Here is a 72,089-nt window from a genome sequence, read left to right as displayed (position 1 = left end):
GTTCTGGAAGCAGTAATTTAATTCAGCCGTACGAAAAATGTCCATTTCAATTTGCATCCCTTTTTCACTTAACATTTCCAGACATTATTTACATCAAGCGCTGTCAGTCAAAGGGGGAGATAATATGGCTGAAATCTCTACACTTTCCGCACTTCTTCGGCAATTCAAAAGGTTCTTGAACCTTTCATCAGACTGAAAACTGTTTGGGAAGTTTAATTTAGGATTCCTGCAAATTTCTCTGCTGATATTCTTGAGAAAAATGGCTGTTTTGTATGTTTTTTCTGATCATAACCTCAAAAATAACACCAAGAGACTTGAAATAATTGGTGAGAATTCCAATAAAACATAGTTAAAAGATTTTAATCTGTCAAAATTACTTTAAAAGCTCAAAATTAGGGGTTTTAAATCACAAAAAGAGTTTTTCTTTTAATCTAGAGAATATTTTTGAGGTTATGATTGACTTTATCACAATTCAAGGGGCAGATATTATGGTCGGAAGTGGTGTACAGCTTGAAAGGAAGTGTTTAGAAGTGAAAGTGGCAAAATATATAGAATTTTTGCACTTAAAAAGCTTTCATTTCAACCAAATTCTAGCTTTATTTTGCTTAAAAATCAATTTTATCGCTTTTTTTTAGGTTATGTTTAATGTAAAAACAGTCTAAATTCTCAAATTTCTCTGTTTCTTGGCAGATTTGAGCATTTTTGTCCGAAAAAACTTCATTTTGATTGAGAAAAAGCCATAAAGTTAAACATAACCTCAAAAATATCACTTAAATGCAGAAAATGTCTTTTTTCCTTGATTTTTTTTACGGTTTTTGCTGTAAAAGAATATTTGCACGGCAAAAGCTTCAATTTAAACAAATTGAAGCATTTTTTCAATTACTTTGCGTAGAAAAATCAATTTCATCGCTTTATTTTTGAGGTTATGTGATAAAATAACCCTCAAAATCATCAAATTTGTGTTCAAACTGAGAATTTTCCTCTTTTCTTGGCAAAATTCAGCATTTGTGTTCGAAAAGGACTCCAAATTAGGTTAGAAAACAGGTTAAAAGTCAAACATAACCTCAAAAATATCTAAGAAAACTCTTTTTGTTTTGTTATTTTCACGATTTGTGCTTTAAAATGGCAAATTTTACCTCAACATTTATCGGAAACATTGTGATATTTGCCAGTTTTAGTCATTTCCAGGCTTAAGGTATATTTTTTAGGCAAAATTCATAACCTCACAATTTATTAAAACAGTTGATGGAGTGGAAAAAGCGATGGAAAATGTATTTTTAAGGGCGCTAAGAAGTGTCTGGAAGTGTTGAAGATTCTGCAGAGGAATTGCAGAAGTGTTTAGCCGTATTATCTCCTCCTTGTCACAATTTATTGTGTTTTTCTAAGAAATTGAAAAGATTTCCAGATTTGAGTGTGAACAAGTGATAATTGGTGTGAAAAACAGAAATTTGAGAAGCATTGAATCACTTTTGATCATTTTATCTCCCCCTTGACGGTTGACAATTCAAAAATATTCAGCCAAATTCATTGGAAAATTCACACTTCATTTCAGAGCATTTTTGGTTGAATTATTGACGTATTTTTCCTTCACATCTTGAGCAAATTTCTAAAGTGTTTTGTCCAGTGAGTGGAAATAATTCAACTCTAATAGAAAATTAATAGGAACTAATTGAGCCTGATTTTTCATAGGCAAATAATTTGTGCATTAAACTATCAATTGAGCTGCATTATTTATCATTGTCATGCCGAAATGAAGGTAAAATTGAGTCAATAGACGAGCTTTATTTGCTCTCTGCTGAACTGCTGGACAAATTGTCAGGCTGCGCTCTTTGCAATCGCGACAATCCAATGGACATCCAAGCGCCCGCGAGAGAGAGAGAGAGAAATTCAATTTATTGCATGGGATAATATGTGAATTATTAATTACGGGCACCAGATATGAATTGAATGGCAATTCACAATTATGCAAATGATGTTTTCTCGCTGAGCAGAAATCTCTCGTGCGTTCAATCAACGCCAATCAGGGCCAATTCGGACAAAACTCTCTCTCTCTCTCGTTGCTTATTTGTTTTACCTGTCCAATGCCAGATAATCGGATTTGTGCATGCAATTTTCCTCCCCCCCAAAACCACCCCACAAACATGACAAAATCTCTCTCAACTGACCAAAAGCTCGTGCGCGAATCGTGAAGGAATTTCAAGTGTCTTCCATCCATTAATTTCCTTCAATTTCATCGCGCGTCTCGCGGAATTCAATTACACCACGATTTCGCCCAAAACAACGCGCACGGAAAAAATGGTGAAAAAAGAACAAGGGGGAGATAATATGCCAGAAATCTGTACACGACTTCAGAACACTTCCAAATTTGCCTGACACTTCTAGAACTGAAAGTTCTCAGACTGTTTTTACATTGCTCAAGTTTCCATTTCTGAAATTTCCTCATACATTCCATACTCCATTCCTACGATTTCGCTGTCAAAAATCCATTCATCCATTCCAATCTATTCGGTCTATTCCAATCTATTCCGTTCATTCTATTCCATTTTTAGAAAATTTATATTCGAAATGGACAAGGCAGAAAGACTTTTGGCACCAATTCCAGCGCAAATCTTCCACAAAGGCGAATTTAGCACAAAATCGTGAAGTCACGAGTTCGATTCTTCTGCAATTCGATTTTATTCCCAATTCTTTTGTCACTTCTTTTTCCTTATTCGAGTATTTTTCTTCACTTTATCGCTTTCTTGAAGACAGATGTTTTTACGTGCATTGCCATGGTGAATCATCGGACCTGCGAGGCGTGAGATCGGGAGTGCCGCAGGGAAGTGTCCTGGGCCCATTCCTCTACTTGATTTTCACGGCTGATCTTCCAACATCCAGTCATACTTCGGTGTTCACATACGCGGATGACACTGCTATAGTATCTGTGCACGACGATGCAGAGCGAGCCAGCCAATCCCTCCAAATACACCTTAACATGGTAGAAAGATGGCTGAACAAATGGAGGATCAGAGTGAATGTATCCAAATGTCAGCAAATCACCTTTACCTTGAGAAAAACTACTTGTCCTCCTGTGAAGCTGAACAACACCGTTTTGGAGCAAACGGAAGAAGTCAAATACCTTGGCCTTCGTCTGGATAGACGCTTGACATGGAAAAAGCATATCTACGCAAAAAGAATGCAACTTAGTGCACTTTCCCGCCAAATGTACTGGTTTCTGCGATGCCGATCCGGTCTTTCTCTGCAAAATAAGACTCTACTGTATAAATCCATCATCATTCCGATTTGGTCATATGGAATACAGCTATGGGGAGCCGCGGCCTCGTCAAATATCGAGATCTTAGAGAGATTCCAGAACAAAACTCTCAGGATGATCACGGGAGCACCTTGGTATGTTCCGAATCATGTCCTAAGAAACGATTTAAATATCCAAACGGTGAAAGAAGTTGCCCTACAACGAAGCAAAGCTTACAAAGAACGGCTAGATATGCACCCGAATCCCACGATTGATAGAGACATCATTCAACACCACACAAGAAGGAGACTACAGCGGAAGTGGCCCTCAGATCTCTATGCTTAAAGTTATGTTTGTTTTTTATGTTATCTTTGTCAAACCAAAATGTTAAAAATTTTATGTTTTTGTGAAAGGATAGGAACACTGGTTCCTATCCACATGCCATTTTAAAAATCGATGCCAAATATTGTTAAGATGTGTTAATCACAGAATAATAAACAGTGGAGATATTTAAAAAAAAAAAAAAAAACTTTATCGCTTTGTATCAGTATTTTTCTCTCAATCTTCGTCTAAAACCCTCCAGCTGATGAGCTGAAAGATTTACATTCCATTCCATTCGAATTCCATGACACGGCAAATTCCGAATATTCCTCGGGTTTTTGATTTTTAATTTTATTCCTGTTGAAGTGGTTCATCAATTCTCGTGAATTTCTGAAGTTTCTATCCGATAATTCTGCAAGAATCCGTTTGAAAACACTTTTTTCGACATCTTTTCCCGACCATAACCTCAAAATATTACCAAGAGATCTTTAAAACCTCAATTTGGAAGGTTTTTAGACCACAAAATCATCTGATTAACAGTGAAAATCATACAGAAATGGTTCTAAACGGACATTTTCCAACTTTAAATTACCATTTTTGAGGTTATGTTCGATCTTAGTACAATTTACAGTATTTCATGGCCACAAATGATCAGAAAAGCGATTTTTATTGCACGCAAATGCTTTCTGGCGATCTTTCTCAATTGAGCATGAGAATTGATTGCGATTTATTCACAAAATCTGTCCGTGATTCGTTACATAACCTAGAAAAAGATTATTATGACTGTTTTTGCGTTAAAATCAAAAGGAAAACCATAATAAATCTGGATACCTAATTAATCTATAAAAAAGTGCTCTAGAAAGGAATATTGATAGTTTTTGAAACACTTCCACTTCTTAAGTACTTCTGGACTGTCTTATCTCCCCCTTTGAGAAAGAAGAACTCTGTGTGTCGATGATGCACCTTTTCGTCATTGATTGCAAAACGCGCCATGAGCTTTTTAATTACTTCCACGTGGTGAATTCCTTTCGAAATTGCACCATCCAGAGCGCCAACACGTTCCGCCGCGTGGATGCAGAATGTGGAACGTGCACGTCTGTGACTAAATATGCTCTCTCTCTCTCTCACCCCTTCCAACCCTGCGGAATCCAATCCACAAACACAAATCGGGTCGGGCATATTCCAAAACACGACACACAACATGATTCATTTTTTATGATGCCACACTCAACTCCAAATGGGTGGCTGTTCACGATCAGAGTGTCTGCACAGAGCTGCAGCGTGTTCAGATTGAATGAAGCGGCGAGAGTGAAGCAAATGGGCGGAGCTTGCGAGTGGGCGTGGCGTCTAGTCAAGGAAACAGACAATTTATATACTCTCTACGCTTAAGATCACCTCAAGTTCTTCTATGCAGTCAAATCTTCTACTAAAAACTAAGGTTTAATAGATTATAACCACAAAAAAAAAGGATGAGAAACAATGTAGAATTGAAAATTGCACTGCAAGAATATCTGTCAATCAATTTCAATATCATAATTTCAATTTTTATAACCGTTTTTGTTTATTTTGTGTTGATTTTTTCACTTTTAGAAATTAATAATTAGCCAAATCTTTATTTTAACACATTTTTCTAGGTTATGTAACTGATTTAAGACCTAAATAACATCATAAAGTGGAAATTCTTCTGCGAAAATTGAAGGCATTTTCCCTTTTTTAGCAGAATTGCGTATTTTTACTCAATGAAAATTTGTGATTCTAGGAAAAAATAACAAAGTGAATTATAACCTCAATTTTTTTAAAATAAAATATTTGCTCTTTTAAGTTAGATATAAAAAAAAGAATATTTAATAAAAGCACAATGATCAAGAAAAATGTGCAAAAATGTCATTTTATCAGGAAGAAAATCATGGAATAAGGTAAGTTTTAAAGTTGTCAGTCAGATTTTGGTTAGTTTTCGGTTAGATTAGAGTTAGATTTTAGTTAAATTTCAGTTATATTTTGGTTATTAATTGATTTTAGTCTTTTTTTAAAAAATCCATGAAGCCTGGAAGTCTTGGGAAGTGTCAAGGATTTTTCATAGAAATTATGAAAGTGTCAAGAAGTGTGGTGTACAGATTTAAGCCATATTATCTTTCCCTTGTGCAATTTTTTGGAGAAAAAAAAATCTGCCCGTATTTGAACAGCAAAAGTTACACATTATTAGGCAGATTTTCTCACTTTTGTGTCTTTACAACTTTACAGATTTCGTATTTCTGTATAAAATACTAATTTGGCGTTGCAACTTTACGCTTTTCATATCTTATATTGGTGGCCGCGCGGTGGCGCTAGTGTAAAGTACGAATGAAATACGAACGAGAAGGTGTTGCAAGGCAAAATTTGGAGTTTATTTAATACGAATTTCAGCTGTCAGAATGACATTTGCGCTTTGAGGGTGTTTTTAGGGCAGAAAATTCCAACTTCCGCCCAGTTTCTGCACCATTTTCCTCCTCGTGGAAGATAGAAAATGTTCTTCAGTGGAAGTGAAGCGCATTTTTCCGTTTTCCTTTGGAATTAATCTTCTAAAGAACTTCAATTTGTTGTCCAGAATGTCCAGAAAACCAATGAGTTTCCTTGGAAATTTGTTGAAGAATGTCCGGAAACACATAACCTCCAATTTAGAGTATTGAAATGTGCAAAAATAGCCAGAAAAATCCAATAAATATGTATTTATCTACATTAAAACATCCTTTTTTGTCTATTTTCTTGGTTTTCACCTGAATTTTCCGGCCTTTTCTCGCCTTCACGTAATGATAAAATGGAATTGATAAATTCTACACATTTATAAATAATATGAACCGTAATATTGCAACACCTTTTAACAAATTTCATATTAAGGACAGCTTATAAAAAATAGGAATGATCATAAAGTTGCAACGACCAATTAAAAGACGTTCTTTTGCATCTCAGAGAGCATAAATCCCTGATGGTAGTTTTTTGCGTCTTTCTCAACTCTGTGGGTTTCGAGGGGGGGTGGGGGTGTTTTTGGGGGTGTCACAGAATCCGCTAAAGTGATAAATACAAGGGGGAAGTCACTCGCAAGTTGAGACCATTAACTTTGTGATTATTTAATCATTTTTATGATTATTTGTAATTATTACTGAAATCTTGATTAGGGGTAAGTGGGGCAGCTTCAGATTCAAAATGCTGTTCCAACTTTAGGATTTTTTCTTGAAAAATCGGCTGAATATATTGAAATAATCACAACGCTCAAATAAACTCTCGTCTGTTGAGCTTCAGAAAATGCCTTTCATTGGGCATTAAAACTGATCCTTTTTCCTCTAAAGGAGAATGAAAATAATATTGCAATTTATCTGAAACTGCCCCGCACGGGGATGTTTCGGATTGCTCTGGGGCAGTTTCAGATTTTCACTTATATTTACCTTAAATTCCATTGTGGAATTGTAAAATCGCGGGCAAATGATCACTTTGATATCTATTCTACGCACTGAAACTGTTTATTTCGCTAAAAATCGCCTTTAAAGTAATATTTTCGCGACTTTTCTGGACCCTTGCACGCACTGTCAAAATTTCTGAGCGAAAAGCAAGTTGCCCGTCATTTTTCCTGTATCGCAACGCCACCATGCGTGAGTGGTGGCAACTTGACGCGCCGCGAAAGTTCCGCGCAAAATGTTTCGCGATTGATGATTGATTTTCGCGTGTATTTTCTCACTTTTCCACTAAGAAGTCGTTTAACGTGATGAAGCAATGCAGCACAGAACGGCACTTTGTGAAAAATCTTCAATATTTGCCACAAGAAAATTTCGACCGTGATGTTGCGTCAGACTGTCAGAGCGCGCTGTTGTCAGTCCGTGGCGATCCGAAACTGCCCCGTGTGCAGTGTTTGTGCATTTTCCACCACCCACTGAAAAGGCCGTGCCAAGGAGGAAAAGTTCGGGCATATTTAGAATCTCTACTTAATTCTCAATAACCTTTGATTGTGTTTCACGCGAATTGTGGCTTTTTTAATGGAGAAAACACGCAATCAATTCGGCAGCAAAATTCTAGTTTGTGAGTGATTTTCAATTTTCACTTATTTTATCTAAACAGTAAAGGCTATCCTGTGCAAATTTTCGTCAATTGTAGTCCTTAAGGACTACAAACATTGTGTGAAGACCAGGAATTTATTCATGCAAAAATCTCTGAGAAAATTAAGAAATCTGAAGCTGCCCCAATCTGAAGCTGCCCCATTTACCCCTATTTCATACAAAATTCTGATTATTTTTCAATTTTAGATATTTTAGATATTTTTATTTAGATATTTAGATATTTAATGCAACAATAGGACAATATGAGGGTCCCCGAAGCAATAGATCTGCAAATCATCTGCATATACAGTAGCGAAAGTTAGGTTAGGACACCTATGAAATTTGGGCCATTTTTTACTTTTTGATGCAAAAATTCCATATTTTCATTTGATTCATCAAAATTGTCCAGAAATGTCACTCAACAATGTCCAATGCGAACTTTACACAAAACCAAGGTAACTAAGGTGTTCATCTAAGACACTTGATTGATTCTTAATTTAGTGTAATTTTAGTTATTCGGAATATCTTGTGTGCAATAATTGCCACAGTTCTAGATTTTGTGACATCACTTGAACACCATTTACCACATTATGGAACCCTTGAATGCTAAACAATATGCAAACGTAATTAGAACCATTTTCCTGCCGTTCATCAATAAGAAATTACAGATTTTCTGAACCCTATAATAAGAAATTGACTAAAAATCAACACTTTCTTAAGAGTAAAATGCTGTAATTTTCACATCTACATGATTGTTCCTAAGCGATTAACTTAATCTCTTATTCCAAAACTTCTTAGAAAACCTGTGAACAAGATTTGGTCTGCGCTTGAGCGGGAGAAATCGAAGAAATTGATAGAAAAGCGTTAAACATTAGCTAAAAACATACAAAAAGCAATTTAACAAGTGCAAATCAAGGCGTTCTATAATGTAAATGTCTTCTAAACATTCCAAACTCATGATTTAATGTGGTTATCCGAGTAATTTTCATGTTTTTTACAAGGATTTAGAGCAGGCTAAGCAGTGTCTTAACTTAATTTTCTTCGCTGTCCTTTTGCGCACATTTCTCTGCATTTTGCAATATATCGGGTTCAAATTGAGATATCGCCATGATCTCAACGCCATTTGAAAGATCATTAAATTCTGATTATCTTTTGTCTTAATGTGAATGTCTCTAAAATTGAAAGAAATACCGAATTTTGAGCACCAAAAGGAAAAATGGCCTAAATTTCACCATAAGTGTCCTAAGCTAATTTTCGCTACTGTAAGTGATAACCACCAGTATCTGAGACACACTGCGGCAACTCATTAATGTACAGGGAAAACAAAATGGGTCCCAGGATGGAGCCCTGAGGAACACCACTGGTGTGAGATCACGAGGAGACGAGGAGGCATCACCAGACCTCTGACTATCTGTAGTCTGGAGCTCAAGTAAGAGTGAAGAAGCTGCGAAGCAGTACTGGAAAAGCCGAAGCGGTCTTAAGAAGATTATGTGGCACAAGAACTCATGGGAAATACTATCAAAAGCCTTTCGAGAAGTCTCTAAAAGAACCAAGACAGCAAACATTGAGCTGTCAACTGCAGAAGCAATGTCATGATTAACTCATGATTTTATATGGGAAAATATTAATTTTTTGATTATTTTAGTCAAATAATCGATTATTTGATTTGAGAACATTAAGTTTCCTCTAAAATCACCCCTTGTGACTTGTCCCTTGGGTAAATACAGCGTGTTTTTTATTGCGCGTCTGTTGACGCGCTTTTATTCAAATTAGAACAACTCAACTTTTTGCAACATTTATTCAACAAAACGCAGAACAATCTGATGTGCATGAGAAATCGCTGCACTGTGAGCAAATTTACATGGTGAAACATTAATGGAGGACAAGGGGGTGTACAACAACCCCCGCTTTTTGATGGTCACACAGTATTGGACGGTAATAAAATGAATAAGTAAATAATGAATGCAAATTAATGTGATGAATAACTAAAGAGTGAAGCTGATCGCATCTCTTTGATACAACCACCGCGAGCCACCCTCGATGGCGCGAGGGGGTGGCGAATGGGTGTCAGGGGGTCAAGTGGGGAGGAATTTTAATAGGTGGCGCCCCAGAGAAAAAGCACCCCTGCTCAAAAATGCACACAACGCCCGTCGGGCCTTTGAATTTTGCACTGTGTGTAAATATTAATTAAGGGGCAAATCAGAAGGGGTGATTTTTGAGGAAACTTTGTTGTTCTCTAATCAAATAAACAATTATTTGAGTAAAAAAATCAAAGTAAAATTGAAAAATAATCAAAAAAAATTATGATTTTCCCAAATAAAATTAAAAAAAAATCAAATTTTGAATCAAACATTAAAAAAAAAGATTATTTTCCAAAGTAAAATTAAAAAATAATCAATTATTTGAGTTAAATAATAAAAAAAGATTATTTTCCCAATTAAAATTCAAAAAATAATCAATTATTTGAGTAAAAAAATCAAAAAATGATAATTTTTCCTAGTAAAATTGAAAAATAATCCAAAAAATTATGATTTTCCAAAATAAAATTAAAAATAATCAAATTTTGAATCAAACAATTTAAAAAAAAAGATAATTTTCCCAAGAAACATTTAAAAACAAATCAAATTTTGAATAGAAAATAATAAAAAAAGATTATTTTTCAAAGTATAATTTAAAAATAATCAATTATTTGAGTAAAAAAATCAAAAAATTATTATTCTCCCAAGTAAAATTGAAAAAATCAAATTTTGAATAAAATAATTGATAAAATGATTATTTTCCCAAGTAGAATGGAAGAAAATAAAACCAAATAATCAAATTAAGATTTAAATAATTTAAAAAAAAATTCAAAAAATTATTATTTTCTGAACTGAAATTGAAGAAAAAAAATCTAATTATGAATAAAATAATTTCAAAAATTATTATTTTCTCAACTATAATTGAAAAATCATCAAATTTTTGAATAAAAAAAATTTAAAAATGATTATTTTCTCAACTAAAATTGAAAAATAATTCAAAAAAATTACAAAGAATAACAAAAAACAAGTATTGAATTAAATAAGAATAAAAAAAAGAATTTTTCTCAAGCAAAATTTGAAAACAAATCATATTTTGTATTAAAAAAATCAACAATAAAATTCCCAAGTAAAATTGCAAAATAATCAAATTTAAAAATATTATCAAGAAATGAATATTTTTTTCAAAATGAAATTGAAAAAAAATCAAATTTTGTATTAAAAAAATCAATTTTTAATCAAATATTGAGATAAAACCAAAAAATAGTTTTTAAATATCAAATTTTAATTAAATATTCCGGAAAATAACCAAAAAAAATCAGAATTTTGTATGAAATAATCATAATTTGAATTTAAAAACCAAAAATGAAGAAATAATCAGATTTTTTTTTATGAAATAAACAACTTTTAATGAAATATTCAGAGAAAAAAATCAAAAAATAATCAAAATTTGTCCTAAAATCAGAAATAATCAGAAAAAAGATTGAAAAATCACAAAATCTCAATGTTCTCAACTTGCGCCAGTGATTTTCCCCTTGTATTAATGTACTTTGAAGTCAATGGAAAATTTTTAATGCACACCAAAAGGGGGCTGAAGAGGGGGTGAAATTAGATTATCTGCTGCATAAAATTATGCATGGGATGATGTTGTGCAGTGGCAAAAAATATGCGGTGCTTCCGCAGAAGAAGCGTTCAGCAATGGTGAAATATTGCTGTAATTTTCCCTCAAAAAGTTGTTGGTGCAATTTTCCTAATGAGAAAAAAAGTCCACATGTGAAGTCAAGGGGGAGATAATACAGTCCAGAAGTGGTGTACAAGCTCAACAAGAAGTGAAAGTGTTGAAAAACCTACAAAATTCCTTTCTTGAATTCTGTTTTTACTGTAAAATCATCCAAATTCTCTGAATTTCCTTCGATTTTCATGCAGAAACAAACGTAACTATATTTTTTCTAGGTTATGTAACGAATCAAGAATAGATTTAGTGAATAATTTGCATTCTAGAACATAAATTCTGCTAGTTTTTGGCAGAATTAAGCATTTTCAGGCAATTATCAGTGATTTTCTGATCCTTTTATGCCAAAGAAATACTGCAAATTGTGCTAAAAATTGAACATAACCTCAAAAATAGTCATTTTCACTTGAAAAATGTCCAATTAGTCAACTTTCTAGACAATTTTGACAAAGAATAAGCAATTTTAAGATCATTGGCAAGCCATAAAAGTTGATTTTCTGTTCGAGAAACTTTCCAAATCATTTTCTAGGTTATGTAACAAATTACAGACGAATTTAGTGAAAATTTCACACTTTAGATCATCAATTCTTATGATAAATTTGACAAGATTGCAATAAAAATTGCTTTTCTGGACTCTTGATGACGAAAAACACTGGCCAATTGTGTTGAGGTCGAACATAACCTCAAAAAGCAAGCCAAAAAGAGTATTTTGAACCTGAAACATGTTTGTTTTGGCCAATTTCGGTACAATTTTGAGTTTAGTGACAATTATATCATCTAAAAAGCTTCTAATTGGAGTCTTTTGAGATCTTTTAGTGATATCTTTGAGGTTATGGTGGAGAAAGATGTCTAAAAATGGCGGTTTCAAGTCGATTCTTATAGAAATGTCGAATGAAAACTATAAAGATTTAATGTAATTTGGGGATTAATGTGGAAACAAAGCAGAAATTTTAAGTTTTAGAAGTGTCAGGCAATTGTGGAAGTGGTGTACAAATTTAAGGCATATTATCTCCCCCTTGTGTGAAGTGTGTGTTGAGCAAAAAAGCGCCACTGCAGCTCCTATTTGTCTGCAATTGAGAGAAAACACTCGCGTCGCGCGCGTGTGTGTGTTTTGAACATTGTTCGCGAGAGGTTTGCAAATGTTTTCCCGGCGAAGCGGAAGGTTTTTCCATGGAGTCATCATTTAGTGTGAGTTGCCAACGAAGATAATGAGAAAAAAAAAAAACTTTCATACACAACACTAATGGCGCACATTTGAGGGCCACGTTGGCGTGTTATCGTCGCGAATATCACACTCAAGGGAGAGAAAGAGAGAGAAAAGTCCTGATTTTATCATCATCCCCCAAAAATTCCAATGACAATAATATGAGGAATTCATATATAAATTTGATCTGCTTTAAATTTCCATTGATATTTTACACTTATAAATCAATAGACTGAAGCGAAACATAACCTCAAATATTAACTCTACAGCAAGACTTTAAGAGCTATTCCAAGGGGGAGATAATATGGCTAAAACACTTCTGCAATTCCTCAGCAGAATCTTCAACACTTCAAATGTATTTTCCATCGCTTTTCCGACTCGAATTTTGACTTATTACAAAGCTAATCCCGGTTTTTCCACCTCAAGAACTTTTTGAGGTTATGTTTGACTTTAAACTGTTTTTTTTACTCACGAAATTAAACAAATTTGGAGCTTTTTTGATCACAAAAGCCCAACTGTGTTAGAAAAATGTCAGAAAATGCTTGAAAAACATCTTAATCATATTGTGAGGTTATGAATTTTGCCTAAAAATATGCTTAAAGCCTGGAAATGAGTAAATATGGCGAATAGAACTAAATAATGAGGTTAAATTTGCCATTTTAAAGCAGAAATCGTGAAAATAACAAAACAAAAAGAGTTTTCTTAGATATTTTGTGAGGTTATGTTTGACTTTTAAGCTGTTTTCTAACCTAATCTTGAGTTTTTTCGAATGTAAATCCTTCATTTTGCCAAGAAAAGAGGAAAATTCTCAATTTGAACACAAATTAGATGATTTTGAGGGTTATTTTATCACATAACCTCAAAAATAAAGCGATCAAATTGATTTTTCTAGTCAAAGTAATTGGAAAAAAAGCTTCAATTTGTTTAAATTGAAGTTTTTGCTGTGTAAATATTCTTGTAAAGTAAAAAACACGAAAATAACCAAGGCAAAAAGACATTTTTCAGCATTTTTAATGATATTTTTGAGGTTATGTTTGACTTTTAACCTGTTTTCTAACCTAATCTTAAGTTTTTTCGAATGTAAATCCTTCATTTTGCCAAGAAAAGAGAACATTTCTCAGTTTGAACACAAATTAGATGATTTTGAGGGTTATTTTATCACATAACCTCAAAAAAGCAATAAAATTGATTTTTCTAGGCAAATTTAATTAGAAAAATGTCTCAATTTGGTTGAAATGGAAGCTTTTTAAGTGCAAATATTCTAATATATTTTGCCACTTCCACTTCTAAACACTTCCTTTCAAGCTGTACACCACTTCCGACCATAATATCTGCCCCTGAAGCTGGACAGATTCTAATTAAGAATTCTCAGATGGTATTTAAAAACCATGGCAGAGTTTTTGACAAGTCTGTCAGTTGCTTTTCAGTCGCAATACATTCTGTTGTTTCATAGAAATCTCCTCTCAAAATTTAGATCTTAGAAAATATGCCTAAAATGATGAATTCAAGAATTCTGGGCGGAATTCAGAGAAGAAAGAATGACAAATGAAGGAGAAAAATATATTTTAAGTGTTTAATTGTCGGAAGATAGATTTTAAAGTGTTAAAAGAGAAATAATTGAACCGTTTTGGAGATTATTTATAGATTCTTTAAGAACGTGACAGAGAATTTAAGGGTGAAAACTTGAAAAAAGAATTATATTCTGTAAGTATTCAAGAAAAAGAAATATAAATCTGTGTTAAATACAGAAATTTAAAGATTTTGTTAAATTTTAGAAGAATATTGAATGATTAAAGGGCATTTTGTGGTTTTTCTTGACTCTCAAGCACAGATTTTCGTCAACAATAATTAAGTTCCAGTTTCGTAAAACCGTAAATATCCGATTAAAGATCAAGTATTAAAGTAATATTGTCTCATGATTGGGTTTTTCAAGTTAATTCAATTGAGTTAACACTTACCAAACACTTCCACAAAAAGTGTACACCACTTCCAATCATATTGTGTCCGCCTTGGTCAGAACTCATTAAAGAAGTAAAACTCAAAGAGTGCTAAAGCTTCACGAACTAATATAGTTATCTGTAAACATCTAATCACGAAATCTTTGCTAATCTTCGACTTTAATTGATTAAATTGATCATTATTGGTGCTTTTACACAAATTTAATTGATTTTTAACATTCAGTTTAGCAACGCTTTTATTGTCTCAAATTCAACCATGGAAATTACTGAGAAGATAGTCAAAGATTGAGAAAATCTTCTTAAGAAGAACATGAAGAATTTCCAAGAAATCAATTACTCGCAATTTGAGAACAATTACTTTGTGATTATTGAATCTTTTTTTTTCTATTATTTGTGATTTTAATTTAAATTTTGATTATTTTTTGATATCTTTCAGAATATTTTATTGATAATTTTGATTAATTCATACAAATTTTGATTCTTTTTTTTATTCTTTTCTAAATATTTGTGAAAACTGTTTATTTTATACAAATTCTGATTGTTTTTTTTATTATTTTCTGAATATTTCATTAAAATTTGATTATTTTTTATTATTATTTGTGATTTAAATTTAAATTTTGATTATTTCATACAAATGCTGATTTATTATTATTATTATTACTTAAATCACAGCGTTTACATTCGACATAGCTTCATTTGGCGGCCATCGCCGTCTTAGCGTCGCTGACCAAACCTCCAGGACAAAACTTCTTTGTTATCATTTTCCGGAATATTTAATCAAAATTTGAATAAATAATTGAATAATTGTGAATATTCTGATTAATTGATTTAAAATGATTTTTTAAATATGTAATTCAGAATTTGATTATTTTTCAATTTAACTTGGGAAAATATTCAATTTTTTTTATCATATAACTTAAAATTTGTTTATTTTTCAATTTTACTTGAAAAAATAATAATTTTTCTGCTTATTTAATTCAAAATTTGATTATTTTCTCAATTTTTCTTGGGAAAATATTTTTCTTTGGATTATTTTATTCAGAATTTGATTATTTTTTAATCTTTCTTGGGAAAATATTCAATTTTTTTCATAATTGAATTTAAAATTTGATTATTTTTCAATTTTTCTTGGAAAAATAATTTTTTTTAAATTATTTTCTATTCAAAATTTGTTTATTTTTCAATTTTTCTTGGGAAAATAATCATTTTTCTGATTATTTAATTCAAAATTTGATTATTTTCTCAATTTTTCTTGGGAAAATATTTTTCTTTGGATTATTTTATTCAGAATTTGATTATTTTCTCAATTTTTCTTGGGAAAATAATAATTTTTTTATTATTTTCTACTCAATATTTGATTATTTTCTCAATTTTTCTTGGGAAAATATTTTTCTTTGGATTATTTTATTCAGCATTTGATTATTTTTTAATCTTTCTTGGAAAAATAATAATTGTTGTGATTATTTAATTCAAAATTTGATTTTTTTTCTCAATTTCTCTTGGGGAAACTTGTGGGAAAATAATGATTTTTTGATTATTTCCCATCAAATAATTGATTATTTGATTAGAGAACATTAAAAGTTTCCTCAAAAATCACCCCTTGTGATTGGCCTCTTGAGAATTTCGCTCATAAGATTCACTTCGCCGAACTTACGGCAATTTTCCCCACTCATAAATATTTCCTCACGAAAGGCGAACGCCGAATCGATTGTTCGACAATAAAATCCTGACTGAGGGCGTAAAAGGTTAAATTAATAGTTGGAGATTCACTTGTGCCTCACCGGCAATTCCTCCTGTTGTGCGGATTCCTCAAGGATTCCATCGATTGCCGAGAACTCCTGCCGAACTCTTCGCCAGCAAGTCTGGCGGTGCGTTTGGGGGGTGGGAAATTTCCCTAAAAGGCAGTTCTCGATTACATAAATTTTTAGTGGAAAACTTAAAGCTCTTGAGTGTGTCTTCTGTGGGTGGTTGGGAGGGTTTTTTGCCGCACGAGGCGTCGTTCAAGTCCATTTAGAGATGATTCTCGGGGAATGTCTCGCTCATATCTTCGGCCCACCCCCGACGCCGCCGCCGCCGTCGCACACCCCATTATTGATGAGTGGAAAAAGCCTGAGCGAGAGTCGCCTAAAAGCTTCCGCCGGCGCGCCCAACTCCTGCGGTCGAGTGTGTAATGTTCAAGGACCCCATTTGAGGTTTGAACTTGCTCTCAACGGCTTTCAGTGCACAGAAAGAAAAGAAAAGAGAAGAAAAACAGCAGAAAGAACGACAAATTTCATAATTCATAAAAGTTACAAAAATCTCGTAAAAAAAAAAATGTTTTGTTTGGTAAAAAGACACAAAAATATTTCACGAAAAATTTACACATTTTTACAAACTTTTACCAGTTTTTACGAGCTTTTCACGAGATCATTAAAAAAAAATGATTATTTTCCAAAGTAAAATTGATAAAAATAATAATCAAAAAAATCAAATTCTAAATGAAAATAATTCAAAAAAAGGTTTTTTTTTCTAAATTTAAATTGAAAAATAATCAAATTCTGAATAAAATAATTTTAAAAAGTTTATTTTACAAAGTAAAATTGAAAAATAATCAAATTCTAAATAAAAATAATTTATAAAAAGTTTATTTTCCAAAGTAAAATTGAAAAATAATCAAATTCTGAATAAAAATAATTGAAAAAAAGTTTATTTTCACAATTAAAATTGAAAAATAATCAAATTCTAAATAAAAATAATTAAAAAAAAATTATTTTCACAATAAAAATTAAAAAATAATCAAATTCTAAATAAAAATAATTTATAAAAAGTTTATTTTCCAAAGTAAAATTGAAAAATAATCAAAATAATCAAATTCTAAATAGAAATCAATAAAAAAAAGTTTTTTTTCACAATTAAAATTGAAAAATAATCAAATTTATCATTTAAATAATGAAAAAAAGATTATTTTCTTAACTAAAATTGCAAACAAAAATCAAATTTTGAATAAATATTACAAAAAAAAGATTATTTTCCCGAGTTAAATCATACAAAAAATCAAAATATTATCAAAAAAGGAATTAAATAGTTAAAAAAATAAATATTTTCTCAAACAAAAATTGAAAAATAATTGAAAAAATTATTATTCTCCCAAAAAAAAATACAAAAAATAAAAAAAACCAAATATTGAATTAAATAATTTAAAAAATGAATATTTTTTCAAGAAAATTTTGAAAAATAATCATATTTTGAATAAAATAATCAAAAAAAAAAATTCTAAACTAAAATTACATAAAAATCTTAATAATCAAATTCTGAATTAAATAATCAAAAAATGAATATATTTTCCAAAGTAAAGTTGAGAAAAAAACACAAATTTAGAATGACATAATAAAAAAAAAAATATTTTTTCCTAAGTAAAATTGAAAAAAAATCAAATTCTGAATGAAATATTGAAAAAAGACTTTTTTTTCATAATAATATTCACAATTTTTCAATTATATGTAAAAATTTGATTAAATATTCCGGAAAATAATCAAAAAATAATCCAAATTTGTATGAAATAATCAATTTTTAGCAAATATCTTGGGATGAACTTCAAGGATTGCAAGAGATTCAATTTTCAAACGATCAAACGAGGGAAGAAAAAATACACAAAACTCTTCTAATGATTTTGGACTCCATGGAAAAATGCCTGAAGTAAATTTCCATTATTAACGAATGTTCGATTCGAAAAATTCAGCCCAATTTTCATATTTTACATTTTTTCTTTACATATAAAAAAAAATTGCGTGTAAAAAAAACATTTTTTACCACGTGAAAGAATTGTGTAAAAGTAAAAATGTAAAAAAAATCGCCGATTACGAACAGCAGGTAAAAATTTCAAGCACATATTTTGACGAAAACTTACAAACTATTACGAGAAAATTTGGTAAAATGTGTCAATTAGATGATTTTGTAAATATAAATTACAAAATCTCACAAATAATTACTCGGAAGACATTTTTACGAGCATGTTCGTAATTTTCCCATACGATTTCAGACAAATTTTTTACAAAATTTAACAAAATCCTACTAATTTTTTCTTTCTGTGTGTGAGAAAAGTGTTGGGAAGTGAAAGAGGAGCCGCCATCCGACTTCCTGTCGATGTGCGGCGCTGTTTTCCCCACTCGAGTGGCTGCCGCCACTATTGATCTGTGTTCACACGCCGGCTGAGCGCCGGATCCCGGAAGGATGACAAGGACGTGGAGCGACAAGGCGCGCCTGGGAAATCACGGGGCAAAAGAGTGTTGAGCGAAAAAGAAAGCGGATGAGATTGATTTGATTAACCATCCAAGTTGGAGGCCTTCTTCATCGTCAACTCAATTCTTAATCACATCACAGAAAGTTTCCAATATGCAGAACTCCTCTGCCAAGGGGGAGATAATTCAAGTACCTCCAGAAGTGATGTAAAATTCAGCACAATTGAGCAGAAACTTGCAATATTTCCCTTCTTTTTGACAAATTCTCCCAATTCTTTGGATTTTCTTTGCTTTTTTTGTGCAGAAACAATCATAATAATCAATTTTCTAGGTTATGTAACCAATCAATTTCTGACTTATCTCAAAGCTAATCCAGGTTTTATCCATCTCAAGAAGTTAAGGTTCGTCAAATACTTAGATTTTGAATTGTAAAAATTGATTTTAATGTTCTTTAATTCGTTCATGGCAAATTTCTGTCTTGATTTCCTAATTTTACCAACGAAAAATGCTTAGAAAAATTAATACCAAATTGTGAGGTTATGAAAATCGAAATTAAAACCCTTTCGGATTAAATTAAATCGTTTTCAAACGTAAAAATGCAGTGAATTTAGGACAAATCAGAACGTTTTTACTGTTTAATAAAGTATAAACAGCGAAAATAATTAAGCAAAAAGGTAAAAATGATTTTTTTGAGGTTATGTTTGACTTTAAAACTGTTTCTTTTTTACTTTTAAAATTTAACAAAGCTCAAATTGGTGATTTTAATGGTAATTTCAACACCAGAATCTGTTTAAATTTGCTTCAAGAAAATTTTCATCAAAAAGTGAGGTTATGAATGCTGCTTAAAAATCATTCTTGAACCAATTTGAACCTTTTTACTGCAGAAAATTAGTGAATGTGGCGAAGAAAAAAATGTTTCTACAAGAAAATGACGTTAAATTTGTCACTTTTAAACACAAACTGCGAGAAAACCCAAGAAAAAAGATAATTTTTTAGACCAAAACACAATTTTTGAGGTTATGATTGACTTTTGAGCTCTTTCTTACCTAAAATAAAGTTATTTTAAACAGGAAAAAGCTCAACTTTGCCAAGGAAAAGAGAAATAATCCCAGAATTATCAAAATATTCATGATTAAGAGGATTTTTTAATCCCCAAAATCTGTCTTAAATCAATCACATAACCTAGAAAAAGTAAGAAAATTGATATTTTCTTAACAGAATTATTTAGAAAATGCCTCAATTTGGTTGAAATTGAAGCTTTTGCAGTGCAAATATTCGATATATTTTTCCATTTTCAATTCCTAACATTTCCTTCAAAAACTGTACACCACTTCTGACCATAATATTTGCCCCTTGTAACGAATTAAAGACAGATTTAGTGAATAATTCACAGTTTAGCGCATCAATTCTTAGTGCTAAAGTTGGAGAGATTGTTAGTCATTTACATAGAATAAACATTGCTTTTCTGAAACTTTGATGCCAAGAAAACACTTTAAAATGTGTTTAACTTGAACATAACCTCAAAAATAGTCATTTTAACTCAAAATCAGTAATTTTGAGCTTATTGAAAAGTCATAATAGATGTTTTTCTGATATAGAAAACTTTCAAAATTAGTTTTTGAAGATTTCCTAGTGATATTTTTGAGGTTATGGCGCGGAAAAGATGTCTAAAAACGCGATTTTAAGTGGATTCTAGCAGAAATATCGGATGAAAAACTTAAGAAAGACTAAAATCTTGAGGTTTCAGAAGTGTCAAGCAAATTTGGGAGTGTTTTTGAAGTGATTTGGAAGTCTTGTACAGATTTAAGGCACAATATTTCCTCCTTGTCCTCCGCAATAGATTTCTCTCTATGACTTGAGCGGAGAAAGTCACTTTGCCAATTAAAAGAAATATGATTAAAAGTTTGCGTGAGATTTCCACAATCCTTTCCCCCCCCCCCGCCCACTGAATCCGCTGTGGGGAAATGATTCTGCGATTTCGATGCGGTGGCGGTTGAAAAAGTTTTTCAAAGCGAGGGAAAAATCAGAGATGGAAATTTCCATTTTCGAGCCCTTTATTGTTGAGGCGAAGAAGAAGAAGTTCCATCCCCGAAAAAACCCCCCTAATAAAACAATTTGCATATCAGCGAAGAAGATCAGTGGAAAACCCTTTTCACCACCGCGATTACTCACCATGATTTTTGCCCATCATTGTTCTTACTGTTATTGCTCCGCCAAAGTGACATTCTTCTCGGCAGTTGCCTGATGAGGCTGTTTTCTGTTTTGGGGGGGGGGTGTTGAGGAGCGAAGAAAATGGACTTGAGATTGTCAGTGAAATTTATGGAGGAAATGCCAACAGTAGTTCAATAGATCTTTGCAGAGATTATCAAATGTTTTCCATATCCATTCAACTCATTGCCAGAGAAATCCTCCGATGAGGTCGATTAAATCCAAGTGGGGGATGAAGAAAAAAAAAAATGTCTGCACGGAGGAAAACATCATTTACACTCAGGCAAATGTTGGGGGTGTATATTTTAGGGAGAGAAATAGAAGAAGAATCATGATAAGAATCTATGAGAGATTTTGTATTTCATTGCAGACATCAAGAACACAAGACATAGATTGTTTCCAAAAGGACGAGGAATCAAGAGAGTAAATGGTTTACAAACTGATTTCATTACAGTAATAAATGATTAAAGAACAAACTGACTCAGAAGAAAATCAAAGAAAGGTTTTAAAAATGACAAGAGGATGAACAGAAGGAAAACAGAGACAACAAACCAAGAAATAAATTGAGAAACAGAGAGATAAGTTCAATCACTGACGTTCAAACAATCTTCTTTCTTATTCACATTACCATTTCTTGTCCGATAAATATGGAATGATTCTCATCAAGTTGAATTTCCTCTTTTTTATACTCTAGAATAGAATAAAATAGAGTAAAATATGTATTTACTATCACTGATAAGAAGATACTTTTGTGAGTGGAGTTTGTGTCCATCTCCAGATCATGACGGTATACTTCCTCAGTTCTTACAACAGCAAAGCAAAGAGAAAAAGAAGGAGTTTATGAGTCAGAAAGGTTTGAGGATGAGGCTCTGCAGTTCGGACACAACGAGACTCAAAGACCTGACAGACGAACCAAGTGCGAAGAGGTAGAGATTGGTCAGCCTTACTTAATTACTTACGTGGCCCTACGTCCCTTTAAGGGCCATGGCCTTCTCCACAATGCCTCTCCACTCTCCGCAATCCACCGCCACCGCCCGCCAGCAACGCACCACACCCTGAGGGCCCTGAGGTTCGGGGCCGGCCCCTCCTTCTAGGCCCCGAAAACCACAGTTTCCTGAGCATTCTGTCGTCCGGCATGCTGTGCAGATGCCCGAGTCATCTCAGTCTTCTTGCCCAAATGGAGTCGACAATGTCCGGTTCTCCATAGAACTCCTCCAGTTCGTGGTTCATCCGTATACGGAATTCCTCCGAAGTTGCATCTTGGGTCGACCCCATATATCCTTCTCAGAATCCGTCTCTCAACGATCTGCAGCTTTCGCTCCTCCATGCAGTTCAATGGTGCTACTTCCAGACCATACGTAATCACTGGCTTCACGATGGTTCTTTAGATTTTGACCTTTGTTGACCCATGAGACGTTTCTGGACCGGAAAACTGAGCCGAGACCATTCCAAGGCATGTCTCCTTCACAGCCAGCGTTGAGCGGCCCATAATATTGATGTCATCCGCATAGGCCAACATCTGAGAGGACTTTTCGTTATATTCGGCTTTCCTCACCAGCGTATTCCAGGGACAGGTTGAAGAGAGTCGGTGACAGGGCGTCTCCTTGCCTTAGCCCAGAGCTCACCCTTAAAATTCCCCCGACCTCGCTCCAGTCTCCTTCAAAAGACCGAAGGAACTCGGTTACAGGAAGTTCAGCGTCATAGGAACAAAACAGGAATCAAGAGGACACAAAGTAATTGAAGTCAAACGTCTTCGTGTCTTCGAAGCCTGTTGACTCATTGCGAAGCTCATCGGAAGTGAGCGTATGAAATTGTAGGCGGAGCACTTGAGTGGGCGTGGCCTAATCAAATTACTGCCGCATAATGCGTTCTCCTCTCTTGACTAATTAATGCTCTTCAACCAAATAACCCTCTTTCTAAGTATTTCCCTCACTTTGATGAGGAGTTCATGTCATGGCTGTAAAATGCTTTTCTCTACCCAATAAATCTCCTCCCCCCCCCCCCTTCAATTTTAAGACACTTTCTGTGGCTTCGCATAGTTTTGTTTAAATTCATTTGAGTGCAGACGAATCTCAGCAATTTTCCTCTTGCAATTATATATGGACCCAAGGAGGGTGGGTGGACAGGCAGGGCGTCGCCGGCCCTCTGGGACTTGCCAGGCTGTACACAAGTATGCTGTGGGGGGGGGGGGGTGAGGTAAGAGCTGGAAATCTCCGAGGGGAATAAAATCCATTACATTTATGTAAAGCATATCGCATTGAAATGCAAATTTTTCAGTCACACCAACCTCATGAGTGGGTGGCAAGAAGCTACCTGGAGAGAGCCACCATCCGCAGCCAAATGACGGGGGGTGGGCGTGGGTGGGCGGGGGTGTCGGAGGGGATGAAATGTGCGGTTGAACACATGTGAGATTCCACCTCACAAACCCCGGAGGGGGTGTGTATGCAAATGTTTCTTGTTTTGGGTGGGTTTTTGGTTTTTAGTTCTCGGCGAATCACACTATATACATATATATATATACGTGGCAGTATGGGCTTTTAAAGCTCATGGCATTTTCCCTGTCCACACACACACACAGGCAAAACTTTAACCATATCTATCGTGTGTGTGCGCGCCTTTTCTTCTCCTATCACTTCGATCTCTTTCACGAATTACTTCCCATCAGGCCTCGATCTCGCCCAAGGGGCAAATCACAAGGGGTGATTTTTGAGGAAACTTTTAATGTTCTCTAATCACATAATCAATTATTTGTGTAAAATAATTTAAAAAATCATTATTTTCCCAAGTAAAATTGTAAAATATTTAAAATTTTAATAAAATAAAATAAAAATGATTATTTTCTCAACTAAAATTGAAAAAAGAAATTAAATTTTGAATACATAATTAAAAAAGATTATTTTATAGAGTTGAATAAAAAAAAATTAAAATATTATCAAAATATGAATATTTTGTCAAATAAAATTGAAAAAAAAAATTACAAAATATCAAAATAACCAAATATTGAATTAAATTATTAAAAAAAAAATGAATATTTTCTCAAGTAAATTTTGAAAAATAATCATATTTTGAATAAAATAATCAAAAAAAAATTCTAAACTAAAATTACATAAAAATCTTAATAATCAAATTCTGAATTAAATAATCAAAAAATGATTTTATTTTCCAAAGTAATAGTTGAGAAAAGAAACACAAATTTTGAATGACATAATAAAAAAATAAATATTTTCCAAAGAAACATTGAAAAAAATCAAATTCTAAATGAAATATAGAAAAAAGATGTTTTTTTCGATCATAATAATATTCACAATCAAAAAAATAAACCGAATTTGTATGAAATAATTAATTTTAAAATCAAATATTCAGGAGTAATTAAAAAAAAAATAAAAAAATAATCAAATTCTTATCAAATATTCAGAAAATAAACAAAAAATAATCAAAATTTGACTTAAAATCACGAAATAATCGAAAAAAGATTGAATAATCACCGAAGTTAATGGTCTCAACTGGCGAGTGACTTTCCCCTTGCTCTCGCCATGGTCATGCGGTTTGGGGGGTTGGGGGGTTGGGGGGTAAATCCTTGGCAAGTGTCTCGCACACCAAAACTTTCCTGACGCGCTTACGGGCGATGGGAAGTTTCACTGATTGGATTTTCGCACGAATTATGTGTCATTTTCGACGAAATTTCAAGCGATAAGCACTGGGAATTTCCGGCAATTTTTCCACCCCCCCAAGAAGGGATCAATGCTTGAGGCTCGCTTCTCGATTGTCTATTTAAGATTGAGTCTTGATGGGTGTGGAAAAGCCATTTGAGCTGAATGGCACGAGAGATTAAATCAGACTACTGTTAATTTCCTGAATGGTTCTCTGAGAAAATATCGGGGGGGAAATAAGAGCTGCAATGAACAAAGAAATGTACTTTAAATATCCCATCGATATATTGCGTGGGCGGGGCATCGAAATGGGCGGGGTTTATATGAATTTTTATCGTTTCTCCGCATTTGCCATGTGTTAATTGTCAAAAAGAAGATAATATAGGGAAGCTAAGTATAGGATTCCTTCTGAATTGTACGAAGAAACAATCATTTTCTAGGTTATGTTATGATTTTAGTGAATAATTAGCATTCTAGCACTTCAATTCTTATGCTAAAGTCGTCAAGATTGCTAATCATTGGCAAAATTTGGCATTTTATTAATCTTTGAAGCCAAAAAAATCACTGCAAATTGTGTTAAGGTCGAACATAACCTCAAAAAGAATCATTTGAACTTGAAAAATGTTTGTTTAGGTCATTTTCTGTGTGATTTTGACTTTAAAGTAGCAATTTTGAATTTAATGGTGGTTAAAACCGTCAAAAATAATCTAGAAAACTTCCAATTGGCATCCTTAAGTATCTCTTAGTGGTTATTTTGAGGTTATGATAAAAAAAAAACGCTTTTAAAAGCGATTTTAAGTGAATTTTTACAGAAATATCGGAAGGAAACTCAATACAACAAATTCTTTCCCTTAAAATTTGACTCCTTTGATGCCAAAAAACACTGCAAATTGTACTAAGATCAAACATAACCTCAAAAAATGTCATTTGGACTTGGAAAACGTTTGTTTAAAACACTTCCTAGGCGTTTGTTGACTCTGAATCAGCCATTTTGAGTTGAAAAGATGATTTTATCATGTAGAAAGCTTCCAATTGGAGTCTTTTAAGATCTTTTATGTGACATTTTGAGGTTATGTTTGGAGAAAAACGCTTTTAAAATCGGTTTTAAGTGATTTCTAAGACAAATATCGAATGGAAACTTAATATAAAATAAATTTCGTCTTGAATTGGACACTTTTAATGCCAAGAAAAGCCTCAAATTGTACTAAGATTGAACATAACCTCAAAAATTGTCATCGTTTTGGACAATTTTGACATAAATTCACAGAAATTCTGCAAGTTTTTGGCAGAATTAAGCATTTGGAAGCAATTAACAGTGCTTTTTCATCCTTTTATGCCAAAGAAATACTGCAAATTGTGCTAAAAATTGAACATAACCTCAAAAATTGTCATTTAGGACACTTTTTAGACAATTTTGACTCTGAATCAGCAATTCTAAGTTAATTTGCAAATTATAACAGATGATTTTGTGGTCTAGAAAGCTTCAAAACGGAGTTTTTGAAGATTCCTCAGTGATATTTTTGAGGTTATGGTGGGAAAAGACGCTCTAAAAAGCGATTTTAAGGGGATTTTGACAGAAATATCGCATGAAACCTCAAGATATTTATGAAATATTGTGGAAAGTGCGTAAAAATTTGATTAAGAGCAATTATCTCCCCCTTGTTAATTGTAATTTACACGAAGAAAGTGAGTTTCTCCAGTGGAAATGCATTGGAAAGTCTGAATGAGTGATTGTGATTGTGTTTTGCTCCCTTATAATTTGTCGCCGTGGGAAATCCTCACTCTGATTGGTGGTTTGTTTATTGAAAATCGGAGAGGAACTTGCATGGATTTCCAGGACGAGGAGAACAAGGCGAGTTGTCCTAATGAGAGAAACAATATCACACTGGTGAGGAAGTGAAGAAAAGTTTGGCCGGAAAGAAAGTGAACAAGAAGAGAAGCAAGTTATTGCTTGCAATTTCGTTTGCTAACTTGTTCCAAACTCCATCCTCTTGTCCTCCCCTGTTTCGAGAGGGGTTGTGGCGGGGGGTGGATTGAATTTTGCAGAAAGTTGCAGAGCTCGCCTAACTTTAAATATCTGCTCATCATCCGTTTTCCGGACGGAGCGACGGAAGGCGAAGCTCAATTGATAGAGAAGCTGAAAAAGAGAGAAAGAGAGAGATATTGAACAGAGAGAGTTTCCCGGTGGAAAAGTCGCCTCTTCGGTGTTTTTTTTTTTTTCGGTGTTGTCAGACCAATTTGTACAATCTTTTCCCCATTTCGACCCGCGGGATCAAAAGACATTGGCGCGTATCGTCATGGGAAAAATTCCAACAGAATCCCCAACTTCACCTTGAATTGTTGAACATTTCCAGGGTGTTTTTCCTCCCACCCCAAAACATTTTCCATCTGCGCTCACCTCCGGGCAATTTTATTGTTCAAATGGCGAGAGCCAGAAAAACTCTCTCTCTGGCGAAATTCAAGGGGCAGATATTATGATCAGGGCTGGTATTCTTGAAATTGGCCATTTTTAAGGGAGATTTCTCCTCGAAAATCTCTGCAATTCTTGGACTCTTAAAGGGAGAATGCGAGTGTGGAACAAGTTGTGGAATTTCTCTCAAATTCAAAGTCCCAACACTTGAAATAATCACAAAAATAAGCAATAATATCACACTTTTTAGGTAGGGGTAAATGGGGCAGCTTCAGATTGGGGCAGCTTCAGATTTCTTAATTTTCTCAGAGATTTTTGCATGAATAAATTCCTGGTCTTCACACAATGTTTGTGTCCTTAAGGACTACAATTGACGAAAATTTGCACAGGATTGCTTTTGTTGTTTAGATAAAATAAGTGAAAATTGAAAATCACTCACAAACTAGAATTTTGCTGCCGAATTGATTGCGTGTTTTCTCCATTAAAAAAGCCACAATTCGCGTGAAACTCTTTTACGGGATATTGAGAATTAAGTAGAGATTCTAAATATGCCAGAACTTTTCCTCCTTGGCACAGCCTTTTCAGTGGGTGGTGGAAAATGCACAAACACTGCACACGGGGCAGTTTCGGATTCGATGTGGCAACACTTGAGCGATTCGCGCTATGTGACATAACCTCACTTTCGTGCCGCAGTTGGAAGTGAACCAAAATTTTCCTTGTGGTGAAATAGTGGAAAAATAGTGCAATAACTTGCAAAATTGTGGTGTGCGGTGCAAGTTGTCACCTCTTTGTTATTTCCTCTAACGGAAAATGCGGATCTACAAGCACAAAACGCAAAGATTGAGAGCCAGCGAGGAGCTGATCCGTGAAGCGCTCGCGGACATCAGATTCCGGGGATTAACGATGAAAGCCGCCTCCGAGAAGTACGGAATACCATACACAACGATGCATTCGGTTAAAAAGAGAGCAATTGAGGCAATGGGAGACGCGTGGGGCGACGCCTCTAAGCCTACCCGAACGGGCCTCAAAAAAACCGGGATGATCTCCAAATTTGCGTCGCGCCAAGTCTTCTCGTCCCATGAGGAGCGAAATCTCGAGGAATACCTCATTGTGTGTTCAAAGCTGAGCTTTGGGCTCACGTTGGAGGCCACACAAAAGTTGGCGTATGAGCACGCCAAATTTCTGCAGCGACGATGCCCGCCAAACTGGGAGCGGGAGAAAAAGGCAGGTAGAGATTGGATCGCTGGCTTCCTCAAAAGGCATCGGTAATAAATTCGCTTTATTCGCACTAAACTAAATCAACTAAATGATTTTTGGTTTTATTATTTCAGACAAATTTCACTGCGCAAACCCGAAAATACATCTTTGGCCAGAAATATTAGCTTCAACAGAGAAAATCTGAGTATCTTTTATGATAACCTCGAATATCTATTGAAGCAGCACTCCTTTGCGCCATGCAGAATTTGGAATCTCGATGAGACTGGCTTGAGCACTGTCCTGCAAGCGCCGAGAGTTGTGGCTCCGACCAATGCCCGACAAGTCGGTCAGTGTGTGTCCGGAGAGCGAGGAGTAATGGTGTCCATCGTGGGAATTGTTAATGCATCTGGAGGCTACATGCCTCCAGTGTATTTGTTTCCAAGGAAGCGGCTTCAGAGCGTCTTCATGGAGGGTGCCCCGTCCGGGGCGATTGGCCTTCACAGCCAAAACTCGAGTTCATCCTCATATATGGACACAGAAAACTTTTTGAAGACGCTCGATCACATCCTTGTCCATGCCGCACCGTCCAAGGAGGACCCCATCCTCCTCATTCTGGACAATCACGCTTCCCACACAAGTCTGGATGCGATCAAGAAGTGTCGGGAGAATGGTATTCATATGCTGACACTGCCGCCACACACGAGTCACAAGACTCAGCCATTGGATATCAGTGTGTTCGGCCCATTTAAGTCTTATTGCAAGACTGCTTTTAATGACTGGATCACGGAAAATGCTGGACAGAAGATCACATTGCACAATATTGTGCGTATTTCCGCAAGCTCCATCGTGAAGAGCTTTTCCACTCACAATATCTGCAAGGGATTTGCAAAATGCGGAGTGCATCCATTGGACAGGTCGAAGTTAATGGAATGCATCGAATCCCCGATGGAAAATGCTTCACGAAACACTGCAGCGAAGACGCCACAGATGCCATTTGAGTCATCGACAGCATCGGACGATATTCGTCCAATCAATTTTGGTGATTCAGTGACTGATGAAGAATTCGACTTGCCGTTTCTGATGCCACCCTGTAGTCAACAACTTCCAACTGAACAGGACATTGAGGAGGATATATATATTTCATCAACGCCTCCCCCGGGTGATTTGGAGGATTTTGTAATTGCCAAAGATCAATCGAACTCTTCTCCTCACCTGAACAGTGATTCCGTTCTGATGAGATCTGAGGACGAGGCGCTTGATTTCAGCCGAGGGGCCAGAGAAGATATTCATGAGATCCCAAACATTAACAAGAGGCTACACTCCATGATTGGCGGTCCTCTGGACCTCACTTACCCGTCAGTGCCGCCATACAGCCAGCTAAGATTTGGCGGAGTAGAGCTTCATCGGCCATTGCCGAATCCACAGGCTGTTCAGAAATCAGCAAAATTTACCCGGCAAGTGTCTTCAGCGATTCTGACTGGATCACCAGAGATGAAGAAGAAGGAGGAGCAGGTGATGAAGAGGAATCTTAAGAAGGAGGAGCAGGTGATGAAGAGGAATCTTAAGAAGGAGAAGCAGGATTTGAAGAAGAAGATGAAGGAGGAGAAGCAGGATTTGAAGAAGAAGATCCAGGAGGAGAAGCGTGAATTGAAGAAAAAGATCCAGGAGGAGCGACTGAAATCGAAGCTCAAGAAAAAGAAGCCAGAGAATCGTAAGAAGACTGAACAAAAAGTGGAAACTGATGTTCCCAAAAGGAAGAGAGGGAGGCCTAGGAAGACCCCTTTAATATAGTTAATAAAAATGTTTAATTTGCAAAACTAAATTCTTTAATTTAAAATTTTCATTCAATTCAATTTTTGAGTCAACAAATAACATGCTTTTTCTCTCTCTTCATCTCACTGTGAGGTATCCTATTTTGTTTTACAATTATTTATTGTCTTATCTAACAGCTAAAGATCTTCAGATGAACCAGGAAATTAAGAACTTTTTAATAAAAAACATTTCTCTATTAAATTCACCCACTTGACTGGAGGGCAGAAACAGAATTTTCACGAGCACTCAAAGTCAAAAGAATTCTTGCATGTTTTTTCCACTAAGTAAATCCGGACGCGGCTGCACGCCGCTCTTGCTGGCAATCATGAGAACCGTGGAGAGCATTTGGTCGAGATTCTGGTTCATTCTGGCTTGGAACTACCGCCAAGGGCTTTTCCAGCTCCTCTAGGCACGCGAGTAAAATGGTGACATCTTTAGCTCTTCGGCGCTATCCTCACGGACTCCCAGTTCGAACGTGGACACGTTTTTGCCGTCACTTAGGTATTATTGTCCTGCTTGGCTGTCTTCCTCTGCGGTGTCTTGCGCGTCGGCGTGCGCTCCTCACGCTCGCTCTTGTACTTTTTCAGCCACTTTTGCACATCGGCGTTCTGGCCAAGATCCATCACCAATATGTATTTGTCGTCTCGAAGCTGGCTGAACGCGTACACCGGAGAGTGTCAATTGGCGTGCGTGAAGCCCGGATAATTACAAATGTGACTACGAGGTTATGTTTCTGTTTGTCCGGAAGCAGGCGGAGAGAGACTTCTCGTGAAAGAAAACTGTTGCAATTGCGGCACTCGATGGCTACGGTTGCTCTTCAGTATCCGTGCCGTCCGGGACTCTGGTCGTGGGCATCGGCGGCGAACTTTTGATGGAATTCCTTCATTTCTTCACCACTGTAAATAGAGAGGAAACATTATTGCAAAACGAATGAATTCAGCATTTTCTAGTTCTCACATACCTATTAATCCTGTTACTCCTCCTGATCCTTTTCTTGTTATAAGTAAGACAACAAATTTTCCTAAATTAGGAAAAATAACTCGCGAAACAATATGAGCGGGACATTTGCGGCACTGGCAGCGCTGCGAGTTCTCACATTTGACACTTTGCGGGATTGCCATATGGGAAATATGGCTTTCCGTCAATAAAATTTCTCATGTCGTGCAAGGGTCCAGAAAAGTCGCGAAAATAGTAATTTAAAGGCGATTTTTAGCGAAATAAACAGTGTCAGTGTGTAGATTAGAAACCAAAGTGATCATTTGCCCGCGATTCGACAATTCCACAATGGAATTTATGGTAAATATCAGTGAAAATCTGAAACTGCCCCAGAGCAATCCGAAACATCCCCGTGCGGGGCAGTTTCAGATAAATTACAATATTATTTTCATTCCTCTTTTAGAGGAAAAAGGATCAGTTTTAATGCTCAATGAAAGGCATTTTCTGAAGCTCAATAGACGAGAGTTTATTTGAGCGTTGTGATCATTTCAATATATTCAGCCGATTTTTCAAGAAAAAATCCTAAAGTTGGAACAGCATTTTGAATCTGAAGCTGCCCCACTTACCCCTATGTTTCTCACAAAATAAGAGATATTTGTTAAGTTTTTATGAAAAACATAAGAAATTGAAGGCAATATTATGACAATTTCTTAAGAAATCTGGCTTTTCTTGACAATTTTCTGTACTCTTTGCTACTTCTTATGAACCATAATCACTTGCAGATGAATTTTTAGATCCCATTTGAATTCTTGTTCACTTTTCTTAAATTTCAATTCTATATTATCACAAAAATAATAGAAAAAGATGGATTTTCATGAGTAATTTAGAGACAATTCACTGATAAATGGGCGGAGCTTCCGAATGGGCGTGGTTTAAGTTGTAAACACTTGAAATAATCACAAAAATAGTCAATAATATCCACTTTTTACACATGTTTCTCACTAAATAAGCAATATTTGGCGTGTTTTCATGAAAAACTTAAGATATTCACGGCATTATTATGACAATTTCTTAAGAAATCGGGCTTTTCTTGACAATTTTCTGTACTCTTTGCTACTTCTTATGAACCATAATCATTCGCGGATGAATTTTTAGATTATATTTGAGCTTGATACTTAAAGAAAAAGTGTTCTGGCAAGGTTGGAGTGCGATAAAACAGTGAACGGTGAGAAAAAAGAGCGAAAGAAGTTGAGACGTCGGACTTCTGAGGTCCAAAGGAAGCGGCTGGTGGAGTTCATGAAGGAACATCGCGAGCTACGCAAGGGCAAAGGACGTGAGATCGCGAGAAACGTTAGAAATATCAGGGAATTTCCTTCTCATTAGTTAAAGATTATTTGATTGGTTTTTCACCACATTTTGAGGACATTTGCATAAGATATCTTGATATTATTTTGACTTGATTTTAATTACTAGCTAATGGTCTCGGTCTTTTCGGAATTTTTAGCCCTCTCATTACTTATTTTAATTATTTGTTAGTTGTGTTTTAATTGAATAGTCGGTGCATTTTGCCTTTTTATCTTCTTCATGCGCTTCAAGAACACCCGCAAAGTGCAATATTTTGTATGAAATATTGCGAATTACACGCCTTAATATGTCATTTTTTACTATTTAAATTATTAATAAAATTAAAATTTATTCTTATAGCAAAACTTGTTAATATTTATTGACATTTTTGCCAAAGAAACTTGGATAAATCAATCGAATTCACGCGCCAATCGATGGTTTTACCGTCAAGAATACCAAAAACTCACTTTCCACAGTTTCTCGCCTGAAATGCCATCTCGCGCCCAGTTTTCACATTTCGACAATACCAGCCCAGAAGTGGTGTACAGCTTCTGCAGAATTGAAAATCTTTCAATTCCTTGCACTGCAAGGGCTTTTGATGCAACAAATTGAGGCATTTTCTAATTTATTAAACTAGAAAAAGTCGATTTTATTGCTTTTTCTAGGTTATGTGATTGATTTTAAACCATTAAAATAGTTTCTGCTGATTAAATAACCCTTAAAATGATGAAATTTGTGCTAATTCTTCAAATTTTAGAGGTGAGAAACAACTTGAGACTCAATCATAACCTCAAAAATGACATTTTAGTCTAGAAAAATTCATTTTTGCGTAGTTTTTTTTGCAGTTTGTGCTTTAAAATGCCAAATTCAAGGTCATTATCCTGTAGAAAATGTAGAATTGAAAGGTTTTAAATTAATTCAAGATAGATTTTTTTTTTTTTTTAATATAACTCATAACCTCACAATTTTGAGTAGAATTTGTCTAATAATTTTCTCTTAAAAATTAGATTTTTAAGATACAATTTGTCATAAATACATTTGAATACCATGAAAAGTCGATTTATCATAGTTTTCTTCTTAATCTAATTTTTGAAAAGCTTTTTATTTGTTCTTCCTGTATAAAAAATGTTGAGATTTTTAACTTAAAAGACAATTGTAAAAAAAATCTTATTTATCCAAAAAAAAGCACAAATCGACGGGTGAATGGAAAACTGTGAAAAGTCGATTTATCATAGTTTTCGTCTTATGTATTTTTGAAAAGCCTTTTATTTGTTCTTTCTGTAGAAGAATTTTAAGATTTCTATCTTATGAGACAATAGAAAAAAATCTTATTTATCTAAAAAGCACAAATAGAAAAAAAATTGTCATGTTTTGCGAATGAAAAATCGAATTTTCATTGTTTACGGTGTACAATTTTTCCAAGAAAAATGTCTCAAAAATTGCAGTCAAATGAATAAAATGTCTTTTTAGAAAATATTTGTAGATTTTCAGAATTATTCTAAAATGTTTTTTTGGTCTTTAAATGAATATTTTTCATATCTTTTAAATTTTTTCACTTGAAAACATTAAGAAAAAGTTCAATTGAAGGAAGAAAAGTTGATTTTTTGTATAAAATCGACTCAAAAACCATTAAAAATCGACTTTGAAAAGTAATATTTTCAGATTTTCTATTAATTTTGCCACATTTTAGTCAAAAATTTCAATAAATAAACCAATAAAACATTTACAAAATAAAAAATACAGAGAAATATTTTCACTTTAACGAACGATTTGAAGGCATTTTGAGTATTTTGAAGTAAATTTTTGGCAAATTTCGCAGCTGTTTTAATGCCAAAATTTTTAACTCGCTTTGCTGAAAAATGGCGATTTTGACTTTTTATAGTTTTCGAGGCACCCGTCGAAATGGATGAAAATTGGAAAGAGTTTTCGAAGAAAAATGTCTCAAAAATTACAGTGACAAGCATAAAATGACGTTTCTGAAAATAATTTTTAATTTTTAGAATGATTTTCAAATTGTTTTTAATTTTTTATGAATATTTCTAATATCTTTCAAATTTTTTTCACTTGAAAACTTCAAAGAAAAGTATAAAAAGTTGTTTTTTTGGAACTTTTTTTTGGATTAAATCGACTCGAAAACCATTAAAAATCGACTTTGGAAAGTTATATTTTCAGATTCTCAATTAATTTTGCCATATTTTAGTGAAAAAATTTAATAAATACCAATAAAATCAACTAAAATGTTAACAAAAAAATAAATTCAGAGCAATATTTGCACTTTAACGGACAATTTGATGGCGTTTTGAAGGAAATTTGACAAATTTCGCAGCTCTTTTAGTGCTAAATTTTGAATTTGCGTTGCTGAAAATTGGTGATTTTTCCTTTTGACAATTTTCGAGGCAACCTTTAACCTCTTGAGGCGGAAAAATCTGGGATTAAATTGTGATAAGTTCGTAATAAGAACAAGAAACTGTTCAAGAAGTCTAAAAAGCGATAGAAAATGTCTTTAAAGGTGTTCAAAAGTGTCTCAGAAGTGTTAAAGATTCTCTGCACAGAAACTGTAACAAAATGGTGTACAGATTCATGGCATATTTGGCTCCACCTTGGCGAAATCCTGGAGTTTTGCGGTGTAAAAAAGAATGGCCAAGAACACAGTCGCATGGAGTGGCAGAAAAAGCGCGGGGTTGCGGCTTTTCTGGCCGGAGGACATCATTTTTTCACTTTTCCAGCCGCAATTCCAAATAAATTCAGCGCTTCCCCTTCGGCACTCTGCACACGATATTCCAACCCCCGCCCCCACCCCCCAAAAGAGAGGCGACATTTTTGGCGCGAGACTGCAGCAAAATTCGTATTTTGCATTCACGTTTTTTGTGCAGACACACACATTATCATAATCATAAATATGGGGCGCTTTTTCTGGGGGGATGCGACTGATTTATCCCCTTCGAGGAGGGGTTGGAGTGGCGTTGGGGATGAATTTTGGTGCCAGATAGTGCTTTATTCCTTTCTAATTCACCCCAAACAGAGCGCAAATGTGCGAATTAAAGTCACCGAGATTAAAATTAGATTAAAATTAAATCGCAAGACGATTTAATTTTTCAAAGAAAATAATCAAAAATTCATTGTTTTCCCAAGTAAAATAGCAAAATAATCTAATTTTGAATAAAATATTAAGGAAAAAACCAAAAAATTATTGAAATTTCTATTAAAAATCAAGATTTGAATGAAAATATTGAGAAATCAAAAAAAATTTAAATTTTTATGAAAATTTTGATCAAATATTCAGGAAATAATAAAAAAAACCATGAATATTTGAATGAAATAATCAAAATTTGAATATAAAAAAATCAAAAAAACAAAAATTGATTGAAATTTAATTTAAAAAAATCAAATTTTGATTAAATATTCAGGAAATTATGAAAAAATTATTTAAATTTTTATGAAATAATCAAAATTTTGTATAAAAATATTGATAAATCAAAAAATAATTGAAATTAATTTTTTAAAAATAAAATTTTGATTAAATATTCATGAAATAATGAGAAAATGATTGAAATTTGTATAAAAATCACGAAATAATCGAAAACTTAAAAATTTTATTAAAAAAAATCAAATTTTGATTAAATGTTCAAGGAAATTATTAAAAAATTATTGAAATATTCTATAAAATAATCATAATTAGAATAAAAATATCGATAAATAAAGAAAAAATTGAAATTTTTATTAAAAAAAAATCAAATTTTGAATAAATATTCAGGAAATAATCAAAAAATTATTTACATTTTTAAGAAATAATTAAAACTCGAATAAAAATATCAACAAATCAAAAAATAATTGAAATTTTTATGAAAAAAAAAATCAAAATTTGAATAAATATTCAGGTTATAATTAAAAAAAAAATTGATTGAAATTTGTATTCATTTGTATTTATTGCCTTCAAAACATCATTTCAAATTGAAGTTATTCGGCAAAGAGTTTAATTTGCATTTGAACTTTAATCACGCACAAATTCCGTCTAAAGACCATTTTCTTTCGCATTCCGTGCAATATTTCTTTAAAAATCCACCCAAAAACCCCTTTTTTGAACGTCTTTTCCGACCATAACCTCAAAAATATCACTGAGGAATCTTAAAAGACGCCAATTGGAAGCTTTCTAGTTGATCAAATCATTCAGTAAAGTCAAAATTGCTAATTCACAGTCAAAAAATCGTGTAAAAAGTGGTCTAAATAAACATTTTCCATGTTTAAAATGTCATTTTTGAGGTTATGTTCGACCTCAACACGTTTTTGTTTGTGTTTTTTGGCATCAAAAGTTCAGAAAACAATTGTTTATGTCATGAAAATGCTTTATTCTGTCAATGATTAGCAATCTTGGTGACTTTAGTGTAAGAATTGAAGTGCTAGAATGCTATTTATTCACTAAATTCATTACATAACCTAAAAAAATGATTGTTTCTTCGTACAATTCAGAAGAAATCCAAAGATTCTGGATGAATTGTCAGTAAAAGAAGCATTCAGGAAAGGAATTTTGAAGGTTTTTCAACACTTTCACTTCTTAAGGACTTCTTATTGAGCTGTACACCACTTCTGGACTGTATTATCTCCCCCTTGTATTATATAAGTATTGACGAGAATTTCCTGAAAAATATCACTTTCCCAAGGCTGAGTTTGTTGTGAATCATATCAAGAAAGAGAGAGGGAAAGTGTATTTATTGCAAAATCTAATCCAATTTCCAACTCCGTGTGCTTCAGAGTCCTGCGGAAGGACTCTGTGAGTGTCTTGAAATATACGATGTGGATGCCACAGTGGTCATGAGATGCTCCTCCTCTTCCCGAAAATGGTGATTAGGAGCTTTCTCTGGGCAAAATTCATTTGAAATACAACCCGAAGTAAATTTAATTTAATCTCCTCTCTCGCTTCAGAAGAAAATTATTTATGCAAATAAGAAATATATTGCAAAATGCTCTCTGTGCAAAGAGGAGTTTGAGGCGCGCACCTTTCGGGATTATCCCAGCGCTATTTAGTGGGTGGGCCACACACATCCCATTGACCGACGTCCCTCGACTGGAGCATGTCTGTCCATAGACAAATCCTCCAGTGTCCCCGGGACACGTCCGCACAGAATCACAAGCTACTTGGGACACACGATGGGAAAGGCTTAATGCAAGGGGCAAATCACAACAAAAAAAGATTATTTTCTCAAGAAAAATTGAAAAAATAAGAAAAAATGATTACTTTCCAAAATAAAATTGCAAACATAAATCAAAATAATCAAATTCTGAATTAAATTGTCAAAAAAAGAATTTTTTTCTCAAATAAAATTGAAAAAAAATTACAAAAATCAAAATAACCAAATTCTGAATGAAATAATAATAATAATAAAGAATATTTTTTCAACTAAATTTTTAAAAAATTATCATATTCTGAAAAAAAATAATCAAAAAAAAAATTCCAAGTAAAAATACATTAAATCTCAATAATCAAATTATCAAAAAATTATTAATTTCCAAAATAAATTAGAAAAAAAACAAATTTTGAATACAATTATCAAAGAATGATTGTTTTCCAAATTAAAATTGCCAAATAATCAAATTTTGAATGAAATAATAACAAAAAATTAATATTTTGCAAAATGAAATTGAAAAATAATCAAATTCTAAATGCAATATCAAAAAAAGATTTTTTTATTTTTCAAACAAATAATCAGAATATTCACAATTATTCAATTATATTCAAAATTTGAATAAATATTCACAAAAAAAAAATAATAATCAAAATTTGACTTAAAATCACGAAATAATCGGAAAAAAGGTTGAATGTTCTCAACTTGCGCCAGTGATTTTCCCCTTGGGAAATACACTCTCCAGGTCGTCTCAGAAACTTCCTCCTTCTTCATCCAAATCGTGCTGCGCAACTCAGAGATGGACAATTTAAGAGCGGAATATGGAAGAAAAAGCCAGGAAATCGTCCCCATGCCGTCCCACGAGGGACGATTTGGGTAAGAAATCCCAAGAATGTCCCAAGACTAGCTTGGGACAATTCCCGCCGAGTTTTAGTGTGGGACGGAATGGTCAATGGGATGGAATGGATCCTTAATGTGTGGTGCAAGTATTTCACTGCTGACCACACGTAATTCCTTTGCGCACAAAATTAATTTCCGCCATCATCTCATATGCGGAATGTGAAATGGGTGAGAGATTATTTGAGATCCTTCCTCTCGAGGATGCTTCTCTCGGGAAATTCAGCCCGTGGCAGATGTTGAAGCACCGGATGGCCCTGGGAGAAATGTACACTCTCTCTCTCTCTCACGAGGGACGAGGAGGAATGCGGATGAATTTGACTCCTTCAGATCTCCTCCTCCTCGTCGTCCTTCGGCGTCGCCCAGGATTACTGCGAGTGCATCTGGCGACGGTGGGAGATTTCTCAGAAGGTCCAACGCATGCTGAGTAACAGCTGAAGACATTTGTCGTGGCAATTGACTGCGAGATTTCTTTTATGTCACACGCCGAACTCTTGAACCACTGTTTTCCCTATAGCGGAGTGTGGGGCACATGCGAAACATCGCATTGTTTTCTTACGCTAATTATAGGTTGAAGATTTTCCTAAATTCCCAATATTCCGCAGAATTTCACACTTCTTTGAGTCAATTTTGGCTTTTAGCAACAAGAAGAAGTCTTTGGAATCAGAATTCCTCCTAATTATAATCCTTCTTTTTTTTTATAGGTTATGTCACGAATCTAAGACGGATTTAGTGAATAATTCGTATTCTGACACATCAGTTTTTCTTCTCAATACCAAAAGATTGCAGAATTAAGCATTTTCACGCTATAAACATTACAATTCTCAAACATAACCTCAAAAATAGTCATTTTGATCGGAAAATTTGTTGTTTAGCAAACTTTCTCTACGATTTTCATTCTAAATCAGCAATTTCACAGCTCATTTGCAAGAGAAATTAGATGATTTTGTGATAAACGGATTTCTTTAAAGATTACTCGGTAATATTTTTAAGGTTATGTTCGGAAAAATTCCCAGAAAAAGGGAGTTATTCCAATACAAACTTAGAAGAATATTTTCAATTTGAGAATTTTGTGAATCTCTTAAGTTTCCATCCGATATTTCTGTAAGAATCCACTTAAAAACCGCTTTTTTGTGTGTCTTTTCCGATCATAACCTCAAAATATCACTAAGAAAGCTTCAAAAACTCTGTTCTAAAGCTTTCTAGATCACAAAATCAACTTTTTTGATTGGCTAAACAACTCAAAATTGCAGATTCAGCATCAAAATCATTGAGAAAGTTTTCTAAATAAACATTTCTTAAGTCTAAATTATTTTTTTCACAGGTTATGTTCAATTATAGCACAATTTAAAGTGTTTCTTTGCATCAAAGTGTTAGAAAATCAATGTTTCTTGACATGCAAATGCTTAATTCTGTCCAATGATTAACGAATTGATGTGCTAAAAAGCGAATTATTCCCTCAATCTGTCCTTGATTCGTTACATAACCTAGAAATGGGATTTATATTAAGTAAAAATCACGAGAAAATCAAGAAAAAATCGGGAAAGAAGCAGTCAGGAAATGAATATTGTAGTTTTTTAAACACTTCCTGATACTCTTGTTGGGTTGTTCACCACTTCTGACCATATTATCTCCCCCTTGATACTGTATAATGTTTAATTAGAATTTTTCTAGCTTGAAATCGTTGATTTGAAGTGAAAATTTTGAGGTTTTGTGTGACTTTAGCATTAATAATGGATAGAAATAACTTTTTACATTTTTCCCGCCCAATATTTTCCCAAGTAAAATTATAAAAAATAATCAAATTATGATTTAAATAATGAAAAAAAGATTATTTTCCCGCAGTTAAATCACAAAAAAAATCAAAATATTATCAAAAACTGAATAAAATAGTCAAAAAATGAATATTTTCTCAAATAAAATTGAAAAATAATTGAAAAAAAAAATTTATTTTCCCAAATAAAATAACAAAAAATCAAAATAACCCAATTCTGAATTAAATAATAAAAAAATGAATTTTTTCTCAAGAAGATTTTGAAAAATAATCAAATTCTAAATAAAATATCAAGAAAAAGATTTTTTTATCAATCAATAATATTCAATGAATCAGAATATTTCCGAATATTCACAATTATTCAATTATATTCAAAAATTGATTAAATATATTCAGAAAATAATTTTAAAATATTCAAAAAATAATCAAATTCTTATGAAATATTCAGAAAATAATCAAAAAATCAGAATCTTGTACGAAATAATCAATATTTGTATAAAATAATTAATTTTTTAAAAGAAATATTAAGAAATTAATAAAAAAAATGTACAAAAAATCAAAATTTGTATAAAATAATTAATTTTTAATGAAATAATCAGGAAATAATAAAGAAATATTCAAAAAATAATCAAATTTTAATGAAAGATTGAGAGAATAATGAAAATTTGAGTAAAAATCACGAAATAATCGAGGAAAAAGATGGAATAATTACAAAGTTAATGGTCTCAATTTGCGCTAGTGATTAGCCCCTTGGGCGTAAACTATCAAAAATCGTATTTCTTTCATTTTTGCCGATCTGAACTCAATGGAATATTTTTAAGATTAATTCAAACAGACATAAGACGTCAAGAATATATCAAGTCAGAGTTGACTTGGTCCGAAACCGCCCCGCTCTCCTCTATCCGCCCCAATGCCAAGGAGACACGCAGGAAACCTCTTCGCAATTGGATCTGCCGGCTGAAGAGAGAGAGAGAGAAAGAGTGGCACAGTCAAAGGGGTTGCACTAATCCACTTTACAAATTTCCTCCTCGCGGCTGGAGTGACGGCAAGAGCCATTCCTTCTGCCGCGGCGGGAAATATTTCTTCCATGGGCGCATGAAGAGATGGAAATAAATTTTCAAGCAGCCACAGAGAAAGCGAGAGAAAAAAGTAATTTTCAAAAGTGAATCCAAATCCACAGTGAATTGTGTGCGAGGCTGCTATTATCGTGAATTGTGGCGGAGGGGGGAGGAATAAAAAGAAAAAAAAGAGTCTCTCACGATATATACACACAGAAAATCCAGCCAAATTAAATACCGAGAGAGCTTTGTGCATTGCAATCGCGCGCTCTTCATTTGCCGCGCGCGCTTTAATGCCGCGAGCCGAGCTGGAGGAATCGATTTGAGAGATTGCTCTGGAGAGTCTATTAAATTAAGAGAACACATCTTGGACTCATTATTGCCTCAACCGCGAGCACAATATACATATATACAGTAGCGAAAATTAGCTTAAGACATTTATGATGAAATTTAGGCCATTTTTACTTTTGATGCTGAAAATTCGATATTTATTTTAATTTTAGAGACAAATTTATTAAGATAAGAAATAATTAGAATTTAATAATCTTTCAAATGGCGTTAAGATCATGGCGATATCTCAATTAGAAGCCGAATTATTGCAAAATGCAGAGAAATGTGCGCAAAAAAACAGCTGAAATTAAGTTAAGACACTTAATTTTATGCTCAAAATCCTTGTTATAATCATAAAACTTACTACGATATTCGTATAAAATCATGATTTTGAAATGTCTCAAAGACATTTACAATATTTACATAATAAATGCGTCTTGATTTGGACTTATAAACTGGCTTTTTGTGTGTTTTTAGCTTTCTTTTCAACACTTTTTTGTACAATTTCTTCCTTTCTCACGCACAATCGTGGCTTAAATCCTGTTCACAGGTTTTCTATGAAGTGTCAAAGAGGACTTCAAGTTAATTGTTCAAGAACAATCATGTAGTCTTGAAAATTACAGCATTTTGCTCTTTAGAAAGTGTTGATTTTTAGTCAATTTCTTATTATAATGTTCAGAAAATCGATAATTTCTTATTGATGAACGACAGGAAAATGGTTCTAATTACGTTTGCATATTGTTTAGCATACAAAATTTGCATAAAATTCACGGAATTAAGGATCAATCAATAAACTAGTTAAATCTTTGCTTCTTTGCGTGCCTTAGAGAACACTTTAATTATCTTAATTCTGGTTTTAATGACAACAATTCCATAAAAAAAAACCCAAAAATTCATGTAAAACAGCTAATAAGACGAGTTATTGGCCTTTTTCCTCCTTTGTTTCAACATCTAACCATCCTCATCATCATCTGAATGATTGCAAAGACGGCAAAATGGACTTTTGTACAATTTTTTGGCGGAAGCGCGCAGCTTATGCTCTGCAGCATGAGAAAGCGAAAGTTGTCTAGAGAAAACCTTGTTTTTCCGGCGGATGAAGAAGAAATATCACTTTGGCATGTATGAGAGAAATGTAGCCCTCGAAAAGCTCTATATATAGGAAAAATATTCCAACATAAAAGTTTCTTCGTTTCGGAGATATTTGAGAAAATGTGGTTTAAAAATCAAGGATTTTTTTACCTAATGGTTTTACAAAAGACCATTTTAGACCAACAAGGAGTGGTCTAAAATACCCACAATGTTCTACAAAATAGTAGATAATTTCAATATCTGTCATTTGAGTCTAATTTGGGGGAAATCCGTGAAAAATTGGGCGAGATATGAGCACAAAAGTGTGACAAAGTGGGCAGAAAAAAGTGTGATTTTTATACATCGTTGAGTGAAATTTCTGTACAATTTCTCATTGATCAATGAATTGGTGTCCTAACTGAATTTTCCCCACTGTATATATATATATAGCAGAGTGTCCTCGGCGGCTTTGAGCACTTAATGAGGCACAAATGCAGCTGAAGAACATCTTTATTCCCTAATTAATTCCCAGCATTCCTGCCGCGAGCTTTCTCAATCAGCACACTCACCCTTAATTAAAATACATAAATAGCCACCCTCGCAATTCCGCCCCACAGCGCTGTGAATCTCAATGAATTTCCAACTGTGGCTTGATGAATGTTGCGGAGGCAATTTGTCTGGAAGCTCTCAAAAATGCCTTTTTAACTCAATATTTCACTGCATAAACTCTCGACACTGATGGAAAAGTAAATCTGCGGCGCTTTTTTTCACCCCCGAAAACTCGCACACGAGCTTTCGCTACATGTTAATTTATGCACAGCGGAGAATTAAATGTTCACTGACAATCATTCAGGATACTTTTGCGTGTGGAATTTTATCATTTATAGAATCAAACAGAGTGGATTTTGCTGGAGAGAAATTTTGAGTCGAGTTTAATCAAATTTATTTTGCTAATTTATAATAAACAGAGAAATAAAATACAATTTTAGACAATTTAATGGTAAATTCCAAGGGGAAAATAACACGCAAGTTGAGACCATTAACTTTGTGATTATTCAATCATTTTTTTTATTATTATTTTTTGTATTTTTCTGAATATTTCATTCAAAATTTGATTATTTCACACTAATTCATATTATTTTTTGATTATTTTCTAAATATTTAATAAAAATGTTTTTATATAGAAATTTATATTTTTTTTTTGTATTATTTTCTGAATATTTGATTATTTTTTGATACTTTTCCGAATATTTTTTTTTTCAAAATTTGATTATTTTTTTATTTTACTTGGGAAAATAATCATTTTTTCTATTCTTAATTCAGAATTTGAATTTTGTAATTTTTTTTTCAATTTGACTTGGGAAAAATTCTTTTTTTATTCACAATTTGATTATTTTTCAATTTTATTTGGGAAAAAATCATTTTTTTATTATATTTTATTTAAAATTTGATTATTTTCCAATTTTATCTGGGAAAAAATAATTTTTTTATTATATTTTATTTAAAATTTGATTATTTTTCAATTTTATTTGGGAAAAAATCATTTTTTTATTATATTTTATTTAAAATTTGATTATTTTCCAATTTTATCTGGGAAAAAATAATTTTTTTATTATATTTTATTTAAAATTTGATTATTTTTCAATTTTATTTGGGAAAAAATCATTTTTTTATTATATTTTATTTAAAATTTGATTATTTTCCAATTTTATTTGGGAAAAAAATCATTTTTTTATTATATTTTATTTAAAATTTGATTATTTTCCAATGTTATTTGGGAAAAAAATCATTTTTTTTAATTATTTATTTCAAAAATTGATTATTTTTCAATTTTATTTGGGAAAAAATCATTTTTTTTATTATATTTTATTTCAAAAATTGATTATTTTTCAATTTTATTTGGGAAAACTTGTGGGAAAATAATCATTTTTTGATTATTTTACTTAAACAAATTGATTATTTGATTAGAAAACATTAAGTTTCCTCAAAAATCACCCCTTGTGATTTGCCCCTTGGTGATTTCAATATTTTCTGATAATTTCAAATATTCCAACAAACTAAATTCAACTGAATTCAAAGGGGGAAATATTGGCAGTGTTGAGAAATAAAAGTAGTAAAATAATTAGAGAACAATTTTCTATGCAAAATTGACACATGAATTTCAGCATTTTACAAATAATTTACTTAAAATAATCATATTTTTTCATTAAAAAAAAAACAAATTTTTGTGAATAAAAAATGTGTTGAAAATATTTGTCTTTTTAAATCTAAAATAATTAATTAATCTAAATTTCAGTGGTAAGAAACAGTTTAAAGTCACTCATAACCGCAATTCTGAAAGCTAAGAGGATTGGAAGCAAACATAACCTCAAATTTTCACTTCATAACAAAAAATTTTGTGCTAGAAAGATTCTAAATTAAAAATGCAGCGTGGAAAAGTGGAATTTTGAGCCGAAAATAATTAAATATTGTATAAAAATGTCTTGAAAATAGTCTGAAAATCAGAATTATAAAATTGTCAGTTAGATTTTGGTTAGATTTCAGTCAGATTTCAGTCATATAAACAATCCATGAAGTCTGAAGTTTAGGAAAGTGTTGAAGATTTATCGTAGCAAATTATTGTACAGATTTTAGTCACATTATTCTTTCCCTTGAGAAGTATTATATAGATTGTATGCATTATAAATCCCCCTTGATTCTATGTGTTCACAAGAATAATTGGATTTCACAGAATCACATTCGAAGAATTGCAATTTTCATTCAACAATCAACGGAATTTGATAATCATTTGTTGTTTCTCTTCGCAATAATGCTTAAATCTTTAAATATTTCACAATAATCATAACAATTTTTGGAATCAAATCCGCGCTCTTCAGCCAAATAGGCATCTCTTTATGAGTTCTCCGTGCGCAATTAAACCGTAAAATTCGCTTTGTGTCGTTAAACTCCGCAGAAAATGGCATGACATTTTTTGCACCATTCGCTGAGCGAGAATATTAAATGGAATTGCGCTGTAAAATACACCAAATTTCTCCTAATGATTCACCTAATTGTGCCAACATGAGACAAATTAATATTAATGGCGGAAAGCTCTCCATGCGCGACGTCAAAAAGCACGACGAATTTTTCCCAATGCATGGAATTCAAAATTCCTCACAAGGGGGAGATAATATGGCTGAAATCTGTACACAACTTGCTGACATTCCTGAACGCCTTTAAAAGGCATTTTCCATCACTTTTTTAAACACCTTCAACTATTTCTTGCCCTCAATTCTTACTTTAATCACAATCAATTGTAAATTTTGCCTTCAGAAAATGCTTTGAACAATTCTGAACAAATTGTGAGGTTATGAATTCGACTTATAAAGCCTGAAAATAAGTAAATATAGAGAATTTTTGAATATTTCTACTAGATAATGAGGTTGAATTTGTTACTTAGAAGCAAAAACCGCGGAAAAACTAATCAAAGAAACATTCTTCTAGACTAAAATAAGATTTTTTGAGGTTATGAATGATTTTTAAGCTTTTTCTCAATCAATATGGCGTTATTTTGAACACAAATGCTCAAATCTATAAATAATTCTAGCTTAAGGACAAATTTGATGACTTTAAAGGTTATTAAATCGACAGAATCTGTTTAAAATCAATCACATAACCTAGAAAAAGCAATAAAAATTGTTTCATCGAAGTAGAATTGTAAAGAAAATACCTGAATTTGTTGAAATTGAAGCTTTTTCAAGGCAAATATTCCGAATATTTGAACACTTTCAATTCTTAACACTTCATTAAAAGCTGTTCAACACTTCTGACTGCAATATTTGCCCCTTGATTTCCCATCAAATTAGCCGTTTGAGCATTAGTTTAAGTCAAGAGGGAGATAATATGCCCTTAATCTCTTAAGCTCTTAAGTTTTCATCTAATTTTTCCACATAAATCTATTTTAAAACGCTCTTTTACACATCTTTTCCAACCATAACCTCAAAATATCGCTAAGAGAGCTTCAAAAGATTCAGTTTGGAAGGTTTCTTTTTATGGAAATTGACAAAAATGTTCTTTTCAGCTTAAAATCCTTTTCCTTCCCATAACATAGATCGTTCTAACGCCGCCACAATCATCCTTCTTATTGACATTTCTATACCCCGATAAGGAGATATGCAGAGCCTCCAATGTTTCCGGTTTTTTGTATTGTCAAAGCTTTTTAGACTACAGAATCGTCTTTTATGATTTGGCAGTGACTTAAAAATGGCTGATTCACAGTCAAAATCATACAGAAATGGTTCTAAATTGACATTTTTCAAGTTCAAATGACTATTTTTGAGGTTATGTTCCAGTTCAATACAATTTTCAGTGTTTGGTGGCAAGAAATGCTCAGAAAAACGATGTTTATTGCACGCAAATGCTTTCTGGCGATCTTTCTCAATTGAGCATTAGAATTAATTGCGATTTATTCACAAAATCTGTCCGTGATTCGTTACATAACCTCGAAAAAGAATTATTATGACTGTTTTTGCGTAAAAATCAAAAGAAATCCGAAGGATTTGGATAATTTTGACAGTAAAAGAAGCACTCAGCAAAGGAAGATTGTGAGTTTTTGAACACTTCCACTTCTTAAGTACTTCTGAACTGTCTTAACTCCCCCTTGGCTTGAGTGTGTGTGTTGAGAACTGACCTGGGCGGAAAAGATGTGAAGAAGTCACTGCTTGAAATGCAAACTCATGAAAATTGCTTAATAACTCAGAAGAGGAATTTTCACCTCCGCCACACAAAGGGTGGGAAAAAAAAACGCTGTGGATGAGCTGCAGAGGAAGTTGATGAAAATTCTTTGGTCAGAAAAGCTCAGGGATGATTCCAAATTAAAAAGCCATTAAGTGTTGGAAGGGGAAAACTCGGTAATTGCATTTGCATGGGAGCTTTGGGGGGAGAAAAAAGAGTGTCTTCCACCCACGCAGTGTCGCCGCCGCCGCCCCCAAAAAGGCTCCCCCTGGGGCTTTTGTGGGGGGGTGTGTGAAAATTAATTAAAAGTGTCTGAAGGGCGGGCAAAAATGTCGGTGCACCTGTGACCTGTGAGGATTTGTGAACATGAGGCACGCACGGGGTGGAAATCTGCGTGTACAAGGGATGCGATGTTCCGGCGGCGCCTCACACCGCCGGCGGGCGGAGGAGTTATGGCGGGGGAAAACTATATGGAGTGTGCTTTCCACTGGGAGTCTCTTTGGGGCCCATAAAATATCTAAGAAAATACTAAGCGACACCCCATTTCGGGGCTCTCTCCCTCCTCATTTATCCTCCACCCCCAAATCCACCCACACTCTGGGGGTGATTTGAGACACGAGAGCCGGAAAACGAGCAACACAAAACAGAAAAGCTGAAGCACACGAGCGAAATCATAGATAAAAGATTCATACTTTGAAGAATGCTTTTGAAAAGATCACAGAAACAGTCATTTTATACCATTTTCAAGCTTTCTTCCTCTTTGATACGTTAGGAGATAATTTTTTTGGGTTATTTGATAAGAAAAAGTGCTGAGAAAATTGCTTTTTTAAGCTCAATTTTCAGCAAGGCTGTGAAAAAAGTGATTTAACACTGCAATTCAGCTCTTTTTCAGTTTAAAAACAAGTTTAAATCTGCACAAAGTTTAAATTGCAATTTGAAGTAAGTCAAGAGATTATAATTCGATTGATATTTGTACACTTCTTAGTATTTTCTTGATTATTAAAAAAAATCCACGGAAGTGTTTAAAACAATACTAAGTCTATTATTTTCCGAATTTTTATAAACTTTTCCAATTGTTTCTACATTAATTTAAAAGAATTATTAATCAATTGTGAGGTTATGAATCAGAAATATAAATAGAAAATTATTTTTTTCAGCAAAAATAAGCATTTTTGTGTCACTTTTATCATTTATTTAATTTAAATATACAGAAAAACACCTGACAAGATGCTCAATGGAGTTTCTGGACTATATTTTAAATAAAATTAGTTTTAAAATCACTGTTTTTCATATCTTATGCGATCATAACCTCAAAAAATATTAAGAAATCATGATAATTTGCAACTTTTAAACATTAAAACACGTCGATGTAATATAATTTGACAACGAGCTCAAAATAAACATAATCGAAAAATTAAAAATTGAATATTTGAGGTTATGTTTGATTTTGGAGGTTCTGAAATCGCCATTTTGATTAAGTGCGAATGCTTAAATGTGTTAATAAAAGAAAAGGTTTTTAATTTAGGCACAAATGTCGATATTTTTGACGTTATTTGATCATTAAATATGTCTTTATTGAATGTAAAATCTAAAATAGCACTTTTTATGTTTAGAAATACGACACGAATCTGTTAAAAAAGAAGCTTTTGTTAACTAAAACACTGTAAATATTTCACATTTTCAATTTCAAATAAGACGTTTGACCACATTATAAAGCCTACCATTAATTGACTGAAGCTTTGCGTCTTACTTAGAGCGATTACAGACTTTCGGGTGATCCACGCGTGGATAAGCGAGAGCGCGAGTACGACTGACAGTTGGTTGAGCCATAAAATGCGACTAATCAAAGGTTCAACTGATATTTTTGAGGTTTCCAACAGCAGCGCTGTTGTCCGGAAATTCCCGGAATCATTTGACAGCTCAAAACACACACAAAATGGCGGATCTCTTGCGAATGATTTCGTGGAATCTCAAAATCAATCAATTCTTCCGCAAATCTTTCATTTTTGCAATTTTATCGTGAAATTTCACGCATTTCGCTGAAATAAACAAATCAATTGACAGCTGAGAACACACGAAGGAAAAGTGGCGCTAGTGTCGACAAAGAAGAATAACCTCTGAGTGTGTACAGCGCCAAATCAGCCACAACTTGTCGCTTATCTGACATTTACACACTTCAAGCTCATCCACGGAGGATTAATCCCAATTCTCGTGGATTTAAGGGTAAACCACAAGTCTGTATTCGCTCTAACACTAATTGTCGCTACATTTGCCCGTGTTTTGATGTGACATTTGCAGATGTATACAAAAAGAGAGGAAATAGCAAGGGTTGCTCAAGCTGAAGAATGGACAAATCACTTCAGCAGGAATATCAAGGAATGGGGAAGAATGGAAGGGAATGATAGGAATGAATAAAATTCTTGGCAGAATTAATCATCAAAAACCAAAAAAATACGCGGAATTTGTTCTAAATATTCCGTTTTTCCGTTGGAATAAAAGATTCTCTACTTTATTCATTTGGAAAAAGTACTAAAATCGCATTTTCGCGCCATTTTCCTTCCATTTTTACACACTTACACATACTTTCTTTGACTTTCTTATAACTTTCAAAGTTTTTATAGCATTTTCGAAGATTTAGAATAGTTTCAAGCCCCTAAAATAAACATTAAGGATTTAAAAAGAATTTAGAAGTTAAAAATTTAGTGAAATAAAAGCAATTTCGAGCGTCAGATGGCGTTATTATAGATAATTCTTGGAGAAATTGAGGGAAAATTCCTATTAAAAAAGGTATAAAATGAAGGAAAATCCACAGAAAGGCAAGAAAATGGAAAAATAAATGTAAAAAAAATCAAAACTGAAGGAGAATCGAACCCGCGACACTTCAAGATCTTGTGCTAAATTCTCTTCTAATGAAGATTTGCGCTGTAATTTGTGCAAAAATCTTTCTGTCGAAGACGTTTTCGATAAATACAAGTTTGATTTGGGAATATTTCGTAATTTTTTCTGGAGAATATTCCAGGAATGATTGGAATAGATTGGAATATAGAAGAATATTCAAAGAATTTCAACTACAGCCTGTGGAAGGCCACGAAGAGAATTACTCGGCCTGTTATTCCAGTTCCTCCTATCAGGAGGTCAGATGGTAGCTGGGCGAGGAATCCTGCGGACAAATGTGAGGTCTTTGCTGACCATCTTGGGCAGGTGTTTCGGCCCTGGCCTGCGGTGAGTGCTAGTGGAGGCTCCAGCGTTGACGACATTGAGACCTTCCTGGCTTCACCACATCAGGAGCGTCCACCCGTGAGGAGATTCTCTCTACGTGAGATAGATGACATTGTGAGGAGGATGAATCCATCGAAGGCTCCTGGCTTCGATCTCCTCACGGCCAAAATTCTTCGTGAGCTGCCTCGTGAGGGTCTCCTGTATCTGAGGCTCCTCTTCAACGCTATGTTGCGCCTAGAATATGTGCCCGTGCAGCTCAAAGTGGCCGAGGTCGTCATGTGTGCCAAGCCGGGCAAGCCTCCAGAGGTATGCTCATCTTATCGCCCAATCAGCCTCCTCCCGGTCTTATCCAAACTGTTTGAGAGACTGCTATTGCTGCGGCTGGAGCCTCTGGTGGTGCGTGGCAGGATGATTCCTGACCACCAGTTTGGCTTTCGGAAGGGCCATTCTACAGTCGAGCAGGTGCATCGGATCGTCGACCATGTTGCTCAGGCCATGGAGAGGAAACAGTATTGCTCCGCGCTTTTCCTGGATGTGCAGCAGGCTTTTGATAAGGTGTGGCACGATGGCCTGCTGTACAAACTCAAGAGGCTCTTTCCACACCAGCTCTTCGAAATCCTCAAATCATACCTGGAGAATAGGACATTCTGCGTGAAGTGCGATGATGCTGCCTCCGAGCTCAAACCAATCTTATCTGGAGTTCCCCAGGGTAGTGTACTTGGGCCTCTACTATATGCCCTGTATACGGCGGATATCCCCGTACCGGATGGGAATATAATTGCTACCTATGCAGACGACACACTTTACGATGGCGTGCCATAAGGATCCAGCGACTGCTTCCCGCATGTTACAATCGGGAATTTCCGGATGTTGAGTCTTGGCTTGGTCGATGGAGGGTGAAAGTGTCACTACCAGGCGTGGGTCCTGCTCGCCTGTCACGCTGAATGGCACACCTGTTCCTATCCACGAGAGCGTTAAATACCTAGGAATGCATCTGGACAAGCATCTCACCTGGCGCACGCACATAATGGCAAAACGATGTCAAAACTAGGGCTAAAATTCCGCAAGCTCTACTGGCTAATTGGCCGCAGATCAAACCTCTCTTTGGAGAGTAAGATCCTGCTCTACAAAGCCATGGTTAAAGCCCATATGGACGTATGGCATTCAACTCTGGGGCACTGCCTCTCACTCCAACATTGAAATCAATTCAGCGGTTTCAAAACAAAGCCTTGCGATGCCTTGTGGACGCTCCTTGGTTTGTGCCCAACGATCTCCTACATGGAGACTTACTGATTCCCCACTGTGAAGGAGGTCATCGAGGAGTTTTGCCGCAAGTATGGAGAGAGGCTGGATGTAGGCTCAAAAGATGTAGACGTCCTAGAGTCAACTTGTGATTCTCATTGTTTTTATTTCGTTATTTATTCCGTGATGTCTTAATGTCGTTGAGGCCAATTATTTGGAAGGACCTAGTCCACTGAGACTAGGATCCTGCATGTCTGTATCAATCTGACGCCAAAATCTGCTGGATGTAACATCGTTACAGTTGCGATTAATAAATAGGAGTTGAACAAAAAAAAAGAATTTCAAATTAGTTTTGGAGTGAAAAGATATTTCGAAGAATTGATGGAATGGAAAGGAATGGATTGTGGAATATTGGTGGAATTTTGAGGAATGGAAATCACTTTTCTCCCACTTGAGTCAATCCTTGGGAAATAGCAACATTCCCTTTGTGAATAATCTAGAGAATCGTGTGCAGATCAACTCTGGGCGCCACTCCAGAGTGTGTTAAATAGAAATTTATATGAACTTTGTATTACTATTTGACGTACTTTTGTTTGCGCCCCTCGTCGGGGGGGGGGGGGGGTTGGAAAATAGAGACAATCCCCTTTCGGGTGGCGCGTCTGCAACGCGTGTGTGTGTGGGTGGAAAGTCATAAAGTTCATTCTTCATAGCGTGATTTTAGTTTTATGTTTACGACGGTGTGGAAAATTTGAATGTTGTGCTTGAATATTTTCATCTAAATATTTGATCTCTCCTTCCCAAAGTGTGTGTGTGTGTGTGTGCTTTTTTCTACGCCCTGCCATCCAAACTTAATAACTTACTTCGAGGGAGAAATTGAACAATGCTGATGGTTTTTGGGGCAGTTTTCCACCCGCGCGAGTGTCTTTCAGTGGGCGAAAGAAAAAAATAAGAGAGGAAATGAGGAGAAATTGTGCGAAGTTTAATTGAAAGAAATTCATACTCAAGATTGTATATAATTCTCCGACACCGTGAAAAATGTGATTTTCGTCTGTGTTGGCAAATGATGGAAGAAATTGAGAAATAAATTTCCACGCCACTCGAGCATATGCTTAATCTCAACGCCGCGGGAGGCGCGCTTTTTCGCCTGATAAATCAAGGGAGGGAAAATATGATGGAAAGTGGTGTACACTTTTTGTGAAAATCAAGGGGAAAGTCACTCGAGCAAGTTGAGACCATTAACTTTGTGATTTTTACTGAAATTTTGATTATTTCGTAAAAAATTCTGATAATTTTTTGAATATTTTTTGATTATTTTCTAAATATTTGATTAAAAATTCTTTATTTCATACAAATTCTGATTATTTATTGACTTTTTCTCTGAATATTTGATGAAAAGTTGTTTATTTCGTACAACATTTAAATTATTTTCTAAATATTTGATTAAAAGTTATTAAAAAATAATTATTTTTGATTTTTATTGAAATTTTGCTTATTTTATACCACAATTTGGATTATTTTTTGATTACTTTCTCTGGATATTTAATCAAATTTTGAATATAAATTGAATAATTGTGAATTCTTTGATTGAAAACAAAAAAAAATTTTGATCATTTAATTCAGAATTTGATTATTGAGATTTTTATGTAATTTTACTTGGGATTTTTTTTGCTTATTTTATTCAAAATATGCTTATTTTTCAAAATCTACTTGAGAAAATATTCATTTTTTGATTAATTATTCAAAATATGATTTTTTTTTTAATTATTTAAATCATAATTTGATTATTTTTCTTTTTTTTCAATTTTACTTGGGAAAACAAACAATTTATAAAATTATTTTATTCAGAATGTGATTATTTTTCAAATGTATTTGGAAAAAAAATCATTTTTTGATTATTTTAGCTCAAATAATTAATTATTTGATTAAAGAACATTATAAGTTTCCTCAAAAATCGTCTTGTTATTTCCCCCCTTGGTGAAAATGTTCTAGAATGCAATTTAATTTTTACAAATTTGATAAATTCATCTCATTTTTTATGGTTTTCAGTCTTAAAAAAGATTATAAATACGCAAAAATGATAATTTTTACCACTAAATGCTTTTAAACACAAGAATCTTTAATTTCTCTGCACAAAATGTGTCATGAAAAACGCTTTACTGTTCGTGATTCCGAAAAGAAAATCAATTTTCTTCAATTTTTCTCTGGAATAAGGCCTGATCCTTATTTCTAATAGGATTAATAGCAATTGCTATCTATTGATGAGTGGACTTAATTCTGAAGAGACTTTGATTCTTGGGCTTTTCCCGGTTTTCCCGGATCAGAAAGTCAATATTTTAATATCAATTTCAACTCTTTGAGGCCATTTATTGCATTCAAAAGACATCTAATATAAAGAATAAGAATATTTATTACAATTCAGTCATTTTTACAATTTTATACTGTGAAGTCTTTGATTTGCGGCTGCCGCCGTCGGTCAAAACAGCCTCAGCGGGAAAAGAAAACGACAGAAAAGTCGTGCATCGTTGGCTGAATTGTCCCAAAATACTTTACAAACATTTAATACTGACTTAAAATGTTTCTATACGAGCAATATGACGAGATAACATGAAGAATCTCATGAGAGTTTGAGATTTAATTGAAACATTTCTGTGATAAACTGCCATTTGTCCAGAAAAACCGATGAAAACCACGCAAATTTTATCATATAAATCAAAAGCATTTCTTTCAGAAACTGAAGAGAGCAACTTATGTCCTTTACTTTGGGTGAAAATGCATAAAAAGGATCGTAAATATTCAATAGTTGTTACTTTTAGCGACTCGGATATGATTTCAGGCTTTAATTTCACAAAATATTGCCAAGAAATTTGCATTTGAAAGGCAAAATTTCCTAAATTTGATTTAAACAATATTTCCGAACATATTTTCTACGATATTTCATCGATTTCCATGCAAAATAAGCTTCTTGCAAGATTCTTAACACTTAAGAATAGATTTTCCTCCTCAAAATCTCCAAGGGAGTTTGTGAGAATTGGTTTTTACTGATTTTTCGCCCATAAATGGAAGAAAACAAGTGAAGGCAGTGTTGGAAGTGTTTGGAAGTGGTGAACAGCTCAACAAGAAGTACTTAAGAAGTAAAAGTATTCAATAACTTACAATCTTTCTTTCCTGCAAGCTTCTTTTACTGCCAAATCATCCTGATTCTCTAGATTTCCTTTGAATTTCACGAAAAAACAAACCTTTTCTAGGTTATGTCACGAATTACGAACGGATTTAGTGAATATTTTACATTCTAGCACATCAATTCTTCAGCTAAAATCGTCAAGATTGACAGAATTAAACATTTTTATGCCAAAAAAAACACTGCAAATTGCATTAAACTCCAACATAACCTCAAAAAAAAGTCATTTAGACTTGAAAATTGTTCATTTAGAAAATGTTTTCGGCAATTTTGATTCTCATTCGGTTGTTTTGAGTGTGATTTTGTGATCTAGAAAGCTTCTAAATGGAGGTTTTTTGAAGATCTTTTCGTTATATTTTGAGGTTATGGTCGGAAAAGTTGCGCAAAATGTGTTTTTTGAATGGATTCTTGCAGAAATATCGAATGGAAAGTCAAGAAATCATGCAGAAACTTCAAGTTCTAGAAGAGTCAGTCTAAATTTGAACGTCTTTGGAAGTGTTGTGTACAGATTTCTGGGCAAATTATTCCCGCCTTGCTGATAATTCGCGCTCAAAATTGTGGGCGCGCGCATTGATATGTAAATTGTTCAGCGAAGGATTCGGGGCCAGATGCGTTTGGGGCGCCCGTGCAAGAAATCAAATTAGATTTATGATTGAAATTGATAAATGGGAAAATGTGGGGCAATTTTTAAATATAATTCAATCACCGCTTCGGCACACTCAAGAGCGCCACCATTCGCTGATCAATCAATTGATGCGTCCAAGGGTGAATCGAAGAGGGATTCCAATGTCTTCGCTTTCTCTCTGTTTCTGTCTTGGGGACATTTAGTTATATGAAGAATGTAAACATGTATATTCGTAACCCCACAACGATTCCAGTTTGGATTTCAAGGAAATCCTCAAGCATTCGCAACTCCACAGCGATTCCCCTTACCAGTTGGTAATCGCACGAACCACTTCCGTCCTACTAGTTCTGGAAACAATAAACCAGTTCCCATGGATGTGGATAAATCCCAGTATTGCAAAGAGAACTGGGTTCGTCCCAAATCGCCAACAGTGGACACCGATTCCAAATTCCTTTGCGAATCGCCCACAACAGGGTCCGAACACGAATTTTTTCTCTAATCGGCAACAACAACCTCCCAATTTTACGTTCGAAGAACTGCGGAATCTGGAAACTCAGGAAGCTCTTCCCAGTCTTCCTGTTAGTCTCGGAGATTTTGTCACAGACCTTAACGCATATCAGTGTAATGATTACAACTCCCAAGTAACAGTCGACGGAGAGAGTGTCGACGAGATTGATGATGGTTTGGAGGATTTTCAGACCGAATCCTCCAACCAGAAAATTTCTTAGACGTCAACTTTACTGAAATATGTTCTGTTCTACCCTATATCAACATCTCGTCTTCAATTGGCACTCTAAAATTTTTAATTGATACTGGGAGCATCAGCCAGTTTGATTGACCCTCGAGTTATTTCATCTGATTTTCCTATCACGAAACACGAGAAAATTCACATGAAATCCGTTATCGGGAGTCATTACTTACATGAATCCGTTGAGTTAAAGCCCTTTCTCGAATTTAATCACCCCGACGAACAACCCTTCAAGGTTTTTCGTCAACAAATTTCACAATTATTTTGACGGCTTGATTGGATGGGACATATTAAAGCATGTAAATGCATCAGTAAACGTCAGACACAAAATCTTACACTTACTGAACGCAAGATTGCGTATTTTTGAAAAACCCAACATGAGATCACAGAGACAGTCTACGTTACCTAAGAGTCAAACGTGCGTTAGTATTCCGGTAGATAAAAAGGAAGGCGATGTAGTAGTACGAGAAACTTTTGTCGGAAATTATTTCAAAATTCCAGGAGGAATCTATCGTGCAAAAAAATGGCGAATTCAAGGCACAGTCGAAAATTTTTCAGATGAATCTCGCGTATTCTATTTGGATCAACCTCTTAAGGTTGAACACGCAGAACGTCCAGTTTCACGTGGTCGAACTTCATAACATAGAATTCATTGACGATGTCAAGGACGAATTCATGTCCGAAATTGGGAAAAAGCTTAGGTTAGACCACCTGAATTCTGAAGAAAGACTTGGACTATTAAAAATCTGTAGCAAATTTCGATCTATTTTTTTCATCTGACAATACTGAATGTGCAACAGATGGTCAGATTACTCATCGTATTAATACTACAGATGATATCCCTGTCTATTCGAAAAAATTTCGTTACCCCCATTTTCACAAGGAAGAAATCAAAAATCAGAGGGCTGAGTCTTGAAATTCGTCAAAATCAGAATCAATGGAAATTGACTGATTTTGAGAAATTTGTGAGTCTTGAGAAAAAATCAGTCAGAAACCGAGTCAAAATTGACTCAAAATCAATCAACTCGTGTTGACATGAGAATATCGAGTCAACACAATTGCTCAATGTCTCAATTTTAAGATTTTACTGCAATTTAAGTATCAAATGGCCATCGATGGCACACGGAAATGGATAATAGATTAATTATTTTAATTGTTCTTAATATTATATTGATAATTTTCCTTATTATAGAGGCTCAGAGACGGAGAATGTAAAAATTTAAAGGATATTCGGATAGAAAATAGTGAATATATTTTATAAATGTTACTATTCGTCACTTTCGCCACCCATTTATTGCATTTTCACTATTTTTCCTCCGAAAAAGAGAACCAAAATAGAGTTTTATAATGTCAAATCTAACTCTAAAATCCCGCGAATTTGTTGATTTGCCTTTCATTTGAACGCTTTTGATGTGAAATGATTTCTTTGCCTAATTCGACAAAGTATAAATTTCTCAACACCACATTGTTCCTAACTAGTCCTTGAGAGTCCCTCTTTGCAGTGTCGAGGCAACGATAATCCAAATTTTATTATGTCATGCATAATCCTTGCCATAAACACTTTCAATTTTGAAGGTTTCTTTCTTCTTAATTGGATGGAATTCCCAAATTCTTCGTCCTTTGCTTAGTGCTAAAGTCTCATGAATTATGAATCAATGAATTGAACATGTGAACATATAAGACAAATCCAAGTGTAATCAGAAGATGAACAATTGGTTGGACAAAAAAATGGATGGAGAAATTTTTGCAAAGGGGGGAAAGTTGATCTTCATCTCGTGGGGCAACTCAAGATCGCCCGCAGAAGTCTCATTCTGCTCCTGGGACTTCTCGTATAACCGCAGGAGAACATCTGTACGATAATAATGCACATTATTCACATATTTGTCGCCTGAGGGTGTAATTTTTAGCCTTCTTAAGGCGTGGGCAGACACCCCAGGATAATTCCTTGGGGTAAAAGTTAAGTTTGAGGAGCATTTTTATCATTTTCTGCCTCAAACACCTCAACTTGGCTCAAATCAAAGCAACAATATGACATTTCTGGCTGCATTAAGAAAGCCTTTTTCCCTCCCGAAAAAATTCCGAAGACTGATTTTGACTCAAAAGACTCACGAAACTTTCAAAATTGTAATCATGTCAACAAGTTAAAAATCGATGAGGTTCTGTTGATTCTGATTTTGACCATTTTCAACACTCAGCCCTCAGATTTTGAAAATGTTAAAAGATCAAATCATTCGTCACAGTAGCTCACCATGGTCAAGCCCTATTTGGTTGGTTCCCAAGAAATTGGATGCTAGCGGAAAACGTAAGTGGCGTCTTGTCGTAGATTTTCGTAAAGTCAACGAAAAGACGGTTTCCGACCGCTATCCCATTCCTAATGTCACTGACATTTTAGATAAATTGGGAAAGTGCATGTACTTTACCGTTATTGACATGGGTTGGAGGCTTTCACCAAATCGCAGTTCATGAAAAAGACATTCCTAAGACAGCGTTTTCGGTAGAAAACGGGCATTACGAGTTTTTACGAATGCCATTCGGACTCAAAAATGCTCCTGCCACTTTTCAGAGACTTATGGACAATGTCTTACGGGGACTTCAAGGACAAACTTGTTTCGTCTATATGGACGACATTGTAGTGTATTCCACATCCCTTCAGGAACACCTTCAAAATTTAACGGATGTTTTCAAGAGACTCCAGTCTGCCAAACTTCGGGTACAGTTGGATAAATGTGAATTCCTTAAACGTTATAAAACCTTAATTATTTGCCTGGAGAAATTAGGCATTAGAGAGAGTGTCTTCTTGTTTGCCGTACAATTTCCCACCCCAACTGCAAATACTCAAGTTTCTTTTTCACTGCGGATTTGCAAAACAGTGAAATGATTTGCCCCTTGGTAGAAGTGAGAAAATTGCGGGGGAGGAAAAAAAAAGCGTGAATTATAGGCTTCGTTTCATATGGGAAATGTGCCAGAGGCATTTTCACAATTTTCCCCATTGAGTGTGGAATTTCGGCAGAGGAATTACAATTTCAGCACAATTAATTAAATGTCAATAAATACGGCAAAATTGGGAGTAGGAATTACGACCGACCAGAAAACCTCTATATATATATACAGTAGCGAAAATTAGGTTAGGACACCTATGAAATTTTGGCCATTTTTCCTTTTGGTGCTAAAAATTCGATATTTCTCAAGGGGCAAATCACAAGGCGACTTTTGAGGAAACTTAATGTTCTCAAATCAAATAATCGATTATTTGAGTAAAATAATCAAAAAATTAATATTTTCTCAAATAAAATTGAAAAATAATTAAATTCAAAAAAAAATTATCCAAAACTGATTCTTTTTCAAAGTAAAGTTGAAAAAAAAACCACAAATTTTGAATAAAATAATCAGAAAAAGAATGTTTTCCAAAATAAAATTGCAAAATAATCAAATATTGAATAAAATAATAACAAAAAAATTAATATTTTTTAAAGTAAAGTTGCAAAAAAAATCAAACTCGCAAATAAAATATTAAAAAATTAATTATTGTTTTCGAAAGTAAAATAACAAAAAAAAAATCAAAATAATCAAATTCTGAACTAAATAATTTAAAAAAAAAAATGAATTTTTTCTCAAGTAAAATTGAACAATATTCAAAATTTGAATTAAAATCACAAATAATTTAAAAATAATCAGAATTTGTATAAAATAAACAATTTTTAATGAAATATTCAAAAAAGAATAAAAAATATTCAAAAAAAGAATCAAATATTCAGAAAATTATTTAAAAATATCAAAATTTTCTATTAAATAATCGATTTTTAATGAAATATTCAGAAAATAATCAAATTTTAATCAAATATTCAGTAAAAAATAAAAAAATATTATCAAAATGTTGCGTGAAATAATCAAAATTTGATTAATAATCACAAATAATCATAAAAATGATTAAATAATCATAAAGTTAATGGTCTTAACTTGCCAGTGATTGGCCCCTTGATATTTCTCTCAATTTTCGAGACAATTTCATCAAAGATAAAAATTATTTAGAATTTAATCATCTTCCAAATAATCGCCACAATGCTAGATTTTGTGGCATTTCTTAGGCACCATTCGCCACATTATGGGAAGCCTTGAGTGCAATTAGAACCATTTTCCTGCCGTTCATCAATAAGAAATTACTTGATTTTCCTTGACATTATAATAAGAAATTGACTGAAAATCAACACTTTCTAATGAGAAAAATGCTGTAATTTTCACGATTACATAATTGTATCTAAAAGATTAACATTAACCCCTTGATTAAGATCTCATGAGAAATCTGTGAAGAGAATTTGTGTCGCGATTTTGCAGAAGAAATGGAAGAAAAGCGTTAAAAAGTAGCGAAAAAACTCATGAATTAATGTAATTTTCGCTGTTCTTTTACACATTTTTCTCTGCATTTTGCAAAAATGCAAAAATTCTGTGACAAATTGTACGCAAAGCTAAAATAATTTAGGTATTCTCTAATAGAAGAAGGTATATTAGGCACTCATAGAAGTCAAAACCTTCATTAGTTTATTGATTACACATAATCTTAGTGAATTTTCGTTCTTCGGAGTATGTTTTTGAGCAGTAAAAGCTACAATGCTGGATTTAACGGCATGGCATGAGCATAATATGCAACATTATGAATTGAATGGACGCTAGAGAATATCTAAACGCAATTTGACTCATTTTCCTGCAATGCATCTATAAGAAATTCCCGTTTTTCTGAACCCTATAATAAGAAATTGACTAAAAATCACACTTTCTAATGAGAAAAATGTTGTAATTTTCACGGCTACATGATTATTCTTGAACAATTAACTTGAAGTCCTCTTTGACACTTCATAGAAAACCTGTGAACAGGGTTTAAACCGCGATTGTTCAGGAGAAATGGAAGAAAAGCGTTAAATGATAGCTTAAAACATACAAAAATCAAGTTGACAAGTCCAAATCAAGGCTTATTTATGATGAAAATGTCTTCTAGACAATCCAAACTCATGAGTTAATGTGATTCTCCGAGGAAGTTTAACGATTATAGCAAGGATTTAGAGAAAAATAGGCAGAGAAAACGGAATTTTCGCTGTCCTTTTTCGCACATTTCTCTGCATTTTGCAATATCTCGGCTGCGAATTAAGATATCATTATAATTAAATTCTCATTATTTTTTGTCTTAATGAAATTCTCCAGAAATTTGACAGAAATATCGAAATGGCCAAAATTTCATAGGTGTCCTAACCTAATTTTCGCTACTGTATGTGGTGTTGATGGAATTTTACTCACCACGCGCTTTTTTTTCCACACTCTCGCACTTCGCATTGTCCAAAGTGAAGCGAAAACCCAGTAGAAACCAATTCGTTGTCCACCGTTTGTCCCTCCATTTTTCCATTGTATTTCTTCAGAGCAGAAAAAATAGTTTGCTGGATTCCTCCACGATTCCCCAAAGCTCAAATCCCTTTTGCCTAAGCGACGAAGGAAACTTGCAAGATTCCTCCAGGAATTCCAAATTCAAATTCTTCCACTTGAAAGGCCAGAAAAACACCGGAAACGTTCTGCAGGATGCCTGCAGGAATTCATGAGACTGAATCAGATATTTGCCTCAAAGATTCCTGGCGGAATCCTCCAGGACGCCTCCTGGGAAGATGGATTTTGCCTTGTGGATTGCTGCAGGAATCCTGCAGGACGTTTCCGGCGTTTTTCTGGCCTTTGGAAGATAGATTTAGCCTTGTGAATTCATGGTGGAATCCCGCAGGATCATCCTTGGAGATTGTCTTTCAAGATGGCAGCTGTCAAAAGTGTTTGGGGAAAAGTCACCCATTTTATCGTCAATATTGAGGAAATTAGCCTCTGAGAAGCATAAATTTCCTGTTTTTCAAGGACTTTACACTGTTATCCTTAGTCAGGACTGAGAATTTCTGGAATAGAAATACATTCTGTGTAAAATATTTTCCAAAAATCGGCGTTTTTTCGGTACGGAAAGTGCCTTTTTCTCTCTTTCTATTAATTCTGTAGCGTGATAGAATCCTTGCACTCAAGCTTGCACCTTGCTGTGCAAAAGGATATTATCAAATGTGGCTTTGATGAAATTCCGCTGTGATATTTTCATCCCACTTTGTGGATTACAGCGCTACCTGCGAATATTTTATTCAAATCGCGCCATATTCAAAATACAATTGCAGTGAGGATGAATTTTCACTACATTCTGCAGGATTCTGGTGGAAATCCGTCGTTTTGTGCTCTTTTCGTCCTTGCAGGAAGTTCCAGAGATGTTTCCTCTGGATTTCCGTAGGACAGTCCGATGGAAATCCATTGAAAGTTTGATCTATAAGAGGTCCGGATGATTTGTCCGCCAAAAATCCGTACCGGACACACCGGACTGTCCAGTATGAATCCCACGGGATTCTATTACAGTCGTTTTTACTGGGGTCTCTTTTTCTTCACATTGTCCCAAATGTAGCATGAATTTATTGCCAAACACACGCATTTTTCTATTGTGGCAGCAAAAATTTCACATGTTAAATAGTGTTGGAAATTGTCGTGCAAAACATCCCCTGAAGAATGAGTGGAAGTTTCTTCCACCAAAAACTAACCACTCTGAATTTGATTGCGCTGCGCCCTTTGATGTCATCGATAAGGGGGAGATAATACAGTCCAGAAGTGGTGTACAATTCAATTTGAAGTATTCAGAAGTGGAAGTGCTTGAATATCATCAATCTAATGCGTTAAAAAGTCATTTTAAAGAGGGAATTAACACAATATTTGGAGAAAAGAATAAAACTTTGTATTTTTCTAGGTTATGTTATGAATTTAAGACAAACTTTTCCACTAAATAACCTCAAAAATCACTCATTCTTGCGCCTAAGCTGGTTTAATTTGCATTTTATTGGCGCAAAAACATTGAAATCTGCTGAAAATCACAAGTTTTCCATTCAAAACTGTGTTAATAACGCTTAAGATTGATCATAACCTCAAAAATACTATTTCAAGATACAGAAATATTCTTTTTTAGAGGTTTTTGATTGATTTTTCTAGTCTAAAATAGATTAATATTCGCCTGATTTGCCTCTAACACATTCCAAATAAGTTTCTTTCATGCATTCTTTTAGATATCTCAAGATAATTTCTAGGTTATTTTAAGCACTGCCGAAGTTCTGGAAGTGAAAATTGGTCTGAAACGCGCTATTTTCAAATGAAAGATACATTTTGAGGGGATTTTCCTACAGAATTCCGATGGAAAAATCCAGTAAAGTCACGTGCAATTCCATTGGGTTCTTTTTTCCTGCAGGAATTTCAACGAATATGGTGTGATTTGTCTTTTAAAGATTCCTTTTAAGTTTCCTTCACGGATTCTTTTAAGAATCCCAAGATAATTTCTAGGTTATGTTCCAAAATGCATCCAAAAGAGCGATTTAAAGTTAAATCACATGAGAAAATCCGCTGAAAACTTAAAATCTGTCTAAATTAATGTTTTTCTACAAGTTTTAGGGTAATAAAAGTAAAAATTACGTCTTTTCTGAGGACAAAGAGTCCTAAATTTGAGGTTATGTTAATTTAGGCGTTTTGGAAAATAAGAAAAGCGCATATTTCAAGCACTGGAAGTGTTAAGGATTTTTCACAGAAATTGTTGTACAGATTTTAGCCACATTATCTCCCCCTTGAACACAATAATTATGATTTTCCCGATAAAAATCATTCAATTGAGAATTATTAAGGAAATATTTTATTAAAAAGGCATGAAAATGAAGGGAATAAATCAGAAAACTGAGCCTTAAATTCAATTTTAGGTTATTAAAAATCTGTTCGAGTGTAAAGAATTCTTAAATACCGTTTCTTAAGGCTTAAATCTGGAAGCATTTTATGCAATAATTCCCTAAGAAGATCATAAAGAAGGATTTAATTGTGCACAATATTATCCTAAATAATATAATAAAAGTAAAAATAACGTCTTTAAAGACTCCTGTTAAGTTTCTTTTATGGATTCTTTTAAATATCTTAAGATAATTTCTAGGTTATGTTCCGAAGTGCATAAAAAAAGCTATTGAAAATTAAATCTAATAAAAAAAAAAACCGCTGAAAACTCCAAATATGTCTAAATTACTCTTTCTCTGCGAGTTTAAAGATAATAAAAGAAAAAAATTCACTGAAAACTTCAAATACGTCTAAAATACTGTTTTTTCTCTCAGAGTTTTCGGGGTCTGAAAAGGTAAAAAAGGTGTCTTTTTGGGTCAAAGAGTCCTCAAATTTGAGGTTATGTTAATTTAGGCATTTTGGAAAATAAGAAAAGCGCATATTTAAAGCACTGCTGATGTTTCTGGAAGTGTCTGAGTGATTCTTTTAAGGAAAAGTGTGGAATTGTTGTACAGATTTTAGCCACATTTTCTCCCCCTTGAAGTCGTCGGTTTGAAGGCGGTTTTTTTTTTTTGGAGTTCTCCTCGACATTCTGCCCGAATGAGTGCCATAATTAAAATATAACACAGCGGCGGGGAAAGTGAGCCCGAGGGTTGGAAAATAATTCACTGGTGCGCCTCGGGAGCTCAGGAAAAACTTGAACAATTATATTTGCGTTTGTGAAAAATTACTTTTCATTATTTCCACCGCATGAATGCGAAAAGTGTAGGGGAGAGTGGAGCAGATTGGGACACAGATTTTTTGTTATCGACTTCGAGTGCATTTTCCATGAAGATAAAATCTTGGAGGAAAATCCTATTCGATCTTTTTGAGTTCTCTCGCTAATGAAGCTTCAAAAGGTCGCCTTTTCAAGGATTTTTCTACAGTGGGGCAGAATTGGGACGATTTTGGGGCACATTTGAACAGGTTTTAGTCGCAATAATCAATAAATTAAGCAAAATCTTGCAAACAAACTTCAATTCTTCTCCTTTTTTCTTCTTTTCTTCGGGACTGTAACAGTTTTTCATCTTTTCTCCCCTCTTTAATCTTTATCTTTGATCTTTAACGTCTGTTTTGCACACTTTCTTTGTTTTCAACATTTTCAATTTGGCTGAAGAATCTCTGCATGAAATCTGCATGATTTGATCTTGAGGTAGATTTCTTGAAAGATCTGAGAAAGTCTCATTTGCCAGCATTATCATCAAGATCATTAAACAAATGGTGTTTTATCAAAGGGATAAATCCTTGCTTTAAGAAAGCCCAGATTGGATATTTTTGACTGTGAAACTCTTTATCCACTTCCTCTGCAGATATTCTTACAATTTTATGATCTTCCTGGGTTTTATTCTTGTATTTTCTCATGATTTGAGCTGTTAAAGCCAAACAACGACATTAATAACAATTCAAAGGCAAAAAAAAACTCATTTCTTTGACGATAAGAGTGTAAAATTGACAAAAATCTTACTTTTTCGCAATATAAAGGCTTCAAATTCACTCAAATTCACTTTTTCCCATTTCTTTTGCATGAGATTTTAATATTTAGTCTACAAAAAAACCACTTAGATTTTCCACAAAAACTATTATGCCAAAACATCCCCTAAATATGTGAGAAATTATTGGAATATTTTCATTGGCTTTGTTGGACAATGTCTTGTGAATGCTGAGAAAGTAAACTGAAATTGCGAAAATTTGGATAATTTCTCTTCCAAGACATTTTCTATAATATCCGTGCTAATTAGAAGCCTTCAGAGACCTTTGATTACGCGATTGTTTCATTCCTCGACCATTCATGGCTGTGGATAAATAATACTCACTGTCCCAATCTGCCCCACTCTCCCCTACACACACTTTTTCCGTGTGTGTGTATTTGAGGGGCCGAGAGACGGGAAATTGCACACACGAAGCCTTTGTGGAAGGGGTGGAAATTGAAAGAAACTTTCTACCCTCGCACAGTCATTTTTTCACATTTACACTGGAGGTTTTTTTTTTCCTCCGTATATTTCGATGGCAAAGTCTCAAATTAAGTGCTGAGAAATTGCTTCAAGTTTTTTTTTGCTTTGTTTTTTCTACACAGTAATTTATATCCGAAAGATAATTTCATTTTATTAACCCCACAAAAGGTGAAAGTTCATGGAAATATTCATATATTGTGAGAAATGAAATTGCTGTTTCTTCATAGGATGTGAAATCAGGTGCAAAATGTTCAATTTCAATGATGGTTTTTTCTACATAATTCGATGTCTGAATGAAAAATTAAAAATTTCGCATTAGGTATTTCCTAAAGTAAAATTGCAAAAAAAAATCTAATTCGCAAAAAATATTAAAAAAAATTATTATTTTCGAAAGTAATGTAGCAAAGAAAAAAAATCAAAATAATCAAATTCTGAACTAAATAATTTTAAAAAAAAATGAATTTTTTCTCAAGTAAAATTGAAAAATATTCAAAGTTTTGAATTAAAATCACAAATAATTTAAAAATAATCAGAATTTGTGTAAAATAAACAATTTTTTATTAAATATTCAAAAAAGAATCAAAAATATTCAAAAAAAATAATCAAATTTTAATCAAATATTCAGAAAATAATTTTAAAATATCAAAATTTTGTATTAAATAATCGATTTTTAATCAAATATTCAAAAAATAATCAAATTTTCATCAAATATTCAGTAAAAAATCAAAAAAATTATCCAAATTTTGTATGAAATAATCAAAATTTGATTAATAATCACAAATAATCATAAAAATGATTAAATAATCATAAAGTTAATGGTCTCAACTTGCGACTGACTTCCCCCTTGGGCCCATACGTGAGGATGGTATCGGCCAGCGAGATGGGCTTCGCTTGCGTGTAGGACTCGATATTGCGGCTGGCCAGATGCACGGCCGTCTTCTGAGAGAGCGTCTTGTATGGACTGTAGAAGTACAGGTTGCCGAAGTAGCGCACAAGCTGCTTGTCCGACTGTGCGATCTGAGTGGGATAAGGCTGCAGCAGCTTCGAGAACACCGTCTCGATGTAGATCACCGGATTGGCCGAGGGAGTCGCCAGTGTGATCCGGAAGGACACTCCATACTTTGTCTTCGTGTCGCTCAGCTTCAGTTCCTTCTTCGTTGCATCCTTGGCAGAGATGGAGGCCAGGTGCTCAGCATTGCGTTCAGGCACCACAAAAGGTGTAGAGATTGATTGTTCTTCTTGGATTTCGCCTCCAGAGTTATCTTTGTATGAGATCTTCACCAACTGAGAGATCACATCAATTGTCCTGTCCACGTGCTTGTTCTCAATTTCCACGTCGATGGCCGCGTGGGTGACGAGAAGAGTGCCTAGGAAGAGGAATGAGCACAACAGAACACGCATTTTGCAGGATTTTCACACGTTTTTAGGGAAAAACTACGCCCGCAAAGCCGGAAAATATGACACGACACCACACGCGTGACGTTTTCATTCTACGAGATAGAGGAAAATCCGACAGGAATTCCGCACGATTCCTATAGGACTGTTTTTACTGGGCAGAGATTGAGGTGTTTTCAGTGTGAATTTCCTTACCTAATTATGCGTAGATAATGTTGACGGAGCTACGCGTAATTTATCATCACTTATCGCACTCCTTGCACGCACATCTGGGCGAAAAGAGGGGCGCCGAGTCCCCCTCAGCCGACCACTCATTCACTCTCTTTCTCTCTCAGCTCAAATATGAAGTTAATGGAGATTGTTAGTCGGACTACAACTCATTTTAATCATCCGCCGCCCCGAGAAAGACGGACATTGCGTGATGGCAGGGAAGGAAGCTCAATTTTCCCGACGCCCAAAAACTACCCCCGAGACACCTTTTGGGGGTTGCTGCAAGTGGCCAAGCAATTGCGCCCAGATATGGCGCGCCCACTAGTTAAGGAGGGAGAAAATTGCTCAATCCCAAGGACCTTATCGGTCGCCATCGAGCTCTTGAGGGGTTGGGGGAAGGTTTGGGGGTGGCAAAATGCTGTTAAATAACTTATTGAGAGTGACCCAAACATTTCCTCTCTCGCCACACACACACACAAAAGAGTCGCCATTTAATTGAACGCTCTTGCACTCTCTCTCTCTCTCGGTGGGCACGAATTGCGGGCGGGGGTGGAAACTTAATTAATTTAACTTCCGTCAGGGTGCAAATACTGACCTCAGCAAGAGGCAAAGAGTCAAAGTTTGTGCAACTTCGAGTCAAGAGTTTGTGGCCTTTTTTGTGCGCCATTCATTTCTCAAGAATAACACAAAAACGTCAGTCAATCGATGCGATTGATCGGAGGAAAATTGTGTTTCAACTTGCGAGTCTTGTTGATTTTCAACAACACACATTAACTTTGTGCAATAACCGCTAGGAGTGCAAAAGTCACTGAAACAATTTTCAGAAATTTAAAATTGTCTAACTCACTTCTTTTACTGCCAAATCATCCCGATTCTTTGGATTCCCTTTGAATTCTACTTATGTTTTCTAATCAAAAAATCAATTTTTTTGAGTAAAATAATCAAAAAATTCTTATTTTTCCAAGTAAAATTAAAAAATAATCAAATTCTGAATAAAATAATTTTAAAAATTATTATTTTCCCAAGTAAAATTAAAAAATAATCAAATTCTGAATAAAATAATTTAAAAAAAATGTTTATTTTCCCAATTGAAATTGAAAAATAGTGAAATTCTGAATAAAATAATTTTAAAAATTAATATTTTCTCAAGTAAAATTGAAAAATAATCAAATTCTTAATAAAATAATTTTAAAAATTAATATTTTCTCAAGTGAAATTGAAAAATAATCAAATTCTTAATAAAATAATTTTAAAAATTAATATTTTCTCAAGTAAAATTGAAAAATAATCAAATTCTTAATAAAATAATTTTAAAAATTAATATTTTCTCAAGTAAAATTGAAAAATAATCAAATTCTTAATAAAATAATTTTAAAAATCAATATTTTCTCAAGTAAAATTGAAAAATAATCAAATTCTTAATAAAATAATTTTAAAAATTAATATTTTCTCAAGTAAAATTGAAAAATAATCAAATTCTTAATAAAATAATTTTAAAAATCAATATTTTCTCAAGTAAAATTGAAAAATAATCAAATTCTTAATAAAATAATTTTAAAAATTAATATTTTCTCAAGTAAAATTGAAAAATAATCAAATTCTTAATAAAATAATTTTAAAAATCAATATTTTCTCAAGTAAAATTGAAAAATAATCAAATTCTTAATAAAATAATTTTAAAAATCAATATTTTCTCAAGTGAAATTGAAAAAAAGCAAAATAATCAAATTATGATTTAAATAATCATAAAAAAAGATAATTTTCTCAACTAAAATTGAAAAAAAATCTAATTTTGAAATAAAAAATCAAAGAAAAGATTATTTTTCCGAATGAAATCCCAAAAAAAAACAAAATAACAAAATTCTGAATTAAATAGTCAAAAATAAATATTTTCTCAAACAAAAATTGAAAAATATTGAAAAAAAATCACAAAAAATCAAAATAACCAAATATTGAATTAAATAATCAGAAACAAATTAATATTTTCTCAAGTAAAATTTGAAAAATAATCAAATAAAAAAACAAATCCCAAGAAAAAATTACATAAAAATCTCAATAATCAAATTCTGTATTAAATGATAAATAAAAATAAATTATTTTCAATCAAATTATCAGAATATTCCGAATATTTACAATTATTCAAAATTATATTCAAAATTTGATTAAATATTCCGGAAAATAATAAAAAAAAACCAGAATTTGTATGAAATTCAGAATTTTTAATCAAATATTCAGAAAATAATCAAAAAATATTCAAAAAATAATCAAAATTTGACTTAAAATTACAAATAATCGAAAGAAAGATTGAATAATCACAAAGTTAATGATCTCAACTTGCGCCAGTGATTTTCCCCTTGGGTTGAATTCAATTGGCGCGCACACCTTCGGAAAATAGTAAATATAGTTTATTGGCATCATGATTTTGGGTGGAGAAATTTAATCTCATCGGCGACTTTTGACTCACCAGAGCTTTTGCCCTTTTTTCCCACCATCGTGAGAAATTTAATATTTTCTTGTGTCTCCACAAGTTGAGCTTTCACGGGTGGCGCGCGAAGAAACTTTAAATCCTCCCAACTACACTCCATGACAATGTAATCAAGATCCAAGAGGATTTACGTCTGTGATTTTCTCGCTGTCACGAGTGAAAATAAAAGTCGCCATAATGCGGAATTACGAAAGTTTTCAAATTGTTTCTCGCTGGTGAAATTCTTGTTTTCTTTTTTTTAATACATTTTATATTGCAATGTGAGAAAAGGTGAGCAAAAGAAGAAAAAAAGTCTCGCGCGCAACAAACGAGAGATTTATTAAAAATGAGTTTTCAATAGGAAATTCACAGCAATTTTTTGTGGGTCAGGATTTCCACACAAAATTCCATACAAAGGAATTTTTCAAGGGGGAGATAATACAGTCCAGAAGTGGTGAACAATTCAGATAGAGTATTTAAGAAGTAGAAGTGCTTGAATATCATCAATCTGATGCCTTCAAAAGTCACTTTCAAAAGAAATTAGCACATGTTTTGGTGAAAAAGAATTGTTTTTCACAATTTTCTAGGTTATGTTATGAAATAACCTCAAAAATGCTTAAAATTCAGTCATTCTTGCACCTAAACTGAGTATAATTTGTATTTACTGACGCGATAATGATGAAATCTGTTGAAGATTGCAACGTTAAAGTTTTTAAATTTTAAACTCTGCTAAATTATGCTAAGAGCGATTACAGACTAGCCGATGATCCACGGGAGGATAAGCGAGAGGGCGAGTGTGTTTGACTGACAGTTCGCTTAGCCAGAAAACGCGAATAATCCCTCGATATATCGAAGATTCAACCGATATTTATGGGATTTCCGACAGCAGCGCGCTTGTGCGGAAATGCGCCGAAACATTGCACGACTCAGAAAAGGCGCAAAATGGCGGATCTCTTGCGAATTGATTTCCTGAATAATTAAAATCACATTAAATTCTTCTGCGAATCATCAATTTTCGCAATTTTAACGTGAAATTTGACGCTTTTGAAGCATTCAAATCAACTGACAGCTGAACACACCAAACACAGTGGCGCTAGTGTCGACAAAGAAGAATAACTGAGTGTGTTTAGCGCCAGTTTAGCCATGAATTGTGGCAGATTAACCACGAATTATCACTGATCTGACCTTTCTCACACTCCAAGCTCAGCCACAGAGGATTGATCCGAGTTCATGTCGATTGGAGGATAAGCGGCATGTCTGTAATCGCTCTAATATTGATCATAACCTCAAAAATATTGCTTCAGGATGCAAAATTTGTCTATTTTAAGAGCTGTTTGATTTATTTTCAGTTTATTGTCAATTTGTCTAGCCTTCAAAACATTCCGAATAGGATTCTTTCAACGATTCTTTTGGATATCTGAAGATAATTTCTAGGTTATGTTTCAAAGTGCATCCAAAAAAGTGATTTAAAATTAGATTACAATAAAATATCAATTAAAAACTTCAAATTTTTCTTAAAAACTCATTCTCTGTTAGATTTCAGGATCATTAAAGTGAAAAAGGTGACTTTTTGGGACAAAAATGTCTCAAATTTGAGGTTATGTTAATTTAGACAGTTGGAAAATAGGGAAACTGCATATTTTAAGCACTGCAGAAGTTCTGGATTTTTCACAGAAATTGTGAAAGTGTCAAATTTTAGCCATATTATCTCCCCCTTAGGAAATTGCACAGCATCAATTAGAAGAATAAAAATCCCTTCGTTAATTGCTAATTAGACAAGTCTGTCATTGTGCTGAGAACTACTCCGTAAAGCCATCGTGCAGAGGAAGCGAAATAGTGCTGGATAAGAACAATTGTCGTCTTTTCCTCCCCCTCCCTTAAACTCCGTCTCTTATTAATTGCGACT

The 72,089-nt window shown here is 33.8% G+C and overlaps 1 protein-coding gene across 1 annotated transcript; it reads left to right on the top strand.

The window, feature by feature from the left end:
* The first annotated feature begins 27,821 nt into the window (after positions 1-27,821).
* Positions 27,822-29,999, top strand: LOC132256836 (uncharacterized). The gene is made up of 3 exons (XM_059753440.1): positions 27,822-28,276; positions 28,343-29,753; positions 29,829-29,999. Exons 1-3 carry the CDS (start codon positions 27,822-27,824, stop codon positions 29,997-29,999), a joined length of 2,037 nt encoding a protein of 678 aa, XP_059609423.1.
* Positions 30,000-72,089: the final 42,090 nt, after the last annotated feature.

This window comes from Phlebotomus argentipes, unplaced genomic scaffold (assembly GCF_947086385.1).
Source record: "Phlebotomus argentipes unplaced genomic scaffold, Phlebotomus argentipes genome assembly contig_21, whole genome shotgun sequence".
NCBI lineage: Eukaryota > Metazoa > Arthropoda > Insecta > Diptera > Psychodidae > Phlebotomus > Phlebotomus argentipes.
This window is presented reverse-complemented; position numbering and strand designations above follow the sequence as displayed.

Coding starts and splice junctions, on each gene's coding strand:
- LOC132256836 (XM_059753440.1), top strand. CDS start 27,822: ATGCGGATCTACAAGCACAAAACGCAAAGATTGAGAGCCAGCGAGGAG. Junction 28,277..28,342: donor GGCTTCCTCAAAAGGCATCG/GTAATAAATTCG, acceptor TTATTATTTCAG/ACAAATTTCACTGCGCAAAC. Junction 29,754..29,828: donor ATCTTAAGAAGGAGGAGCAG/GTGATGAAGAGG, acceptor CAGGATTTGAAG/AAGAAGATCCAGGAGGAGAA.